The sequence below is a fragment of the Tachyglossus aculeatus genome, chromosome 6 (assembly GCF_015852505.1).
Source record: "Tachyglossus aculeatus isolate mTacAcu1 chromosome 6, mTacAcu1.pri, whole genome shotgun sequence".
Lineage (NCBI taxonomy): Eukaryota > Metazoa > Chordata > Mammalia > Monotremata > Tachyglossidae > Tachyglossus > Tachyglossus aculeatus.
In genome coordinates, this window is record NC_052071.1 from 36,293,430 (window position 1) to 36,365,518 (window position 72,089).

Genomic DNA, 72,089 nt, shown 5'->3' on the forward strand with positions numbered 1-72,089 from the left:
GGACCGTCCCTCTATGTTGCCGACGTGTCATTCCCGAGCGCTTAGTCCAGTGCTCTGCACACAGTCAGCGCTCAGTAAATACGATTGTTTTGTGGTCTTTCTCCCGCTTCTCGAATGTGAGCCCGTTGTTGGGTAGGGACCGTCTCTCTAAATTGCCGACTTGACCTTCCCAAGCGCTTAGTAGCGTGGCTCAGTGGAAAGAGCACGGACTTTGGAGTCGGAGGTCATGGGTTTGAATCCCGACTCCGCCATGTCTGCTGTGTGACCTTGGGCAAGTCACTTAACTTCCCTGAGCCTCAGTTCCCTCATCTCTAAAATGGGGGGTGAAGACTTTGAGACCCCTGTGGGACAACCTGATAATAATAATAATGATGGCATTTGTTAAGTGCTTACTGCGTGCCAAGCACTGTTCTAAGCGCTGGGGGAGGATACAAGGTGATCAGGTTGTCCCACGTGGGGCTCACAGTCTTCATCCCCATTTGACAGATGAGGTCACTGAGGCACAGAGAAATTAAGTGACTTGCCCAAGGTCACACAGCAGACACGTGGCGGAGCCGGGATTCAAACCCATGACCTCTGCCTCCAAAGCCCGGGCTCTTTCCACTGAGCCATGCTGCCACCTGATCACCTTGTAACCGCCTCAGCGCTTAGAACAGTGCTTTGCACACAGTAAGCACTTAATAAATGCCATCATCATCATTATTATTAGTCCAGTGCTCGGCACACAGGCTCATGGTCCCGAAGGGGGAGAAAGACCACAAAACAATCGTATTTACTGAGCGCTGACTGTGTGCAGAGCACTGAACTAAGCTTGGGAAGGACAAGTCGGCAACATAGAGAGACAGTCCCTACCCAACACAGTCACACCTGATCAATCAATCAATCAATCACATTTATTGAGCGCTTACTGTGTGCAGAGCACTGTACTAAGCGCTTGGGATGTACAAGTTGGCAACATATAGAGACGGTCCCTACCCAACAGTGGGCTCACAGTCTTGTAACCTCCTCAGCGCTTAGAACGGTGCTTTACACATAGTAAGCACTTAATAAATGCCATCATTATTATTATTATTATTAGTCCAGTGCTCCGCACACAGTCAGCGCTCAATAAATATGATGGAATGAATGAACTTGGGTGGCTCGCGGGTGGGCTTCGATGGGGCTCCCGCCAGGGACGCGGGAGGTCGCTCAGGGCCCGTCCCTCCTCCTGCTCCTGCTCTTTCTCCTCCTGCTCCTGCTCTTTCTCCTCCTGCTCCTGCTCTTTTCGTCCATTCATTCATTCAGTCGTATTTATTGAGCGCTTACTGTGTGCAGAGCACCGGACTAAGCGCTTGGGAAGTCCATGTGGGCAACATCTAGAGATGGTCCCTACCCAACAGCGGGCTCACAGTCTAGAAGGGGGAGACAGACAACAAAACAAAACATATTAAGAAAATACAATAAATAGAATAGTAAATATGTACAAGTAAAATAAATAGAATAATAAATATTCATTCATTCATTCAGTTGTATTTATTGAGCGCTTTCTGTGTGCAGAGCACCAGACTAAGCGCTTGGGAAGTCCAAGTGGGCAACATCTAGAGACGGTCCCTACCCAACAGCGGGCTCACAGTCTAGAAGGGTGAAACAGACAACAAAACAAAACGTTAACAAAATAAAATAAATAGAATAAATATGTACAAGTAAAATAAATAGAATAATAAATATTCATTCATTCATTCAATCGTATTTATTGAGAGCTTTCTGTGTGCAGAGCACCGGACTAAGTGCTTGGGAAGTCCAAGTTGGGCAACATCTAGAGACAGTCCCTACCCAACAGTGGGCTCACAGTCTAGAAGGGGGAGACAGACAACAAAACTAAACATATTAACAAAATAAAATAAATAGAATAATAAATATTCATTCATTCATTCAATCATATTTATTGAGCGCTTACTGTGTGCAGAGCACCGGACTAAGAGCTTGGGAAGTCCAAGTGGGCAACATTTAGAGACGGTCCCTACCCAACAGCGGACTCACAGTCTAGAAGGGGGAGATAGACAACGAAACCAAACATATTAACAAAATAAAAGAAATAGAATAACTATGTACAAGTAAAAGAAATAGAATAAAAAATATTCATTCATTCATTCAATCATATTTATTGAGTGCTTACTGTGTGCAGAGCACCGGACTAAGCGCTTGGGAAGTCCAAGTTGACAACATCTAGAGACGGTCCCTACCCAACAGCGGGCTCACAGTCTAGAAGGGGGAGACAGACAACGAAACCAAACATATTAACAAAATAAAATAAATAGAATAAACATGTACAAGTAAAAGAAATAGAATAAAAATATTCATTCATTCATTCAATCGTATTTATTGAGCGCTTACTGTGTGCAGAGCACTGTACTAAGCGCTTGGGAAGGTCCCTACCCAACAGCGGGCTCACAGTCTAGAAGGGGGAGACAGACAACAAAACCAAACATATTAACAAAATGAAATAAATAGAACATGTACAAATAAAATAAATAGAGTAATAAATCTGTACAAACATATATACAGGTGCTGGGGAGGGGAAGGAGGTAAGGCGGGGGGAGGGGGAGAGGAAGGAGGGGGCTCAGTCTGGGAGGAGGGGGCTCAGTTTCCTCCTCCTCCTCCTCCTGTGTGGCTCAGTGGAAAGAGCCCGGGCTTTGGAGTCAGAGTTCATGGGTTCAAATCCCGGCTCCGCCAACTGTCAACTGGGTGACTTTGGGCAAGTCACTTCACTTCTCTGGGCCTCAGTGACCTCATCTGTAAAATGGGGATTAAGACTGTGAGCCCCCCGTGGGACAACCTATCACCTTGTAACCTCCCCAGAGCTTAGAATAATAGTACTAATAAAGATGATGGTTTTTGTTAAGCGCTTACTATGTGCAGAGCATTGTTCTAAGCGCTGGGGAGATACAATTGTCCCACGTGGGGCTCACAGTCTTAATCCCCATTTTGCAGATGAGGGAACTGAGGCCCAGAGAATAATAACAATACTAATAATGGCATTTATTAAGCGCTTACTATGTGCGAAGCACTGTTCTAAGTGCTGGAGAGGTTACAAGGTGATCAGGTTGTCCCACGGGGGGCTCACAGTCTCCCATTTTGCAGATGAGGGAACTGAGGCCCAGAGAAGTGAAGTGACTTGCGCAAAGTCACACATCTGACGTGGCGGAGTCGGAATTTGAACCCATGACCTCCGACTCCCAAGCCCGGGCTCTTTCCACTGAGCCAAGCTGCTTCTCTAGAATAATACTAATAATGGCATTTATTAAGCGCTTACTCTGTGCAAAGCTCTGTTCTGAGCGCTGAAGGTGATCAGGTTGTCCCACGTGGGGCTCACAGTCTTCACAGTGTTTTGCACAGAGTAAGTGCTTAATAAATGCCATTATTATTATTAAGCACTTACTCCGTGCAAAGCACTGTTCTGAGCGCTGAAGGTGAACAGCTTGTCCCACGCGGGGCTCACAGCCTCAACAGTGCTTTGCACAGAGTAAGCGCTTAATAAATGGCATTATTATTATTATTAAGCGCTAACTCTGTGATGAGGTTGTCCCACGCGGGGCTCACAGTCTTAACAGTGCTTTGCACAGAGTAAGCGCTTAATAAATGCCATTACTATTATTATTATTAAGCGCTTACCCCGTGCAAAGCACTGTTCTGAGCGCTGAAGGTGATTGGGTTGTCCCACGCAGGGCTCACAGCCTTAACAGCGCTTTGCACAGAGTAAGCGCTTAATAAATGCCATTCTTATTATTATTAAGCGCTTACTCTGTGATGAGGTTGTCCCACGTGGGGCTCACAGCCTCAACAGTGCTTTGCACAGAGTAAGCGCTTAATAAATGCCATTATTATTATTAAGCGCTTACCCTGTGCAAAGCACTGTTCTGAGCTCTGAAGGTGATCAGGTTGTCCCACGCGGGGCTCACAGCCTTAACAGTGCTTTGCACAGAGTAAACGCTTAATAAATGCCATTATTATTATTATTAAGCGATTACTCTGTGCAAAGCACTGTTCTGAGCGCTGAAAGTGATGAGGTTGTCCCACGTGGAGCTCACAGCCTTAACACTGCTTTGCACAGAGTAAGCGCTTAATAAATGCCATTATTATTATTATTATTAAGCGCTTACTCTGTGCAAAGTACTGTTCTGAGCTCTGAAGGTGATGAGGTTGTCCCACGCGGGGCTCACAGCCTCAACAGCGCTTTGCCCAGAGTAAGCGCTTAATAAATGCCATTATTATACCCCTTCTAGAAATTCCCCCTTCTAGCCTGTGAGCCCACTGTTGGGTAGGGACCGTCTCTCTAGGGTGCCAACCTGTGCTTCCCTAGCGCTTAGTACAGTGCTCCGCAGCAGCGTGGCTCAGCAGGAAAGAGCCCGGGCTTTGGAGTCAGAGGTCATGGGTTCACATCCCAGCTCCACCAATTGTCAGCTGTGTGACTCTGGGCAAGTCACTTAACTTCTCTGGGCCTCAGTTCCCTCATCTGGAAAATGGGGATTAAGACTGTGAACCCCCCCGTGGGACAACCTGATCACCCTGTAACTTCCCCAGTGCTTCGAACAGTGCTTTGCACATAGTAAGCGCTTAATAAATGCCATTATTATTATAAAATGGGGACTGAGACTGTGAGCCCCATGAGGGACAACCTGATAATCTTGTAGCCTCCCCAGCGCTTAGAACAGTGCTTTGCACGTAGTAAACGCTTAATAAATGTCATTAGTAGTAGTAGTAGTAGTAGTACTCTTCCTCCCTTCAAGGCCCTACTGAGAGCTCACCTCCTCCAGGAGGCCTTCCCACACTGAGCCCCTTCCTTCCTCTCCCCCTCGTCCCCCTCTCCATCCCCCCATCTTACCTCCTTCCCTTCCCCACAACACCTGTATATATGTATATATGTTTGTACATATTTATTACTCTATTTATTTATTTGTTTCACTTGTCCATATCTATTCTATTTATTTTATTTTGTTAGTATGTTTGGTTTTGTTCTCTGTCTCCCCCTTTTAGACTGTGAGCCCACTGTTGGGTAGGGACTGTCTCTATATGTTGCCAATTTGTACTTCCCAAGCGCTTAGCACAGTGCTCCGCACATAGTAAGCGCTCAATAAATACGATTGATGATGATGATGATAGTAAGTGCTCAATAAATACGATTGATTGATTGATTGATAGTAGTAGTAAGCGCTCAATAAATACGATTGATTGATCGATTGATTGGAGCCCACTGTTGGGTAGGGACTGTCTCTATATGTTGCCAATTTGTACTTCCCAAGCGCTTAGCACGGTGCTCCGCACACAGTAAGCGCTCAATAAATACGATTGATTGATTGATTGATTGATAGTAGTAGGGGATTGATTGATTGATTGATAGTAGTAGTAAGCTCTGCACACAGTAAGCGCTCAATAAATACGATTGATTGATTGGAGCCCACTGTTGGGTAGGGACTGTCTCTATATGTTGCCAATTTGTACTTCCCAAGCGCTTAGCACGGTGCTCCGCACACAGTAAGCGCTCAATAAATACGATTGATTGATTGATTGATAGTAGTAGGAGATTGATTGATTGATTGATAGTAGTAGTAAGCTCTGCACACAGTAAGCACTCAATAAATACGATTGATTGATTGATTGAAGCCCACTGTTGGGTAGGGACTGTCTCTATATGTTGCCAATTTGTACTTCCCAAGCGCTTAGCACGGTGCTCCGCACACAGTAAGCGCTCAATAAGTACGATTGATTGATTGATTGGTAGTAGTAGTAGATTGATTGATTGATTGATAGTAGTAGTAAGCTCTGCACACAGTAAGCGCTCAATAAATACGATTGATTGATTGATTGATTGGAGCCCACTGTTGGGTAGGGACTGTCTCTATACGTTGCCAACTTGTACTTCCCAAGCGCTTAGCACAGTGCTCCGCACACAGTAAGCGCTCAATAAATACGATTGATTGATTGATAGTAGTAGTAGATTGATTGATTGATAGTAGTAGTAAGCTCTGCACACAGTAAGCGCTCAATAAATCCGATTGATTGATTGGAGCCCACTGCTGGGTTAGGGACTGTCTCTAGACGTTGCCAACTTGTACTTCCCAAGCGCTTCGCACAGTGCTTCGCACATAGTAAGCGCTCAATAAATACGATTGATTGATTGATAGTAGTAGGAGATTGATTGATTGATAGTAATAGTAAGCTCTGCACACAGTAAGCACTCAATTAATACGATTGATTGATTGATTGGAGCCCACTGCTGGGTAGGGACTGTCTCTAGATGTTGCCAATTTGTACTTCCCAAGCGCTTAGCACGGTGCTCCGCACACAGCAAGCGCTCAATAAATACGATTGATTGATTGATAGTAGTAGTAGATTGATTGATTGATTGATAGTAGTAGTAAGCTCTGCACACAGTAAGCGCTCAATAAATACGATTGATTGATTGATTGTTAGTAGTAGTAGATTGATTGATAGTAGTAGTAAGCTCTGCACACAGTAAGCACTCAATTAATACGATTGATTGATTGATTGGAGCCCACTGCTGGGTAGGGACTGTCTCTAGACGTTGCCAACTTGTACTTCCCAAGCGCTTAGCACGGTGCTCCGCACGTAGTAAGGGCTCAATAAATACGATTGATTGATTGATTGATAGTAGTAGTAAGCTCCGCACACAGCTGGGTAGGGACTGTCTCTAGACGTTGCCAACTTGTACTTCCCAAGCGCTTAGCACAGTGCTCCGCACATAGCAAGCGCTCAATAAATACGATTGATTGATCGATTATCATTCCTCCTGCCGTGCCTCCTCCCTTCGGGAGGTCCCTGGGCCCGCCTCTTTTCCCGGCCCAGGCCGTGGCGCCGCCCCCATTCCCGCCTCCTCCTCCGTGGTCATTCCCGCCTCCTCCTCCGTGGTCACCCCCGCCTCCCCTTTTTTCCCTCCTCCTCCTCGTCCTCCTCCTCCTCCTCCTCGTCCTCCTCCTCGTCCTCCCCAGCGGGCTCCGTGATGGCCCGGTCGGGCTCGGTGGGGCCGGCCCTGCGGCTCCCGTCCCCTCCCAGTCAGGCGGCGTCCGAGGAGGAGGCCGAAGAGGAGGAGGAGGTGGAGAGGCGGCTGCTCATCCCCCGGTCGTCGCCGGTCCCCCGCCCCCGGGACACGCCGGTCACCTCGGACGACGAGGCCGAGGCGGCGGGGGCCCCGACTAGGCCGCACTCCCGGCACCCTCTGCGGCGGGTGTTGTTCGCCGATGAGGCCCTGGGGCTGCCCCTGGCCCAGCTGAGGCGGTACCAGCCCTGGTGGGGGGACGACGCCCCCGAGGACCAGTCCCCCCCCGAGTTGACCCTGGGAGCCCCCCCCGACCTCCAGCTTCTACCTCCTGCCCGGCTTCGTGCTGCCCCCCGCCCCGGGCCGGCTGGACCGCCTGCGCCGGGCCATGGTGGAGCTGGAGGACCTGCTGCCCCCCGAAGACCCCGGGGACCGCCGGGTCCCGGTGCTGCGGGGCCTCATCCGCGTCCTCAACCTGTCCTACCACAAGTCAGTCCACGTGCGGGCCACGCGGGACCGCTGGGCCACCTACCAGGACCACCCGGCCCACTACGTGCCCGGCGGCTCGCCCGACGGCGGCCAGACGGACCGCTTCGCCTTCCAGCTGGCCTTCGACCCGCCCGGGAGGGGAGCGGGCGAGGGCCCGGTTGCCCGCGACGGGGCCCGCATTGACTTCGTGGTGCGCTACCAGACGCCCGATGCCGTCTATTGGGCCAACAACCAAGGCAAGAACTACACCGTGGTCCTGAAGGAGACCGCCGCGGCCAGGGCGACGAGCCTAGGGGCCCTGCCCGCGCCGCCGGCGAAGCCCCTCTTCCGGGAGGTGGAGACGAAACAGCTGAAGAGTTGTATGAAACCTGTCAGAAACAGGTAACGGGACGCCCCGGTCCCTCCCGTCGGGGATAGCGCCGTAGGGTTCAAGATCACGTCGGGGGTCCCCACCCTCCCGTCGACAGTTTTAGATGTCTCTCGTCATCCTGGGGACCCGCCGGGGGCCGAATGAATTTAGGGGGGTCAGTCGGTCTAGTGGGGCCCAAGCGTTTAGCCGGAGAGTTGGAAGGCCCGCCGCGCCGAGGTTGGTTGGGTTGTCGCCGTGGCCCAGTCTCATCGAGGTCGCAAGTAACGGGGCGAGTGAGAAGGGAGTCTTGGCGGCGTAACGGGCAGAGCAGAGGACAGAAACTGGAAACCGGGCTATTTATAGTGGGCCTTATGTGTTGGAGGTGATAGGAAAAATCAATAGGGCAGGCCTAGAAGCCTGTATATAACCCCCCGTGGAGGCAGGCGGCAAATGTTCGCCCGTCCGGTTCTCTCAGATTTGGCCCTGAAACGACTTCACACCTCAGGTTTTTCAAACGCCGTTGAGTGATTCGAGAGCCGACATTGGATGCCGCATTTGGCAGGTGACTTTTGGTTTTAACCATTAAACGTAAGCCCACGGGCAGTTCAAAAACTTTTATCTATGTGATTTATCGTAGGTTTTCCAACCTGGACCACCTGTTGGGCTTGCAGATTACTGGCTATTCTTAAATGGTGTGGTGGAAATGAAAATTATTTTCCCCCGTGAAGCCTATTGCTAAGTAATCAGTTTGAGAAGTGACTGGGTAAGGCCTGAGGGTTCTGGAATTGCCTTCCTTTGCAAGTCTTTCCCCCCCGCCCCACCCCCTCCCTTCATTTTCATCAATACTGTACTCTTTTAAGACATCCTGGCTACCAGTTCATTCATTCATTCAATCAATCATATTTATTGAGCGCTTACTGTGTGCAGAGCACTGTACTAAGCGCTTGGGAAGTACAAGTTGGCAACATATAGAGACGGTCCAGTTGTATCCTGACACTTAAGTGTTACTGAACCGTGAGACAGTGGTAAAAAAAAAAAAACCAAGGAAAAAGAAGATATCTCAATATCAGCATCCTTAGACTATTGATGTTTAGGTAAGTAGACCGATATTTGGGGGGGGGGGGGGGAGGCATAAAATCAGAATCTCAGGTTATTTTTTAAAGTGCAAAAGTGATTTTGAAAAGAAAAAAAAGCACGTTATTCAGGAAATTGTTTTAGTATCTGCCCCCAAAGCTGTGGTTCTTGACAATACTTGTGATATTATTTTAAGTGGGTAGATTGTATTTTGATAGTTTCCCTTATCACTTCATCTCTGCTATGCAAGAAGAGGTTCTATGCGTGCAGAAAGATCAATAAGTAGTTCTCCGTAAGTTCATTTTGGTCATGTAAATTTTAACTTTTTACTTTTCAAAACAGTCCATCTTGGTTTGACTATTTAAGAACTGTACTATCCAAGGCTGTTTGATTGTTTTCCTTTTCCCCAATTTAAAGAGACTGACTGGTTCTCAGTTTACTTCCTTTCCCAGATATCCACTTCAGCCTTAACCCTTGTAAGCCCCTTCTTTTGTACTTCAGCAAGTGGACTTGAGCATGTTAACTCCTTCCTCACACGTGGAGGAATACGTGGAAAGCAAAGAGCTGCGTTCTTCAGGTTGCTTTGCTGATATCTTTTTACCGATTCCATGCCGTAGCCCCCAAATAGTTGGGGTGAGGGAGGCGGTGGTCACAGGGATTCACATCATCGTCAATCAAGAAGGACCGAGTTTCCCGACGTCTTTGCCATTCCTAGCTGGTAACGGTCTGGGAGAGCTATGAGAAATGAATCTATGATGATTTGGACCAGTGATCCAAAAATTACCTTACCAGTCCTGTCTTCTTTACACAGTCCGGTAGCCAGAACTGACTCCATGTTAGCTGACTCTGAAAACTAGAACAAGGTAGGAGTCGGTGCTAGAAAAGAACCTAGCAGAGATCCCACTGATTTGAGAAAAAGTAATATTTTCAACAGGCTGGTATAGAACATTTGTTCTTTTAAAATATGGAGGAATTTAGGGCAAGGGAAAGGTACGAAAGCGATCAATTTAGGAACTGAAGCCCCCAGTCACAGAATTGAGCTGTATGTCTCTTCATTACACTTCCTTTTTTTTTTTAATGTATTTAAGTGGTTACTATAGGCCAGGCACTGTACTAAACGCCAGGGTAGAGTCCAGCTAGCCAAGTTGGACACAGTCCATGTCCCACGTGGGGCTCACAGTCTTAATCCTCATTTTACTCATGAAGTAACTGAGGCACAGGTAAATTAAGTGCCTTGTAAGCCCACTTCAGGCTGTAAGCTCATTTTGGGCAGGGAATGTGACTGTTTATTGTTGCATCGTACTCTCCCAAGTGCTTAGTACAGTGCTCTGTACACAGTAAGTGCTCAATAAGTACAATTGAATGAGAAGGTCACACACAGACACGTGGCAGAGATGGGATTAGAGTCCTAGGCCCGTGCTCTTTCCACTAGGCCAAGCTGCTTCTCGTTTGAAGGCTCACACATTTTTGAATGTGATCACTTGCTCTTCATGCCCCTAAAACTTTCAGATTAAATATTGCCCCTCCACCAAAAAGCAAAAAACAAGCCAAAACCTGAGTCCCTAAATGTGCACTGCACTTCATTGGACCTCAGTAGCTCCGGTTCCTTCTTGGTAGCTAACAAAAATCTTAAAGATCAGAAAGAAGGGGTTCAGAATGAGGATCTGCGAGGGAGGCTTTGTTCCTTGCATCTAACCCATGGTTTGCATCTAACCCATCTTCTAGGAAGATGAGAGGATTTGGGGGTGGGTAGACACTTTCCTAGACTCCGCTATGTCTAGACCAGTTAATCTCTCTTGTATGAGAGTACTGGTGGGCTACAAGTTTCCCTTGAGCCACCTCACAATGTTAGGTGGAAATGGCATGTCATTCATTATGCATGTGGGTAACATTTGAACCTCTGACCTAGAGATGAAAAGGGGTGTGTTTCTCAGAAATGCCCTAAGCAATAGGCCTACCTAAAGCAGAACTTAACCTTGACAACCTTAAGTATGTTTTTTAGGTTCCTGTTCCCATTTTAATCAATCTATTTCAGAGGCCTTAATGAAGGAGCCTTAGCTCACATCCTTTTCTTTCTTGTTGAGAGACTGGATGATGTGGTATTTGTTAAGTGCTTACTATGTGCCAGGCGCCGTTCCAAGCACTGGGGTAGATACAAGATCATTGGGTGGACACAGTCCCTATCCCACACAGGGCTCACACCCTTAAACCCCATTTTACAGAAGAGGGAATAGTGGAAAGAGCCCGGGCTTGGGAGTCAGAGCTCATGGGTTCTAATTCCGACTCCGCCACTTGTCAGCTGTGTGACTTTGGGCAAGTCACTTAACTTCTCTGTGCCTGTTACCTCATGCAAGTCACTTAACTTCTCTGTGCCTGTTACCTCATCTGTAAAATGGGGATTAAGACTGTGAGCCCCACGTGGGACAACCTGATCCCTCAGTGCTTAAAACAGTGCTTTGCAATCAATCAATCAATAATAATAATAATAATAATAATAATGGCATTTGTTAAGCGCTTACTATGTGCAGAGCACTGTTCTAAGCGCTGGGGGGGATACGAGATGATCAAGTTGTTCCACGTGGGGCTTACAGTCTTAATCCCCATTTTACAGATGAGGGAACTGAGGCTCAGAGAAGTTAAGTGACTTGCCCAAGGTCACACAGCAGACACGTGGTGGAGTCGGGATTCGAACCCATGACCTCTGACTCCAAAGCCCGGGCTCTTTCCACTGAGCCACACTGCTCAATCAATCGTATTTATTGAATGCTTACTGTGTGCAGAGCACTGTACTAAGTGCTTTGGGAAGTACAAGTTGGCAACATATAGAGACAGTCCCAACCCAACAGCGGGCTCACAGTCTAGAAGGGGGAGACAGAGAACAAAACCAAACATATTAACAAAATAAAATAAATAGAATAGATATGTACAATAGTAAGCACTTAACAAATATCATTAAGTGGCAGAGCTGCGATTAGAACCCATGACTTTCCGACTCCCAGCTCAGTGCTCTATCCACTAGGCCATGCTGCTTCCCTCTGTGGACGCCTTTCTAGTTTAGCCCAATGGACATGGATGGCATTGGCCACTTTTCAACCCCTGCTGAGTCCATCATCAGGAGGTTTGATTTTCATAATTTTGGACGGGTAGATCCCTTAGTGTTTAATCGGAAAAGAGAGTGCCCAGATAACTTGAGAGCAGGGGGAAAGGAGATACGCTAGGGAAGTGGTCTTGTTCATTCTTTCTAATTGCCAACTTGTCTTGTCTTATCCCGTCGAGTCGTCTCCGACCCATAGCGACTCCACGGACACATCTCTCCCAGAATGCCCCGCCATGCATCCGCAGTCGTTCTGGTAGTGGATCCGTAGAGTTTTCATGGTAAAAATACGGAAGTGGTTTACCATTGCCACCTTCCATGCAGTAAACCCGAGTCTCCGCCCTCGACTCTTTCCCATTGCCACCTTCCATGCAGTAAACCCGAGTCTCCGCCCTCGACTCTTTCCCATGCTACTGCTGGCTGCCCGGCATGGGTGAGTTTTGACTAGTAGCAGTTTGCCTTCCACTCGCTACCACTGCCCAAGCTAGGAATGGAATGGGTGGGCCTCTGCTTGACTCTCCGTCCCGTAGCCGAGACTAGTAGAGTACTGGAAACTCTCCAGGTGCGACCCTGAGAGGGGAAAATTGCCAACTAGTGTTTGTTAAACACCCCTTGAGAAGGCAGCTCTCCTCTCTTGACTTTATCTGCTTCAGCATTTCCTCAGAAGGATCTGTAGATGATTTGAGATTGTCTACTGATACTTTACGAAATGCTACTGATGCACGTAAGTGAACAGAGATAGATTTTTTTGTCTGTTTCTAGAGAAGAAAGGGTTGAAAAATCATGGAGATCAATGTTCAGATTCTTTCAGTTTGGTTTTCGATTCCAAAAGTGCGTGCAGTCTAGAAGCCCCCAAAAGCCTCTTTATAAAAGGTGTTTATGGCCAATAAAAGACCTGTAAATCTCTTTTTGGTCTATTTTCTCCTTGGCCTTGTTCATTCATAACTCCAGGGATTAAGACTGGTTTGAAACAGTAGGGGTGGAGAGAATAAAAATATACCCCAAATAACCAATTTCAGCGTGCTGTAGAAGCCTCAGATTTTTTCTTCACTTCCTTCCCCACCCTGTATACCTAATCATTTTACTCACGAGATGTTTCACCATAACTAGAGTTCCGTGCATCACCGTAGTACGGGGCGAAACTTCCGCCGTCTTTTGCCGACTTGGAGTATCACCAAATTAAGTTGACGATGAGCGGGATCTGCTGTATTTTCCTCTCCGAGTTCTTGTTTATGACCCACTTTGGGTTGAATGAACACTTTGAAAACATCCGTATTTGAAAGGGGGAGCTGACAAAGGAGAAATGAGATGGAGAGACAACGTAGATTTGAGTCCTATGAAATGAGTCTGCAGAACTTTTTTTTTTCCGTTGAGTATTCTAAAATGCTGTTCATGGGCCTTTACCTTTCTAATGAAACACATGTGCTTGTCGAGGTGCTAGACAGTCTGCAGATTCACCTCTTCCCTTAGTTAGCCCTCAGTAAAAAGTGTTTTCCCCCTCAGCCCCTCCTCCAAAGTCTTGTTTCCCTAGTTACTATCTGTAATAAACTACCTTAAAACAACAGCTAATGTTCCCTGATGGCAAAGTGAATTTCCGTCATCGAGAGACTGGGTTTCAAGGAGAATAATGAGCAATCTCTGGTGCCTCCACCCCCACAAAAGCTCACGCACGCCCTCCTGTTCTGTGTCTCATCTTCATTTGAACGGATAGACTGAACCCCCTGGGACGACGGGGCCCATCATTCCCACAACCATTTACCCTGGACTCCCAACGTCGCTCATCCCAGGGCCCTGACAGTCGATCAGTCAGTCAATCAGTGGTATCTCTTGAGCGCTTACTGTGTGCAAAGCGCTGTGGACTAAGCGCTTAGGAAAGTGGAATACAACGGAGTTGGTAGACACGTTCCCTTCCCACAGGGAACTTCCAGGAAAGAGCGGGAGAGTAAATTATGGATGTGTATGTAGATGCTGTGGGGCTAGGGTGAGTGACTATCAAGTGCTTAAATGTTACGAATATAAGTGCATAGGGAATATAGAAAGGAAAGGGAGTAGAGGAAAAGACGGCTTAATTGGACAAGACCGAAGAGTTTCCTATCAGGGCTGAAAAGACCCCGGATGGTGACTTTGTCTTATCAACCGATCAGTGCATCAGTAGTATTTATTGGCCACCTATTCCTGCCAAGCACTGTACTGGACACTTGAGAGAGTAGAGTTAGTAGACATGTTCCTTGCCTTTAAGGAACTTAAAGTCTAGTGGGGGAAACAGACACTAAAATTACAGGGAGAGGGAACCAAAAGAACATAAAGATATGGACATAAATGCTAGCAGGGGAGGGCCCAAGCTTTAGGAAATAAATACCCAAGTGCAGAAGCAGGTGATACAGAAGTATTGAAATTGCAGTAGGGGGTGGGGACTGTCTCTAGGCTATAAGCTCAATGTGGGCAGGCATTTAGTACAGTGCTCTGCACGCAGTAAGTGCTTAGTAAATACTATCGATTGAGTGGGGACATGAAAGTAAATCAGGCATGGTCCCTAGGAGTTGAGATTTTAAAAGGGCTTTGAAGATGGGGAGAAGAGTGGTGGTCTGCCAGATTGGGGAGGGGGCCGGGAGGTGTGAACAAGAAGTCGGTGGGGAGAGAGATTCGAATGAGGCACAGTGAATAGCATGGCCCTAGAGTCCAAGCGCTTAGTACAGTGCTCTGAAGCTCTCAATAAATACGATTGAATGAATGAATGAGCAAAACGAGTGAGCTGGGCTGTAATGGGAGAGGACAAGTAGCAGGGTGAGAGAGGTGATTGAGGATCTTCTTGTTCATTCTTTGATATCTACTCTCTGCCCCCTTTTCAGTCAGTCAAACGATATCCCTTGAATGCTGTCTGCAGAGCACTGTACTAAGCATTCGAGAAAGTACCATAGATTTGGTAGACGGGATCCCTGCCTAAAAGGAACTGACAACCTAGACGGGGGAGACAGTCGTTATTTGCCACCGCCCACAGAATGAAAAATTGGCACCTGTGGACTCGAGGGGAGACCAGATGTGGCCAATAGAATCGACATGTGCCTATCAACCTTAGGATGGGTTCCTGTTTCCTTTGCAGAAGCATCGCATCCTGTTCAAATTACTCAATAGAGCCGCCCTTTGAATTTGTGAAAGTGGTTCCACCAAAATCTAGTGCATGGTTAATTGAACATGCAAGTTGTAGTGTTTGTTCTCATTCGATTCCTCCCTTTCTAAGAACTCTGCTTCACCTTTAACAACTAGTGAGTCAATCTACCGTTGTACTTCAGTATCTTAAGTTTCTGTTTTGGTGACTTTAAACTTGGACACCAATTGGAGTTGTCCCAGCCTTAAAGCACAAAAGGTCATCTGTTTCCTGTTCTTGTCAGACAACTGCTGATTAAATTGTCCAAGGATCCTGAACATCCTAACTTACCCCTTGGACTAGCCCCAAGCCTGTCATTTAGTTCAAACAGAGAATTTGGGGGATTGAGGATTTTATATTGGGTAAATGAGAATATTCATTTTTCCCTAGCCTTCAAAGCGGACAGGTCTGCAGCCCCACTGCTTTCTGTCCTTTTGCTATCTTTATATACATTTGCAAACGCCTCCTGTTCCTCAGAATCCTCTCAAATTATTTTCCCCGAGAATCTTGTATCTATACAGTTATGTTTCCTCCGCTGACGTATTCCTTAAACTTTCCTCTGTTGTGAAGGGAGAAAGGGAGCATTATTGGGAGGAAGGAACCAATATTTTTAGTCCCTCATCCCTTTCTGTTCTCCATCTACACCCATTCCCTTGGAGCACTCATTCGCTCCAGTGGCTTCAGCTGTCATCTCTATGTGGATGATTCCTGAATCTACCTCTCAAATCCCGACCTCTACTTCTCAGGAGTCTCATTCCCTCCTGCCTTCAGGATATCTCTACCTGGATGTCCCTCCAACGCCTCAGACTTAACATGACCAAAACAGGTCTCTTCCTCTTCCCACCCGAACCCTGTCCTCCGCTGTCTTTCCCATCACTGTGAACACCACCACTATCCTCCCTATCTCATAAGCCCATAACCTTGGCATTATCCTCAACTCATATCTCTCAGAGAACTGTATGAAGTGCTTGGGAGAGTACAATGTAACAGAGTTAGTGGACGTGTTCCTTACCCACAGCGATCAACCCACAAATTCAGTCTGTCACCCAACCCTGTCAATTCTACCTTCATAACATTACTGAAATGTAACCTTTCCTTTCCATCCAAATGCAACCATGCTGTTGTATTTATCCTGACCTACCTTGATTTCGGCATCAGCCTCCTCAATGACCTCCCTTCTTCCTTGTCTCTCCCCTCTCCAGTCCATACTTCACTCTGCTGCCTGGATCAGTTTTCTAAAAAAAAGTTCAGTCCTCGTCTCCCCCTTCCTCAAGAACCTCCAGTGGTTGCCCTCGCCTCATTCAGTGGTTGCTTCATTCATTGTCGTATTTATGGAGCGCTTACTGGGTGCAGAGCACTGTACTAAGCGCTTGGTCAACAGACACTCCTTACCATCGGCTTTAAAGCACTCGAACAATTTGCTTTCTCCTAACCATGACCTTTCCCCTTTGAGCTGGTCCCCAGAATCCCTCAGGGAGAATAGGTGAAAGAAGGACTCCACTCAGTATAAGAATAATAGTGGTCTTTGTTAAATGCTTACCCTCTGCCAAGCACTGTACTAAGCACTGGGGTAGATATGACATACGCATATTATCGCATTCACCCTTCTCCCACCCTGCATCTTAGCTCTCTCTCATCCTCCCACTCAAGACAACCTGCTCACTGTGTCTCATTCACACTTCGCCCACCCTCCCTGTCCAGAGTTCCCTCGTCACATTTGATAGATCCATCAATAACTTTGTGCAGAGCACTGTACTAAGCCCTTCATTCATTCAGTCGTATTAATGGAGCGCTTACTGAGTGCAAAGCAATGTACTAAGCACTTGGGAGAGTACAGTATAACAATAGACAGACACATTCCCTGCCCACAACATGTTTACAGCCTAGAGGGTGAGACTGACATTAATATAAATAAATAAATTACAGAGAGCACAATACAATAGAGTTGGTAGACACTTTCCCTGCCCACAATGAGCTTACAGTCTAGAGGGACAGACAATAATATAAATACATTAATTATGGGCATGTGGGGGAAGAGACATGACAGGGACTAGAAAGTGAGGACTGAAGGAAAATGGAAGAAACAAAAGAGTAAAATAAAGAAAGGAATCAAGCTTTCAGAATATTTTACTAAGGCTAACAATATTAAGTCCATAGACAGAAATTGGTTTTGAACAAGGTTTGGGCCTACATCGTGCTTAGAGAAGCAGCGTGGCTCGGTGGAAAGAGCACGGGCTTGGGAGTCAGGGGACATGGGTTCTAATCCCGGCTCCGCCACTTATCAGCTGTGTGACTTTGGGCAAGTCACTTAACTTCTCTGGGCCTCAGTTACGTCATCTGTAAAATGATGGTTAAGACTGTGAGCCCCATGTGGGACAACCTGATTACCTTGTATCCCCCGCAGCGCTTACAACAGTGCTTGGCACATAGTAAGCGCTTAACAAATACCAAAATTATCATTATTATTATCGTGGTGGCACCAATTCATCATCATCATCATCAATCGTATTTATTGAGCGCTTACTTTGTGCAGAGCACTGTACTAAGCTCTTGGGAAGTACAAGTTGGCAAAAATTCACGGATATCAAATTCTGTTCTGAAATGTAGCTCTCTCTCTGGTCTTATTCCTTTCCTTGGGCTAGAATATGGGTTCATAAACACTTGACAGTGATGTTGCCATCTCTGGGTTTTATTCACCATGTGCTTCCCTCTCTGTTCGACTTCCCCTCACCTCCTCCGCAAGGGCTGCTTTAGCATTCCACCCTCATGGTGAAAGTGTTTCTTTCCTGCTCCAAGGACTTTTATGCCATTTTATGCCCCTAGTCCCATGCCCCAGTCCCCGAGTTGGTATTGGTTCGGGTTCCAGGGATGTTTCTGTCTCATAAAGGCCCCAGCATCAGTTTGGACGACTTATCCCATTTTCCTGTTTTAACCTCCCCTATCTGGCCCCCTTTAAAATGAGCTTCTGAAGGCTGGGGAAGTGCAACTGCCCCCTCTGTTATGCCATTAGATTATGTGTGCTTTTTTTTTTAATCAGGTTGGTCCCAAGCATTAGCAGAACCCTTAACAAATACAGTTCCAGTCTGGCAGTTCAAATATTCTAGGGGACATTGGCCCACAGATAGACATCTCCCCTAACAGGCCTGGCAGTCCTACCACAGGGTGAAACAGTCATTTTAAAGGATCCAAATGAAGCTGAGAACAAACTGGGGTTTTACAGTTATCCATGGTTTTCAACCAGTTTCTTCCTTGAAGGATCAAGTTAGATTTCAGGCAAAAGAAGTCCCGTGACCAGTAGATTCATTTTCCTTTGATTGTAACAACCCCTGGCAATGGAGAGTTCAGCTGACTCTCCCGCCCCCGAAGTGATTGATTCACAAGGCTAAAACCTTGTGTATATCAAGAGCGTTCATGAGACAAGGCTAAGCCCACCCAGCCAGAAATTGTAGAATATAGATAACAAATACAGTCAGACATTTGTGCCCTACATAGAAAAGGAGAACTTGATCCAACCCTTCCCTACTCCCTTCCTAGCTCCACCTTTGTCTCTTTTAGCTTTCCGTTGATAAAGGAAATGGGACCTCCCCAGCCTTTGCTTGCACTCTCTGGAATGGCATTGGAGTCTGCCGTGGCATTTACCCGTAAAGACTTCTTAGCCAAGAGATCATTTTGGAAACTGACCACCATCAGATGCCAGAGAGGGGTAGACTGTGAGCCCGTTGTTGGGTACAGATTGTCTCTATTTGTTGCCGAATCTTACTTTCCAAGCACTTAACACGGAGCTCCGCACGCAGCGCTCAATAAATACGAATGAATGAACAGAAGCAGAGGCCCTCTTAGGAGCAACAGTGGCCCAGACCAGTAGATCCTTGCAATGGCAGGAATGGTGCAGTCTAAAGCAGCAGCAACAGTGCATGCTTTCTTTTCCTGCAGGCTGCCAAGCCCTTAGTGAGAAGCAGTGTGGTCTGGTGGCTAGAGCACGGGCCTGGGTGTGAGAAGATCTGGTTTCTAATCCCGGCTCCTCCACTCGTCTGTTGTGTGACCTTGGGCAAGTCACTTCACTTCCCTGGGCCTCAGTTGTCTCAGCTGTAAAATGGGGATTAAGATTGTGAGTCCCATGTGGGACAGGGACTGTGTCCAACCTGATTAGCTGACCCTGTTGTTGGGTAGGGACTGTCTCAATATATCGCCAACTTGTACTTCCCAAGCGCTTAGTACAGTGCTCTGCACACAGTAAGCACTCAATAAATGTGACTGAATGAATGAATAAATGAATGAAGCTACCCCAGCCCTTAGAACAGTGCTTGACACACAGTAAGTACTAAGCAAATACCATTATTGTCATTATTATTATTAGTGCCTTCCCCTCCAAACTCAGAACTCCCAAAGCTGGTGTTTTAGTTCTGTGCCACTTCCCGTTGAATGCCCCAGGGTCATAGATCTCCCCATCCTTTTATGTACATTCTCAGAATATGCCGGTCACGATGCTAGCCCTTCCTGGAGTCACCTGATTTTTGTAAATCAGATGCACATTAAACTTAATAACTGGTAAACTGGTCTTTGTTGATGGTCGTGTCAGTTCCTATAAGCATGAGGAAGTCTTCAGTTTCCTCTCTTTACCTCACACAGGCAAAACGAGGAAGGACTAAGAAGAGTGAATTTGGAGGAAACCATCTCTGTTGCTGGTACGTTTTGGGAGAGCCTTGCTTTGAATTTTAACTCATGATTTTCTTTCCTCCTCTTCTGAAGATTTTGATGGTAGGTTAAAAAAAAAACGGATCATGGACTATGCCAACTCTGAGAGATTAGAATCATTTTTACCGTAAGTAATGAAAGTCAAAGCCACCCTGGGTAAAAGCCGCCCCTCTATACCAGTATTGAGACGTGTGCCCATTTATGCTTCATAGTTTTGCATCTGATTACGAGCTGGCAGAATGTAAAATCGACTCTGTTGTACTGTCCCAAGTGCTTAGTGGTGTGCTCTGCGCACAGTAAGCACTTGTGAAATACCATTGGTTAGTAGTAAAAAGGGAAGTTCTGTATCTGGAGCAATTAGAATCCCATGGCTGAACATTGACCTTTCAGTTGAATTGAAAAAAGACAAAAGGAAGCGAAGGTGAAAAGCAAATGGGCAGCAAGGCAAGATGGAAATAATATATATCTGAAATCCATCTCTGTTCTCCCTCTGTACCCCAGAGTTCAGTCTTTATTCTTTTTATTTTAGTGGTATTTCTTCAGTGTTTACTTTGTGTCAGGCACTGTTCTAAGTGCTTAGGTTAGCAAGCTAATCAGCTTGAACTCAGTCTGGGTCCAAAGTGCAGTTTACAGTCAGAATCCCCATTTTACAGATGAAGTAACGGAGGCACAGGAAAGTTAAGTGACTTGCCCAGGGTCACACAGCAGACACACAGTAGATCTGGGACTAAAACCCAGGTCCTCCTTCCTGGAACTTCCTTCCCCTTTCACTATTCTCATCTTCAAAACTCCTCTGAAATCAATCAGTCAGTGGTATTTATTGAGTTCTTATTGCGTGCAGAACACTGTACAAAGCACTTGCGAGAATACAGTATAATAGAGTCGGTAGACATACTCCCTGCCCACTTTATTATCAGAGGAGGAGACAGGCACTGACACGAATGCTATGGGGCTCAGGGTGGGGTGAATATCAGATTCTTTAAGAGTCAAGTGCATAGGCCATACAGAAGGGAATAGGGGAAATGAGGGCATAGTCTTGGAGGAGATGTGATTTTAATAAGGCTTTGAAGGTGGGGAAAGTGGTGATCTATCATTCACGAAGTGGGAGGGAGTTCCAGGCGAGAGGGAGGATGTGGGCAAGGGATCGGCTGCGAGATAGATGAGATCGAGGTACAGTGAGTAGGTTGGCGTTAGCGGAATGAAGTGTGCGGCGGGCTGGGTTGTAGTGGCAGATCAGCGAGGAGTGGGGGTAAGCTGACTGAGTGCTTTAAAGCTGATGGGAAGGAGTTTCTGTTTGATGCGGAGGTGGCTGGGCAACCACTGGAGGTTCTTGAGGAGTGGGGAGATGTGAAGTGAATGGTTTTTTGAGAAAAATGACCCGGGTAACAGAGTGAAGAAGGACTGAAATGGGGAGAGACAGGAGGCAGGAAAGTCAGCAAGGAGGCTAACACAGTAGTTAAGGTGGGGATGTGATCACTGCGCATCTGCGCATCAGGCAGAAACTCCTCACCCTGGGCTTCCAGGCTGTCCATCGCCTCGCCCCCTCCTACCTCACCTCCCTTCTGTCCTTCTCCAGCCCAGCCCGCACCCTCCGCTCCTCCGCCGCTAATCTCCTCACCGTACCTCGCTCTCGCCTGTCCCGCCATCGACCCCCGGCCCACGTCATCCCCCGGGCCTGGAATGCCCTCCCTCTGCCCATCCGCCAAGCTAGCGCTCTTCCTCCCTTCAAGGCCCTGCTGAGAGCTCACCTCCTCCAGGAGGCCTTCCCAGACTGAGCCCCTTCCTTCCTCTCGCCCTCGTCCCCCTCTCCACCCCCCCATCTTACCTCCTTCCCTTCCCCACAGCACCTGTATATATGTATATATGTTTGTACATATTTATTACTCTATTTATTTATTTTATTTGTACATATCTATTCTATTTATTTTATTTTGTTAGTATGTTTGGTTTTGTTCTCTGTCTCCCCCTTTTAGACTGTGAGCCCACTGTTGGGTAGGGACTGTCTCTATGTGTTGCCAATTTGTACTTCCCAAGCTCTTAGTACAGTGCTCTGCACATAGTAAGCACTCAATAAATACGATTGATGATGATGATGATGATGATCACTGTTTGGACCAGGGTAGTTAAAGTTTGGAGAGGAAAGAATGGATTTTAGTGATGTTGTGTAGGTAGAACACTGAGAAGCAGCGTGGCCTTATGGACAGAACCTGGGCCTGGGGGTCAGAAGATCTGGGTTCTAATCCTGGCTCTGCCACTTGTCTGTTGTGTGACCTCAGGCAAGTCGCTTCACTTCCTATGCCTCATTTACCTCATCTGTAAAATGGGGATTAAGACTGTGACCCTCATGTGAGGCAGGGATTGTGCCCAACCCGATTTTCTTATGTCTACCCCAGCGCTGAGTGCAGTGCCTGGCAAATAGTAAGCCCTTCACAAATACCTTTTTTTTTTTTAAAAAAAAAAGGTAGACCTGACAGGGTTAGGAGGCTTTCCCTGATTAATTTCTAGTCTCCCCGCTTTGTCTCCCCTCAGCTGCCACCTCAGGACTTCTGTGCCACTTTAGCACTTAACCTCCCCAAAACACTTATGATAATAATAATAATAATGGCATTTATTAAGCGCTTACTATACACAAAGCACTGTTCTAAGTGCTGGGGAGGTTACAAGATGATCAGGTTGTCCCACGGTGTGGGGCTCACAGTCTTAATCCCCATTTTACAGATGAGGTAACTGAGGCCCAGAAAAGTTAAGTGATTTGCCCAAAGTCACCCAGCTGACAATTGGCGGAGCTGGGATTTGAACCCATGACCTCTGACTCCAAAGCCCGTGCTCTTTCCACTGAGCCATGATGCTTCTCTATGATCATATTTTTATGGGAAGCAACGTGGCTTAATGAAAAAGCACAGGCCCGGGAGTCAAAAGACCTGGCTTCTAATCCTGGGCCCACTTCTTGTCTGCTGTATGACCTATATGATCTTTGTGCCTCAGTTATGCTTCTTGTGGCCAGACGAAGACCTACTCTGTCTTACTGTACTCTCCCACGTGCTAAGTACGGTGCTCTGCACACAATAAGCACTCAGTAAATACCCTTGATTGATTGATTAATTTCCTCAACTGTAAAATGGGGATTCAGTGCCTATTCTCCCTCCTGCTTAGACTGTGAGCCCCATGGTGGGACAGAGACTGTGTTAGACTGTTTGACTTTTATGTATCTTAGTACTTAGAACAGTGCTGGACACCTAGTAAGTGCTTAACACATATTATTATTGGTCTATCCTTCATATTCTATTATCTCCTCCTTTCTGAAATTTGTTATAGCGTTTATCTGCCCTTTTATATGGTAAGCTTCTTGAAAGCAAGGATCATAATATACTGATTTCCTTATACTCTCACAAGGGCTTTGAACAGAGTAAACATTCAGTAAATGCTTTTAAACTCCTGCTGCGTGCAGAGCAGTGAACTAGGCCCTTGAAAACAAACAGTAGAATTAGTAGACATGATCCACTCCTTGTGGGCAGGGCACATCTGTACCAACCCTGTTGTAATTTACTCTCCCAAGTGCTTAGTGCAGTGCTCAACACCTCTGATGGATTTATTGATCAATCCCCGCCCTCAAGGATTTTACGGTCTAGCTGGGGAATCTTACAACCTTCTGTTGATTGATTGAAATTTCTACAAGTTCGAAGATTCCCAAAGTTTGACGGTAATGATGCCTGAGCGTTAATGACCCTGGGCCTTTTCTCTTTCTCTCTTGTAGACTGGACCAGTGAAAAGGAGGTACTGAGCAAAATAACAGCACCCACAGCTCTACAACCAGGGCTTCAAAAGATACAGGTAAGAGGCACAGCATGTACGCCAGCCACCCCCCTTTCTCCCTCTGACTTTTAAGCAACAGAGTCACCAAAATATAAGCTTCAACATGTATCTCCCAACTCTAATGGTCTTGGCCGAAACTTGATTTGTGTCTCCATTTCTTCAGTTTTCTTGATTTTGCGTAGGTTATGGGCTATAAATTCTGAGGTGTTGTTATCATAAAATCCTGAAGCAGGAGGGATTGCTTTGATTAATTCCTTTGGAGGCCAAAGATCATCTCACGTTCCAAAAAATGAGGCTACAGAGCCAAAATTGGTTACAGAGAAGTGGGGGGAGAGAAGTCTTATGCCACCCAGGTCTCTTTTTTATGACATTTGTTAAATGCTTGCTACGTGTCTGACACTGTACTAAGCACTGGGGTAGACGCAAGCTAGGCAGGTTGGACTCAGCCCTTGTCCTACATGGACTCACAGTCTTAATCCCCATTTTACAAATGAGGTAACAGGCACAGAGAAGTTAAGTGACTTGCCCAAGGTCACACAAGTGGCAGAGCTGGGATTAGAAGCCAGGTCTTCCGATTTGAGACTCTCCCACAAACGGGCAATAGCCATGAAGTTCAGTTCACACTACCAGAAAAGATGTTCATGACAGAATTTTGTAAAACCACATTCAGAAAAGTTCCCATCCCTTAAAAACCGTACAAACTAACATTATTGAAATACCCCAAGTAGTGGAATTGTGAGATTAGAGATGGAGCGCAAACAGAAAGATCCGAAACATGTCGTTTAAATAAGAATATCACTTATCCAGACATAACCTTCCTTAAACTATACAATCTCCAGGAGCCCCTCAGCCCTCTCCGTCCTCCAACCCCTTGCAAGAAAAGGAAAGTGCTTTTTAAACAGTCCCCCCCCACAAGCTCCGAACTACATGTTTTGTGCAGGTGGAATGAAAGGGAGGACAGAAAGCAACTTTTAGGAATAGAGTAGGTCCTCATCTTTTTTGCTCATGGGAAGGGCCAGGAGCTTTTTTTAGTCACTGCAATGAAGTTATTTTGGAGGATGCTCAGAATCATCCTTAAGGAGAATAAAATGTTTGGGAACTTGAAAGAAGACATTTCAGAACTCAATCAATCAATGGTATTTACTGAGTGCCTAATATGTGCAAAGCACTGTATTAAGCACTTGGGTGAGTGTATCAGTTTATTGTATTGTACTCACCCAAGTGCGTAGTACAGTGCCCTGCGCACAGTAAGCGCTCAATAAATACAATTGAATGAATGTGAGTACACTACAACATTCATTCATTCAATCATTTATTGAGCGCTTACTGTGTGCAGAGAACTGTACTAAGCGCTTGGGAAATACAAGTTGGCAACATATAGAGACGGTCCCTACCCAACAGCGGCCTCACAGTCGGGAGCAGCAGGGCCGGAGTTGGTAGGCATGTTGTCTGCCCACAACAAGCTTGCAGTCCCTAGGGGAAGACATAATTACAATAAACACATATAACTATATATTATATTATTATGTGATATATAACATGCATATTATAGCATTATATAATAGTTATAATTATATGTAATTTATAAATATGTACAGAAACATCCCTCACCTTGCCTCCCCCTCAACCCCCTCGCCCCACCCCCATCTCCATGGATAATAATAATAATATTGATGGCATTTTTAAGCACTTACTATGTGCAAAGCACTGTTCTAAACGCTGGGGAGGTTGCAAAGTGATCCGGTTGTCCCACGAAGGACTCACAGTCTCAATCCCCCTTTTACAGATGAGGGAACTGAGGCCCAGAGAAGTGAAGTGACTTGCCCAGAATCACACAGCTGACAAGTGGCGGAGTCGGGATTTGAACCCATGACCTCTGACTCCAAAGCCCGCGCTCTTTCCACTGAGCCACGCTGCTTCTCAGGATCTTAGTTCAGCTGTGACTGAGGGAGAAAAGTATTCCATATTGAATCCATTTACTCTACCTCTGCATCTGCACACAGTAAGCGCTCAATAAATACGATTGAATGAATGAATGAATCTTAGAAATCTCCTCACCCAAAATGGACTAGTCCTCCAGTCTGGCCCTCTAGGAGAATCTAAAATCTCCGCCCTTCGGGTAGCAAATTAATGCAACATCTTCTGAGCCTCTTGAACAGTAAACCACAGAGGGAGCAAGCTGAACCCCTAGCAGTAACGCCCGAGTTGTCCTTATCCTCTAGACACATGAAGAGCAAGAGAGTCAGACAGGAACTCATCTTGCATATAGATAAGAAAGAAATGGCATTCAAGTAGTTCTCCGAGCCTCCTGCTTAATAAATTCATAATGGGATGTAGTTACTAGAGGAAGAAGGAGATGAATTTTCAGCCTAAGGGGTCACGGTCTCCAAGTTCTTGCGTGTCATTTAAGTGGCTTGATGATGATGATAGTGGAATAAACGCACTCTAGCTTTCTGTTGCTTTATTTTTTTTCCTAACCCTGTCTTCCTTGAAGCAGTGGGTGGTGTCATCCATTCTGAAATAGGATCTGTTCCGGCACCAGAAAAGACACGGTATTGATTTTCATTGAAATCCTGGGCCTGATGAACTTGAGGAAGCCTTTTTAGCCTTAACTCTTTATCTTTTTTTTTTTTTTGAAGCTACTGACCAAAGGAGCTCTCTCTATCGAGGGAATGAGCTATGGTAATTCTAGAGTTTGCAGCTGGAAAATTCTAAGGGGCAATGTGTTTTTTCAGCACTGACCCTGATTTAATTTGATTTTTTTTTTTCCCATGCCTCCCTTCTCTTATTCTCTCGGGCCCCAGGTTCCTGAGGTCACCGTGACGAGCACCTCCCCAGAGAAAAAGGAGTTTTCCCGAGACAAACCTGTCATTTTTACTGAGTCTCCCCAAGCTCCAGCCATCAAAATCCATCCTAATGTGCTGAACTTCCTGGGTGACCAGGAGGGTCTCCTCGTAAGCCAAGGTGTGCAAGATTCGGGAGCGAGCCAGGGTTTGAAAAAGGAGGTGGAACCTCTGGCTGTGGGTGTCAAGAAGCAGGCCGAAGAGATTGGAGTTTTGGGGTCCGTGAACGGACAACGTAGTCTGCTGGGTTGGAATAGAAGAGAGCTCTCCGCGGAAGGTCCTCTCAAGGAGCATCCTTCGGACAGTCAGACCTGGAGATGTAAGGACCTCTCCAGGTCAGAGGAGTCCCAGAATGAAGACGCCGTCGACAAGGAGTTGGAACAACTCTACCTGTCTCATTTGAGCCGTCTACGCGCCGCGGAGCTGCAGGAAGCCGGCCACGCCAAATGGCCCGACTCCGGTGTCGAGGGGGCTGGAGATTTTGGATTTCAGCATTCCCATCCACACGGTCTCCTCACGGACCGGGATCTAATTCTGAAGTGGACGGGCCCTGAGAGAGCCTTGAATAGTTCCCTGGCCGAAGAAATCACTCTGCACTATGCTAACGCAGTGCAAGGAGTGGAGCTGATAGATGACACGAAAGAGCGCGATGAGGAGCTGGATGTTTCATCCGGTGCTGAGGAATCACCTTGCAACTTGGAAGGAGACGCGCTGCAGGCATCTCCTCCAGAAATCGTTACTCTGCCTCTGGCCTTGGAAGATGCGTCAGGGGCATTAAGCGAAGTGGGGCCTCTAGGGGTAAAGGTCACTTGCGATGAGGTCCGAGGTTCAGGGAAGGGAAGTCTAAGAGTTGTAGGAAAGGCTGTTTTCTTTCAGGATCGGGAGGAAGAGAAATTCCCGCTACCTGACGGTTCTCAGCGTGAAAGTCCCCGGGTGACCGAGGTGCGAGATTCCTCAGCTACGGTCCTAACGGCAACAACTGACTCTTACACCACAGAGCCCTCCTTTAAGCCTTGTGATAGCAGCGTCCTTCAGTCCGGGAATGAGCTAACATCCCTGGAGATGATGGGAAAAGAACAGGGCCAGATTAACCTACCGGAGGCGAACGTGCTCACGCCAAAACAGCCCGGAGGCTTTGTCGAACCCTCTCCCGGGGGTCAGGAAGAAGGGTTCCTATTGACCAGCAATCCCAGTCTCCTAGTGAGTGCTCCAAAGCCAGAGCTCCCTGAGAACAGACTCTTTGAGTTTTCCACCAAACTCCAGAAGGCCCTCCTCCAGTCTCTGCAATTTCTTGGCTTGTTGGTCTTCCTCCCTGTTGTGTTGAATAGCTGCATGTCCTTAGTGGCCATCGTACTGTACCTTTCTCTGGAATGGCTCCTGTGAATCGTTGCGGGGGCTGGAGGGGGCGGGGGTGGGTCGTCCGTCGTTCGGCAACCCGGGATTCCCGGATTGAGGCCCGAGGCAGGATCAGAATTCCTCACCCACTGGGTGAATCCAAAGATGCTCTGCAATGGAAGGGGCCCCATCGACCCCAGCCATGAAAGAACAAGAGAGTTCAAACTGACCTTTAAAGCCCACACGAAGGCCCCCTTTAGGTTCTCCTCAACGCAAAGCTTCCCCCCATTCAGCCTTGCCTTCCTCCCGGCCCCCAGTCATGAATAGGTTGCTGTGCGTCTGTTCTCTCAGACGAGAGAACTACAGAGAGCATGAAAGAGGTTGTAAAATGGCATCTGGTGGGCAGAGGAGCCCATATTTATTTTTGTACAGTTGTTAAGGTGAAGTGAGGCAATAGTCCTAAGCTGGTCTTGCGGCACAATCCCTAGATATATTTATTAACTACCCGTTTCCAAAAACCACTGGAGGGTTTTTTAATTTTAATTTATATAGAGAGAGCTCTAGCTGCCAAACTATCCTAAGAGAAATGTTTTGTCTTTATGTGTGATCATCTGCCGTCTAGGTACTGGGTGAATGGAGTTTAAATGCTGTCGGATGAACTTTGAGGCGATGACGACTACTGCTTCTATGCATAATGCTTTTTTCCAAATGTACTTCCTCTTTGGGGTGAGCGAACTTTGGCTCAGGAGGGCCTATATTAAATAAAACGTCAGTGATTGACAGTGATTAGAAAACAACAGCAGGCACTCGGCAGTTACGTTTTTTCCAAGTGTCTGCTCTGGGCTCGAGACAAGCCCCTCAACCTCTCTAGTCCTCAGTTTCCCACCTGCGACTTGGAGCTGAGGTGAACTATGAGACTTCGGCAAAGGACTTAAAGATCCTTACGTGGAAGACACTAACAGAGTAGCAGGGTTTTGCTCACTCTGTTATTAAACACTCACTGTCTGGCAACTGGTTTCCCCACTAGGCAAATAGTGGCAAGGCTGCAAACCCAAGTTAAAGAATGTAGGGAGAGAGCAAACGAGTACACATCCAGATAGCTTTAAAAAATTAACACTAAAGCTAGAAGTTTCGGGTAATTGCCTGTCAACATATAGATGGAGAGCTGCTCAGTATATAGTGTCACCCATCGCTTTCCATTCTGTGGTCTCGGAGTTTGGGTGTTCCATTGGGTTTTTACTGGGAGGGAGACTAGAGCTGAGCCCAGGATTGATTTCAGTTGGTTCCCCTTTTGCTTCTCAGGTTTTCCATTTCCACAAGCATGGGCCGCTAATAAGTGTGGCCAGAGAGTGACTCGGCTTTTTATTGTTGATTTTTTTGGCAGGCTCTTCGGGCTTGGGAAGAGACAAATGAGGGGGGCGAGGAGGGTAGGTACCCTCTCTCATCTGCCCTCCCTTTAGCAGCGAACGAGAGAGGTCTTGAATTTAAATCTTGACTGAGTTTCCAGTTGGCTGCAAGCCAAACTTGAGGTAACGTAGTCTCTCTCATCTCTGGGTTAGCTAGAAAATGATGTGCTTTCAATAAGAATTTTAATCTGTTCAGGGCATGAATCATGCTACGTTTATTTTTCGGAAGCCAAACCCCCTTTAAAGAAGCAGCTGAGTGCCGTTCACACTCTCAGTGATAGGGAAATATGTGGGATGAGCAAGGAGCGATTTGATAAGCGGCTAATTTTAGCGACTAGGTTTTTGAAATACTGGAAAGGTTCTAGTTAACAGGGCTTTCCGGAGGCCCAACACTCTTTTTGGAAAGCACCTCATTTTATTAATGTCTCCTTCAGAACTCCTGATGGATTGCCAAAACTCCAAGAAAGAGGGAACTGAAAACAAAGATGGCACAGCATTCTGGGTGGCCACTTCCAAAAAGTTAGTACCTGAGCTTCGGTTTAGGGCCCCACCTCCCCCTGCTCCCTTTCCCAGGTTTGTGTGGGAATAGAAATATATTTGAGTTTCAATGAGGTACTCCTTATCTTTTTAAAAAAAAATTGGCTTATCTTTTTTATCAAATGTGCTAACTCTTGGTTAGGGCCATCTGGGTTTTATTTCAAGTGATGTAGGAGAAGCAGTCAAATTCAGGTGTTTTATTTTCAGTGCCAACAGGCAGACCCTGCTGACTTGAAGTTGCACCTTCCTTCTGATGTGTGATTTAACTTATGCCTTTGCAGTGTATTTTTGCCAGGGCAGTTGGACTGCCCATGTGTCCCTGACATGGGCAGCTGGGCCCCGAGAAAGTTTGTTAGCTACTTTTCCAGTGTGGAATAAAAAACCTGGGCCCCTGCCTCTTTGCAGAGTACAGGACCAGGAGGATAAATAAGCCCTTGGAGAGCCAGACTACCTCTCCTTACTCCAGGTAGTAGCCAGTAGTAGTAATAGTATTTATTAAGCACTTACTGTTGCAGAGCACCTTACTAAGCGCTGGGAGAGATGACACTTGTGGGAATTAGAGATGGTCCCTGTCCCTTGGGGGGCAGTGGACAATTCATTGAGGATCCCCCCGCCCCCCGCCTTCAAATTTCCAGTGCCTGGAACTCAGAAAGGAGCTTTGAATGTATCTAAGTGAGAAGTAGAATGGCTTTGGTGCCTGAAAGGTGATAAAGGATTTTCCCGCAGTGAGAACGTTCGCTCAGTTATCCCTCAGAACAGGCTTTGGGAGGGAGAGTGGAAGAGAAACCTTACGTTTTGAGTCTTCTGCCCATCAGCAAAATGTATTAATCGAGAACATTCTGGTCATGAGCTCAGATCTTATCTTCTGCAGTCAGGCCATGCTTTCCCCTCCCTCTGAACTGGGGAACAAGCAGTCAGTCATCAGTGAATCAAAGGTACTTATTGAACGCCTACAGTGTGCGGAGCACCGTCTAGGCGTTCGGGAGAGAACCGTACCGTCGAGTTGGTAGGCACGCTCCCTGCCCACAAGGAGCTTACAGTCCAGAGGGGGAAAGCATAAAACACTCATACAGCGTTCACCCTCTCTAAAGTTCAGAAGACCAAATGATACCGTATACATGACTCTGACCCGGAGAATATACTTCTGCTTCTGGCGTGCCTCTTTAAGGTGAGTTGTGGCTGGCTAGCCGGGGCCGTTATACCCACAGAGCGTCAGAATCGCTCGGTGGAGGTGACCAGGGAGACCATGTTATTGCCGTGTTGGCTTAGAAGGTCACGGGCCTGGAGTAGAGAAACTTCTAGCTGTCGGCTCTTCTTCCCAGAAGACATGCTTCTGCAGTGGTAACTAAACCCTTGGGAGGTTGAGAGTTGCGTCGAGGCCCCGCCGCCTGTTAAAGTACATCAAAAGCGTAGTCGGGCATGTAGAGTTGGCTCAGATGCTTTCACGGTATGAGAAAGAGGCCAACTGAGGCCCAGTTTTCCTCTCCAGGGGCATCCCACTGAGTTGCCGTAGTGGGCATCGGCTTTCAGGGTAACCTAATCCCCGACTTCCCGGCATGAAAAAGTTCCTTTCTAAATGACATTCCCAGCTTGCGAGGGAAGACGAGGATAGGGATCTTGGCCCTGATCCCAACCAAGCAACTCCCTCCTGGAGACTTGGCTACTTAGAGGAGAGAGTCAAAGGAAGTGAGGGGAATAAAGCGGGGAATCTTTCCCATTCTCCTGGATTAAAAAAAAAAATCCCTTTATCCTTGCAGCGTGATCGATTCTACTTCGGAACCTACTCTCACTAGCAGTATGGAAGTGCTTTAGAAAAGTACGTAGTATTTCTTGAAACCAGACAAACCTCACAGTCTATGTAACCTAGAAGCAGAGGTGAATGCCATGTGAACTGCGTCTTCTACTGTATCTCACTGCTTGTAGGAGGTAGCGGGAAAGAAAGGGTTTAACACAAAAAGAAGCGCAGTTCATTAGTCTCTGTATTTATGATCTTCATTATGTGTGTGTGGACGAAACTCCCACTCTTTTCTTGAGCTAACCCTTTCCTCGCACTGACACTAGCCGATTGCTGCCTTCGAGGTGGGGCGGTGGAGGGGTGCAGTTGGGAGGGGTAGTAAAATAACTCATTGTCTGGCTTTGTGGAAATTGACATTTATGTATTTGCCAGTCTTGTGCAAACCTGTATGTCTTCACAGTTGTGATTATATTGGAAACACTAATAAATCTCAAACTCCTCTCACAGTTCTGTGTCATCGTGTCCTTTTTCTCAGATTTTTCATGTGTGAGTGTACTGTGAAAGGGGCCCAAAGTCTATATTCCTAGCTCTCAGGGAGGTTGAAGCAAATGAGGCGATGATGGGTTTCTAAGGGAATTTGACAGTTTGGAGATATCCTAGATTGGTGGCCTGAAATGGGAGGCTGTAGAGTCGGCAGACATGCAAACTTGAATCCATCCATAATCCCCACGCCCACTGCACAGCTCCTACAATTTGTGTTCTGGAAAATCTCCCCTCTGGGAATGGGATGAGGGAAAATGGGAATGCCCGGTCTGACATTTCAGCTTCACCCCAGTTCTAGAGAGAGGGCTAGATGAGGTTTGTGTTTCCTTTCCCTGAGATGCAGTGGTTTTGTTTCCTAAAGGCAGCTTCTACCTGAGACTAAAGATAGGATGCCTTTCATAAAAGACCTGGACATCTTGGGCGTGGTTATGGGTGGATTATTCCAGAAGGAGCTGATCTCCCACCCGGCAGGTAAGAATCCAGAAAGAAACATCAGAGGTTGAAGAATGTCAGTCAATATTTATGGAGACCCTGCTATGTGCAGATCACTAAGAGCTTGGGAGAATACAGTATAATTAGTAGTGCAATGGCCTTTATAATAATAATAATCTCCCCCTTCTAGACTGTGAGCCTGCTATTGGGTAGGGACCGTCTCTGTATTTTGCAAACTTGTACTTTCCAAGCGCTTAGTACAGTGCTCTGCACACAGCGCTCAATAAAGACGATTGAATGAATGAATGAATAATGGCATTTATTAAGTGCTTACTATGTGCAAAGTACTGTTCTAAGTGCTGGGGAGGTTACAAGGTGATCAGGTTGTCCCACAGGGGGCTCACAGTCTTAATCCCCATTTTACAGGTGAGGTAACTGAGGCCCAGAGAAGTTGTGACTTGCCCAAAGGCACACAGCTGACAAGTGGCGGAGCCGGGATTTGAACCCACGACCTCTGACTCCAAAATCCAGGCTCTTTCCATTGAGCCACGCTGGATAGAGCAGGGGGCTGGGTTTCAGAAGGATCTGGGTTCTGATCCCAGCTTTGCCACCTGTATGCTCTGTGACCTTGGTCAAGTCACTTCTCAGTACCTCAGTTACCTCAACTGGACACACATCCTTCTTCTTAGGCACTCACTCCCATGTGCAGACACTCCTTGGAAAACTAAATGCCTTATTCCTGGGTTCCAACACGTTTCTGGAACGGGTAAGTCTTTATGCCACCCCTGTTTCCGTCTCTCCCTTTCATTGCTCCTGAATAGGCTTGGTACATTGCCCCACTGCAAACCCCAGCTGGAAAACTACTACCTGACAGAAGGCTTGGAATTTCTTCTCCCTCCAAATTTACCACAGATGTTATTTTAGGATTAGTATTACACATCATGGGGAAGTCCATTCAATATGGGAGTGGACTGTGTCCAACTTGACTAGCTTGTATCTACCCCAGTGCTTAGTAAGTGCCTGGCACATAGTAAGTGCTTAACAAATATATAAAAAAAATTGGTAGACCTCATGGGTTTACCCTCATGGGTTTTTATACTCTATACTCTAGGTCAGTACTATTATGGTACGGTACTTATTAAGCACGTACTATGTGCCAAGCACTGTTCTAAGCTCTGGGGTTGATACAAATTAATCAGATTGGACACAGTCCCTGTCCCACCTGGGGCTCCCAGTCTTAATCCCCATTTTTCAGATGAGGAACTGAGGCCCAGCGAAGTTGTGACTTGCTCAAGGTCACGCAGCAAACATATGGCAGAGCCAGGATTAGAACCCAGGTCCTTCTGATTCCCAGGCCCGTGCTCTGTCCACTGAGCCACACTGCTTCCCCATGATGTGTAATACTAATCCCAAAATGACATCTGTGGTAAATTTGGAGGGAGAAGAAATTCCAGACCTTCCGTTAGAGAGTAATTTTCCAGTTGGGGTTTGCAGTGGGGCAATATAGTAAGCCTGTTCAGGAGCAATGAAAGGGAGAGACGGAAACAGGGGCGGCATAAAGACTTACCCATTCCAGAAATTTGTTAGAACCCAGGAAAAAGGCATTTCGTTTTCCAAGGATTGTCTGCACATGGGAGTGAATGCCTAAGAAGACGGATGTGTGACTTTTCCATTCTGATGTGAAATGTAATTGCAAGTGGGTAGAGGCACATTTCCTATTCTAAAAGAGTTCAGGCATAGCTATATTCAAGCTTTCCCAGAAAAATGACCTGCTCTTAGACGTTGCAGGAAACACCAAGTGGAAAAGTGGCATATAAATGGTAAAATTGTTCTCCCTCAGTTTGTTTTGCTGAAGTGGCCATGCTGTTTAACTGACTGGTTGGAGCCTTATTAAAATCCCATCTCCTCCAAGAGGCTTTCCCTGATTAAGCTCTCATTTCCCCTATTCCCTCTCCCTTGGATTTGTACCCTTTATTCACCCCACCTTTAGCACTAATGTACATTTCCATAATTTATTTTAATGTATGTCTTCTCCTCTAGACTGTAAACTCGTTGTGGGCAGCGAATGTGACTACCAATTCTGTTACACTGTACTCTCCCAAGTGCTTAGTAAGACTGCTCTGCACACCGTAAGTGCTCCATAAATACGGTTGATTGATTGATTGTAGAGGTGGTGATCTCTTTACCTGGGTTTCTGTGGTTGTTTTAGTTCTATTGGGGTATGATGTCCTTCGGAGTTAGAGCAGTTGCAGGGAGGTTTACAGTTTAGACAATCAGGTGGAAATTTTAGAGAATAATAGTGACGGTATTTGTTAAGTGCTTACTATGTGCCAAGCACTGTACTAAACTTGGGGTAGATAATAAGGTAATCCCATCAGACTGAGTCCCATATGGAGTTCACAGTCTAAGGGGGAGGGAGAACAGGAATTGAAGCGCTTAGTACAGTGCTCTGCACACAGCGCTCAATAAATACGATTGATTGATTGATTGAACCCTCATTTTACAGATGAAGGGCAGGTGGCAGAGCCAGGATTAGAATCCAGGTCCTCTGACTCCAAGGCCTGTTGTGCTCTTTTCACTAGATCATATTGCCTCTCCAGAAAATATAGGATGGACTTGCCAGGCCCCAACAAATAAATATTGTCCCTTCCAAACTGCACACAGTAAGGCACTCAATAAATGCCATTGATGGAGTGATTGATTGATCACTGCATGTTTTGTGCGGCCCATGATGAGAAGCACCAACACTACCATCCTTCCCATCTCACAAGCCCACATCCTTGGTGTCATCCTCGACTCCGCTTTCTCATTCACCCCACACATCCAATCTGTCACCAAAACCTACCGGTCTCACCTCCGCAACATCGCCAAGATCCGCCCTTTCCTCTCCATCCAAACCGCTACCTTGCTGGTTCAATCTCTCATCCTATCCCGACTGGATTACTGCATCAGCCTTCTCTCTGAGCTCCCACCCTCCTGTCTCTCCCCGCTTCAGTCTATACTTCATTCTGCTGCCCGGATTATCTTTGTACAGAAACGCTCTGGGCATGTCACTCCCCTCCTCAAAAATATCCAGTGGCTGCCTGTCAACCTATGAATCAAGCAAAAACTCCTCACTCCCGGCTTCAAGGCTGTCCATCCCCTCGCCCCCTCCTACCTCACCTCCCTTCTGTCCTTCTCCAGCCCAGCCCGCACCCTCCACTCCTCTGCCGCTCACCTCCTCACCAGGCCTCATTCTCGCCTGTCCCACCGTCGACCCCCAGCCCACGTCCTTCCCCTGACCTGGAATACCCTCTCTCCACACATCCGCCAAGCTAGCTCTCTTCCTCCCTTCAAAACCCTACTGAGAACTCACCTCTTCCAGGAGGCCTTCCCAGACTGAGCCCCCTTTTTCCTCTCCTCCTCCCCATCCCCCCACCCTACCTCCTTCCCCTCCCCACAGCACTTGTATATATTTGTACAGATTTATTACTCTATTTATTTTACTTGTACGTATTTACTATTCTATTTATTTTGTTAATGATGTGCACATAGCTCGCTCTAATTCTATTTGTTCTGACGATTTTGACACCTGTCTATGTTTTGTCTTGTCGTCTGTCTCCCCCTTCTAGACTGTGAGCCCGTTGTTGGGTAGGGACCGTCTCTGTATGTTGCCGACTTGTACTTCCCGAGCGCTTAGTACAGTGTTCTGCACACAGTAAGCGCTCAATAAATACGATTGATTGATTGATTGTACTTCCCAAGCACTTAGTAGAGTGCTCTGCACACAGTAAGAGCTCAATAAATACGACTGAATGAATGAGGGGCAACTGCTGCTTCCATGCAGAGTGTAAACCCCACCCCATAGCCAAACTTCAGAGTGAGCTCAATCTCCCTACTTTTGGAGGGTTTTAAATGGCATTTATTAAGCACTTACTATGTGCCAGGCACTGCACTCAGCGCTGATATAGAAACAAGATAATCAGTTTGGACATAGTCCTTGCCCGACATGGGGCTCACAGTTAGGGGAAGCAGCGTGGCTCAGTGGAAAGAGCCCAGGCTTTGGAGTCAGAGGTCATGGGTTCAAATGCCAGCTCCGCCACTTGTCAGCTGTGTGACTTTGGGCAAGTCATTTCACTTCTCTGGGCCTCAGTTCCCTCATCCGTAAAATGGGGATGAAGACTGTGAGCACCTCGTGGGACAACCTGATTACCTTGTATCTACCCCAGCGCTTAGAACAGTGCTTTGCACATAGTAAGCGCTTAACAAATACCAATATTATTATGATTATTTTACAGATGAGGGGTCTGAGGCACAGAGAAGTGAAGTGACTTGCCCGAGGTCGCAGAGCCGTCAAGTGGCAGCCCCGGGATTAGAACCCAGGTCCTTCTGACTCTTAGGCCCGGGGTCTATCCACTAAGTCATGCTGCTTCTCTAATTGAAGATAGCTTGGGGCCGTTGCCAATGAAAGGGCTCCCCTAAACATCCACCCCAAGAGCCTTGGGACAGACTGGCCCCAAAGTTGAACAGCTCTTTGCCTCAATATGTGTGTTGGTGAGGTTCATTCAACGTGGCCCCCGCTTTTCTAAAAATTCCCCCAAAAGAGTTGACAGAGGGCTGGCTCTCTTCTCCAATAAGAGAGACTTTCAGAACCACGGCCTGGTGTGAGCTAGGAGGTGGAAGGGAACCAGCTCTTCACTCCCTGCTCTGCCGACCGTTTGTTCATGTAACCTTGACTAATGGTGGTTTTTGCAATATCCTGAGAGAAATAGCCCTGCATCTTTGCAGTGCTAGTCCAAAGGAAAAAAAAAAATAAGGCTAACACACATACACACGATAAACCGCACCGCTCCCTTGCTCTGTCATAGCCCATATCAGACACAATAGCAAACAGGGCAGAGGCAGGAAAAGCAGGAAGTATCTGCTTTGTCCAATGTCTCCACCGTTTTCTTGGGTAATAAGGGAGAAGGTCAGAATTTGGGAAAGCAACGCGGCCTAGAGAATAGAGCACAGGCCTGGAAGTCGGAAGGACCTGGGTTCTCATTCTGGCTCCGCCACTTTTTTTTTTTGATCAATCAATCAAAGAATCAATCGTATTTATTGAGCGCTTACTGTGTGCAGAGCACTGTACTAAACACTTGGGTAGTACAAGTTGGCAACATATAGAGACAGTCCCTACCCAACAGTGGGCTCACAGTCTAAAAACATTTATTAAGCGCTTACTATGTGCAAAGCACTGTTCTAAGCGCTGGGGAGGTTATAAGGTGATCAGGTTGTCCCACGGGGTGCTCACAGTCTTCATCCCCATTTTACAGATGAGGGAACTGAGGTACAGAGAAGTGAAGTGACTTGCCCAAAGTCACACAGCTGACAAGTGGCGGAGGAGGGATTTGAACCCATGACCTCTGACTCCAAAGCCCGGGCTCTTTTCACTGAGCCACTTGTCTGCTGCGAGACCTTGGGCAAGTCACTTAACTTTTCGGTGCCTCAGTTACCTCATCTGTAAAATGGGGATTAAGACTGTGAACCCTATATGGGACAGGGACTGTGTCCAACCCAATTTGCTTGTATCCACCCCAGTGCTTAGTGCAGTGCCTGGCAAATACCACAACTATTATTAATTTGAATGGAAGTTCTCATCACTTTTGATCACTGGAAATGGTGGAAAATCCCCAAACCAGGAAAATAAATTCACATTTGAGATCAAACAATCTTTTGTGCAGTATTTATTGGCCTCTCGAATCAGCATGGGCCCAAAAGAATTTAGAGCAATACCCCCAAAACTTATATCTTGCGCAAGTCAGAATTTTAATATAATTTGGATTTAAAAAGCCCCATCTGGTCTTGTCCTTCAGCCTGTAAATTATTCTTGCTAAAACTGCATTTCTGCTGGGTCACCCCGGATCCGTGGCAATGTGGCGAAGTGGCTGCCGGTTGCCACTGTTTTTCCGAGTTTGTTTAAAGTTTTTCACTTTGTTGTATACAGCTCCTCTGTACCCACCTACTCTCCAAGCCCCCAAATCCTTCCCTCCTGCTCCCCGTGCTCAGTGCCTCCTGCCCTCCAGTCTGGCGTGACTGTTTAGAACAGCGTGGCTCAGTGGAAAGAGCCCGGGCTTTGGAGTCAGAGGTCATGGGTTCGAATCCCGACTCCTCCACATGTCTGCTGTGTGATCTTGGGCAAGTCACTTAACTTCTCTGGGCCTGTTACCTCATCTGTAAAATGGGGATGAAGACTGTGAGCCCCACGTGGGACAACCTGATTAGCCTGTAACCTCCCCAGCGCTTAGAACAGTGCTTTGCACATAGTAAGCGCTTAACAAATGCCAATTATTATTATTATTATTATTGTTTCACTGCAATGGCCGCAACTAGTCCTTTCCCTATTTGCAGCCCCCAAGGTGGACGACAACAAAAGGGTGGAGTTGGAGGAGAGCAGAGGCAGATCCCCCCAAAGCCTCCCCATCTTTCTGGGACAGCCTGCAGGTCATGGGTTTGAATCCTGGCTCCGCCACTTGTCAGCTGTGTGACCTTGGGCAAGCCACTTAACTTCTCTGTGCCTGTTACCTCATCTGTAAAATGGAGATTAAGCCTGTGAGCCCCACGTGGGACAACCTGATCGCCTTGTATCCCCCAGAGCTTAGAACAGTGCTTTGCACATAGTAAGCGCTTAACAAATACCATCATTATTATTTATTATTATTATCTGTAGTCCTGGGGGCTGCAAGCAGGGGAGGGGCTGGCCATGGCCACTGTGGTGAAAAGCAGGGCCAGACAGAGGGGGAGGAGAACCACGGGGAGACTGTGGGAATGAGAAGTGATGGCTGCTGGGGTGAGGGGGTGGGAGGGCGACTGGGGAAGGGGAATGCTTAAGAGCCATGTGGAAATGGGGAAACTTTCTAAATTCCTCCTCTCCGGACTCCCTTTTATGTGGCTTTTAAAGAGGAGTTGTGGTGGCAGAGCGGGAGAGACAGATTGGTGGGGAGGAGGCGGGATAAACCATTGCCCCACACAGATAATAATAATAAATAATAATAATGGCATTTATTAAGCACTTACTATGTGAAAAGCACTGTTCTAAGCGCTGGGGAGGTTACAAGATGATCAGGTTGTCCCACGGTGGGCTCACAGTCTTAATCCCCATGTTACAGATGAGGGAACTGAGGCCCAGGGAAGTGAAGTGACTTGCCCAAAGTCACACAGCTGACAATTGGCGGAGCCGGGATTTGAACCCATGACCTCTGACTCCAAAGCCCGTGCTCTTTTCCACTGAGCCACGCTGCTTCTCCAAGGAGGGGACAACGTCACTATTTTATTTTCTTCGAGGTAAAAGTTAGCATGCTACTGAGGAACCCAAGGAGGAGAGGTCAGTTTTGAGGCCTGTCTAAGGTTTCAATCTACTTTTGAGCTTTAGACAGTATCAGGACTCAAGAAATGACCCCCTTCCCGGAGTTCTCCGCGGGGATGAAGCGGCCTGGATCTAGAACAAACTGCCTGGAGTTAACCCTCCTTATCCTCCCCAATCCAAGCTCGCATCCTAGGGGAACCTTGGAGGCTTTGGAACTGAGATGGGCATTCATTCATTCAATCATATTTATTGAGCGCTTACTGTGTGCAGAGCACTGTACTAAGCGCTTGGGAAGTACAAATTGGCAACACATAGAGACGGTCCCTACCCAACAGTGGGCTCACAGTCTAGAAGGGGGAGACAGAGAACAAAACAAAACATATTAACAAAATAAAATAAATAGAATAGGTACAAGTATGTACAAACAAAACAAAACATATTAACAAAATAAAATAAATAGAATATGTACAAGTAAAACAAACAAATAAATAAATAGAGTAATATCTGATCCAAGGTAATCAGATCATCCCATGTGGGGGTTCACAGTCTTAATCCCCATTTTACAGATGAGGTCACTGAGGCCCAGAGAATAATAATAATGATCTAAGTTGGGGTAGCATTGGCATAGAATGCTTAAAAGGCCCCACATATTTCATCATCATCATCATCATCAATCGTATTTATTGAGCGCTTACTATGTGCAGAGCACTGTACTAAGCGCTTGGGAAGTGCAAATTGGCAACATATAGAGACAGTCCCTACCCAACAGTGGGCTCACAGTCTAAAAGGGGGAGACAGAGAACAAAACCAAACATACTAACAAAATAAATAGAATAGATATGTACAAATAAATTAAATAAATAAGTAAATAGAGTAAAAAATTATGTACAAACATATATACATATATACAGGTGCTGTGGGGAAGGGAGGGAGGTAAGATGGGGGGATGGAGAAGGGGACGAGGGGGGGAGGAAGGAAGGGGCTCAGTCTGGGAAGGCCTCCTGGAGGAGGTGAGCTCTCAGCAGGGCCTTGAAGGGAGGAAGAGAGCGAGCTTGGCGGATGGGCAGAGGGAGCCACATTTCAATGTGGCTTCGCACAACCAACTAGTTACTCACTTCTTTAAGGGGCTCATTGATTCCTGGCGTCCCCTGGAGGACAAAAATTTGACATACCTCCTGTCAGAACCTACAGGTTTAATAATAATAATAATAATAATAATAATAATAATAATAATAATAATAATAATAGTATTTGTTAAGCGCTTACTATGTGCAAAGCACTGTTCTAAGCACTTGGAGGATACAAGGTGATCAGGTTGTCCCACGTGGGGCTTACAGTCTTAATCCCCGTTTTACCGATGAGGGAAGTTTAAGTGTCTTGTCTTAGAAATTGAACGCGTTCATGAAATGTCCAAAATATGCTCATGCGACTTCATTGGCTTCAATTATAGACACTCTAAAACCCATATTTTTAATATGCCACATTTACTAAAAATATTTTTCAACAGGAGGCCTTCCCAGACTGAGCCCCTTCCTTCCTCTCCCCCTCTTCCCCCTCCCCATCCCCCTGCCTTACCTCCTTCCCCTCCCCACAGCACCTGTATATACGTGTATATGTATATATGTTTGTACATATTTATTACTCTATTTATTTTACTTGTACATATTTATTATATTTATTTTATTTTGTTAATATGTTTTGTTTTGTTGTCTGTCTCCCCCTTCTAGACTGTGAGCCCGCTGTTGGGTAGGGACCGTCTCTACATGTTGCCAACTTGTACTTCCCAAGCGCTTAGTACAGTGCTGTGCACACAGTAAGTGCTCAATAAATACGATTGATTGAATGAATGAATGAAAGTGGCTTGCCCAAGGTCACGCAGCTGACAAGTGGCGGAGCCAGGATTCGAACCCTTGACCTCTAACTCCCAAGCCAGGGCTCTTTCCACTGAGCCACGCTGCTTCTCTATCTGGGTAAAGCAGAAAATGAGCACGCCCACATTCAAAAACCTCAATTATCTGGATTTTCTGGAATCTCCTTGCTTATCCAGTTTATCTATACTTTTATTTACTGGAGCTCTTGACGTTTGTAAATACCTATGTCAGAAGCAGTGAGCAGCATCATGCCCTAGTGAAAAGAATGCAAGTCTGGGAGTCCTGGGTTCTAATCCCAGCTCCACTACTTTTCTCCTGTATGACCTTGGGCAAGTCACTTAACTTCTCTGTGCCTCAGTTACCTCATCTGTAAACTGGGGATCAAGACTGTGAGCCCTCTGTGGGACCTGGACTGTGTCCAATCTGATTAGCAGCATGGCTCAGTGGAAAGAGGCCGGGCTTTGGAGTCAGAGGTCATGGGTTCAAATCCCAGCTCAGCCAATTGTCAGCTGGGTGACTTTGGGCAAGTCACTTAACTTCTCTGTGCCTCAGTTGCCTCATCTGTAAAATGGGGATGAAGACTGTGAGGCCCCCCGCGGGACAACCTGATCACCTTGTAACCTCCCCCGTGCTTAGAACAGTGCTTTGCACATAGCAAGTGCTTAATAAATGCCATTATTATTATTATTTAGCTTGTAGCTACCCCAGAAGCAGCGTGGCTCAGCGGAAAGAGCACGGGCTTTGGAGTCAGAGGTCATGGGTTTGAATCCCAGCTCCACCACAAGTCTGCTGTGTGACCTTGGGCAAGTCACTTAACTTCTCTGAGCCTCAGTTACCTCATCTGTAAAAATGGGGATTAAGACTGTGAGCCCCACGTGGGACAACGTGATCACATTGTATCCCCCCAGTGCTTAGAACAGTGCTTTGCACACAGTAAGCGCTTAACAAATGCCATCATTATTATTATTATTATTATTATTAGTTCTGATAGTACAGTGCCTGGCACATAGTAAGTGCTTAACAAATACCATTAAAAAAAAATAGAGTTGGTAGACACATTCCCTGCCCATAAGGAGCTTACAGTCTAGAGGGAAAATTAATGGAAGTTGTTTAAAAGAAAATTCTCCTCAAAAAATAATCCCACCCCCTATAGATAAGACAATTGAGTCAAAAGGGAAGGCATTAAAGCCACCAGAAAACATTCCAGTATGTGAAGTTGCCTCTTTCCTCCCTTAGGAGCTGTGCAGGAGTTCTCGGCAAGGCTAGAGCTTTTTCTCCATGCTCCCAGTTCCAATTTTGAGATTCCTCAGCCTAGGGATGATCAGGAAAGTGGGCCACCAAAGGAGAGGGTTATCTTCAATTTCCTGGTCCTGTAACAGTCACTACCACTTTCAGCCCAGATTCTGAAAGCATTTTTTAATGGTACTCAAGTACTTACTATGTGCCAGTCACTATACTAGGCGCTGGGGTAGATACAAGATAATCAGGTTGGAAACAGTCCATGTCCTACAGTCTTGATCCCCATTTTACAGATGAGATAACTAAGGCGCAGAGAAGTTAAGTGAGTCACCAGAGGCCACACAGTAGACAAGTGGCAGAGTGGGATTAGAACCCAGGTCCTCTGAATCCCCGACCTATGTTCTTTCCACTAGGCCACACTGATTCCCAACTTTCCTCTCTCTCAATCCTCGCTCCCAGCTGAGAAGAGCCTGCGTCCATTAAGTCTCGGTTGGTCAGATGAGTCAGGAAATACTGCTGTCTCCAGAGAAAGATTTATCATTTTGCCCCCACTGGCACTTAGCTTATTCCTGCCTCTTAGCTTTATTCGTTAAGATTTAGCAATGGCAAAATTAGTATTTACTCCAGAAATACTTCAAATATATGGATATATCTTATGTGTACTGTTCTATGAGCTTTGAAATTTACAAAGGCCAACATCTCACTTCCCTTTCAGCAGAAGAACTGATGATATTGTGATAGAAAATCGATGACAATAATACCATGACAACTCACCTTTTTCTCGATCGCTTTTTTCTTTAGTGCATATTTTATTTTGAGCTCTAATCAATCCCTACTTTCTGTCCCTCTTTTTCAGAACAAATAAAAACAACAGGAAAAAAGCATTCTGTCTCTGGCCAGTGAAGGAACCGATCCTGAGGTAAATTTACTTCCAGGCCACAGTGATATGTAAGGAATCTCACCGCATTATTTACTTGAGCTCATATTAATTATTATGGTATTTGTTAAGCACTTACTATGTGTCAAGCACTGTCCTAAGCATTGGGATAAGTACAAGTTTAGCTGGTAAGACACAGTCCCTGTCTCACATGGGCTTCGCAGTGTATGTAGGAGGGAGACCAGGCTTTGAATCCCCATTTCACCGACAAGGAAACTGAGGCACAGAGAAGTTAAGTGGGTTGCCCAAGGTAACAGAGCAGGCAACTGGCCTAGCTGGGAGTAGAACCAGCTACTCTCTTGGTTCAGTTCTCCTTTAGAGATCTGCTTTTGGGAACGGGAATGGGAAAGGACTATCTCCTTCCTTGCCAGTTACTTTTATCCCAGCTGACTTTCGGGAAAGTAATAAATTCAAAAGTCTTGTTTTACGGCTTCTAGACGGGGAAGTAAAATGGGTTAAGAAACCCAAGAGCAGGGATGTCCGTTAGTGACTCACTTGGACGAGTCACTTATTTCCCTCTGCCTTAGTTTCCTCTCCTGAGTCTTGGGAAGACTGCTGTGAAATTCTTCTGCCTAATTCAGAGGACTCCTGGGATGGGGGAAGCATAAAGGTCAAATGAAGCAATCCCTCTTATGGAGTTTCAGGGTTTCTGTAGCTGTTTTGGCCCTCCCATTACCCTCCCCCCAGCAAATCCTCCATTTTGCCTCCAAGCACATATTTTCTGAATTGCTCAAACAACTGCAGGGTCACCAAAACTTTTATTGTCCTCTTGTCTTGTTTTGTCTTGTTTTATTGACAATATTGTTATTGTCTTGAAAGAAAGAAACAAACAAAAAGCTCCCGAGGGGATTGCTACACTACTCTGCCAATTGTCAGCTGTGTGACTTTGGGCAAGTCACTTCACTTCTCTAGGCCTCAGTTACCTCATCTGTAAAATGGGGATTAAAACTGTGAGCCCCCCGTGGGACAACCTGATCACATTGTAACCTCCCCAGCGCTTAGACCAGTGCCTCATCTTACCTCCTTCCCTTCCCCACTGCACCTGTATATATGTATATATGTTTGTACATATTTGTTACTCTATTTATTTATTTATTTATTTATTTATTTATTTATTTTACTTGTACATATCTATTCTATTTATTTTATTTTGTCAGTATGTTTGGTTTTGTTCTCTGTCTCCCCCTTTTTGACTGTGAGCCCACTGTTGGGTAGGGACCGTATCTATATGTTGTCAACTTGTACTTCCCAAGCGCTTAGTACAGTGCTCTGCACACAGTAAGCGCTCAATAAATACGATTGATGATGATGATGCTTTGCACATAGTAAGGGCTTAATAAATGCCATCATCATTATTATTATTATTACTTAATTCCAAACCCCCAAACCATTTCAAAAGATGGACACACGTTTTAAGAGCTTCTGTAAATTCACTTTTAATGCCAAGATAAATGTTTTCCTGCCCTGGGGATAGAGCACGCTGTGAACACAAATTATTTTGGATGGTGTTTCCCTGGATTTTAGGTTCGCTTAGATTTTAGTTTGTGAGCCCCACGAGGGACGGAGGCTGTGTGTAATTCCCGCCTGTATATTTTCCCCCAGCACTTAGCATAGAGGTCTGCAAACAGTAAGCACTTAATAAATACTATTACTCCTCCTCCTCCTCCTCCTCCTCCTCTCTGTTTCTGTTTTTCACAGAAAGACCCTCTGATTGTGTCTTGTAACTTCCGTCAACTCCTGAACTTCCCGGAAAAGTGGGACTCCTGGCCTGAAGTTCTTCCCACCGGTCTCCGGGGCCCTCTAAGCTCGCCAAGAAGGAGCTTCCAGAAGGTGAAGGTGCCCGCCAAATATGGCATTTCCAACTTCCCTTCCTTCTGGAGATCTTGGCATCTTTTCAAATCCAAATCGTGCCCTGACATCACGACGGTGTAACATGGGATTCTGGCTCTGGGGAATTTTGCTGCCTCTTAGAGGTCGAACTGAACCAAGAGCGGGTATCCCGGCGTCACGCAAATCCCCCATCTAGCTGGGAGAAGGACCGGGAATAAATCAACCCGTGGGAGGCTCCATTGACATTTTTCTAGAGGTAAAATCTGACTTCTGGTTCCGCCCCTCTCTTTTTGTCCACAGTCTCAATCCACCCCGCAGTGGATCAATTTACTCTGCCCCTCTTCAAAGCCTTATTGAAGGCACAGCTCCTCCAGGCCTTCCCTGACTGCACCCTCCTTTCCTCTTCTCCCACCCTCTTCTGCGTCACCCTGACTTGATCCCTCTATTCATCTCCTCTCCCAGCCCCCCTGCAATCAATCAATCAATCAATCAATCGTATTTATTGAGCGCTTACTGTGTGCAGAGCACTGTACTAAGCGCTTGGGAAGTACAAGTCGGCAACACACAGAGACAGTCCCTACCCAACAGCGGGCTCACAGTCTAGAAGGGGGAGACAGAGAACAAAACCAAACATACTAACAAAATAAAATAACCAAAATAAAATAAATTACTGATGTGCATATCTGTAATTTATTTATTTAAATTAATACCCGTACGGGACTATAAGATCGTTGTGGGCAGGGAGTGTGTCTGTTATACTGTTATAATGTACTCTCCCAAGCGCTTAGTATAGTACTCGGCACACAGAAAGTGCTCAATAAATACAACAAACTACACATCCCCCACAGGTGCCCAGGATGAGGGTACGTCAACTATTGCATAATAATAATAATGGCATTTATTAAGCGCTTACTATGTGCAAAGCACTGTTCTAAGCACTGGGGAGGTTACAAGGTGATCAGATTGTCCCACAGAGGGCTCACAGTCTTTATCCCCATTTTTACAGATGAGGTAACTGAGGCCCAGAGAATCAATCAATCAATCAATCAATCGTATTTATTGAGCGCTTACTATGTGCAGAGCACTGTACTAAGCGCTTGGGAAGTACAAATTGGCATCACATAGAGACAGTCCCTACCCGATAGTGGGCTCACAGTCTAAAAGGGGGAGACAGAGAACAGAACCAAACATACCAACAAAATAAGATAAGTAGGATAGAAATGTACAAGTAAAATAAATAAATAAATAAACAGAGTAATAAATATGTACAACCATATATACATATATACAGGTGCTGTGGGGAAGGGAAGGAGGTAAGACGGGGATGGAGAGGGGGACGAGGGGGAGAGGAAAGAAGGGGCTCAGTCTGGGAAGGCCTCCTGGAGGAGGTGAGCTCTCAGCAGGGCCTTGAAGGGAGGAAGAGAGCGAGCTTGGCGGATGGGCAGAGGGATTGGGGGCATTCCAGGCCCGGGGGATGACGTGGGCCGGGGGTCGATGGCGGGACAGGCGAGAGCGAGGTACAGTGAGGAGATTAGTGGTGGAGGAGCGGAGGGTGCGGGCTGGGCAGTAGAAGGAGAGAAGGGAGGTGAGGTAGGAGGGGGCGAGGTGATGGAGAGCCTTGAAGCCCAGGGTGAGGAGTTTCTGCCTGATGCGCAGATTGATCGGTAGCCATTGGAGGTTTTTGAGGAGGGGAGTGATATGTCCAGAGCGTTTCTGGACAAAGATAATCCGGGCAGCAGCATGAAGTATGGATTGAAGTGGAGAGAGACACGAGGATGGGAGATCAGAGAGAAGGCTAGTGCAGTAGTCCAGACGGGATAGGATGAGAGCTTGAATTAGAGAAGTGAAGTGACTTGCCCAAAGTCACCCAGCTGACAATTGGCAGAGCCGGGATTTGAACCCATGACCTCTGACTCCCAAGCCCGGGCTCTTTCCACGGAGCCACGCTGCTTCTTAAGTGCTTCCTGTGTGTTAAGCACTGGGGTAGATAGAAGTTAATCAGGTTGGATGCGGTCCCTGTCCCGCGTGGGGCTCCCAGTCTTCACCCCCATTTTCCAGATGAGGAAACTGAGGCCCAGAGAAGTGAAGTGACTTGCCCCTTAAGTACACGGCTCCCCACCAAAGTACGGGCCCTGTGACGGTCTCCCTGCTGGCCCCCGTCCATCATTAAAGCTTCTGGGTAAAAAAATCACCAGACCAACACGAGTCATCAGATGTTGGCTCCAAAAGGGATAATTAAAGGGGACATTCGGAGCAAGAGGAGAAAAAGGTCACCCTGAGTGAGGGGGGAGGGCCAGTAAGGGCCTCCTGCAATCAATCGATCGATCGATCAATGGAATTGAACGCTTACTGTGTGCACTCAGAGCATCAGGCAGGCTAGGAGAGGCGATGTGGCTTAGAGGATAGAGCACAGACCTGGGAATCAGGAGGACCTGGGTTCTAATCCTGGTTCTGCCACCTGTCTGTTGTGTGACCCTGGGCAAGTCACTTAACTTCTCTGTGCCTCAGTTCCCTCACCTGTAAAATTGAGATTAAGAGCGTGAGCCCCGTGTGGGACAGGGACCGTTCCATCCTGATTAACTGGTATCTACCTCGGTGCTTAGAACAGTTCTTGGCACATAGTAAGCACTTAACTAGTATCATAATAATAATTATTATTATTCAGAGAGAGACAATTCACTTCAGCAAAGGGGGAGAGGACCCGGCCCCCGGCCCTGAGTCTGAGGGAGATGGTGAAATTACTCAACTAAGGGCTGATGCCATTGCACAGATTACATCAACAAGCGGAAATAATGAGAAGGACCAAAATCAATCCATCGTATTTATTGAGCACTTGGCTCAGTGGAAAGAGCCCAGGCTTTGGACTGGACTGTGAGCCCACTGTTGGATAGGGACTGTCTCTATATGTTGCCAACTTGTACTTCCCAAGCGCTTAGTACAGTGCTCTGCACACAGTAAGCGCTCAATAAAAACGATTGATTGATTTGGAGTCAGAGCTCATGGGTTCAAATCCCGGCTCTGCCACTTGTCAGCTGTGTGACTTGGGGCAAGTCACTTAACTTCTCTGGGCCTCAGTTACCTCATCTGTAAAATGGGGATTAAGACTGTGAGCCCCCCGTGGGGCAAACTGATCACCTCCCCAGTGCTTAGAACAGCGCTTGGCACATAGTAAGCACTTGATAAATGCCATTATTATTATTATTATTTTTACTGTGCACAGAGCGCTGTACTAAGTGCTTGGGAAAATACAATACAACAGAGATGGTAGCTGTGTTTCCAGCTCAAAACGAGCTTACAGTCTAGAGGGGAACACGGTACAGTGCGGCTCAGTGGAAAGAGCCCGGGCTTGGGAGTCAGAGGTCATGGGTTCTAATCCCGGCTCTGCCAATTGTCAGCTGTATGACTTTGGGCAAGTCACTTAACTTCTCTGTGCCTCAGTTACCTCATCTGTAAAATGGGGGTGAAGACTGTGAGCCCCACATGGGACAACCTGATCACTCTGTATCCTCCCCAGTGCTTAGAACAGTGCTTTGCACATAGTAAGTGCTTAATAAATGCCATTATTATTATTATTATTATTATTATTATTATTATTATTATCATCATCAATCGTATTTATTGAGCGCTTACTGTGTGCAGAGCACTGTACTAAGCGCTTGGGAAGAACAAGTTTGCAACATTTAGAGACAGTCCCTACCCAACAGTGGGCTCACAGTCTAAAAGGGGACTCAGATATTATGAGATTGATGATGATGATTATCAAATGCCATCATTATTTATTGTGGTACCTGGGGAGCCTTTTTTCTGGATACCTACTTGGGGACTGGAACCTTATATCTGGATGATTCAGATTGGATGGCCTAGAGATCACATTAATCATCAGTAAACTTTATATGGAGCTGTGGAGATTTCACTGTGCAATCCCCCTTTCAGATTTTTATGAAGGTATTGAAAAAAACCAGCTTTAGCTTTAATTCCCTGACTATGCCACATTTCCATCGTGAGAAGTGGTCACTTATCTCTTGTCTTGTTTCCTTTAGCCAGGATAGAATATGCCGTCCAATCCCATGATGTCTGAGTTTTCAAAACCAAGTTATTCCTGAAAACTTGTCCAAGGCTTTCAGAAAATCTATCTCCTCCACAAACATTTTCTTCCTCCTTCAAAGAACCCCAACAGGTTAGTATGGCATGATTTCCCATTACAAAACCACCAACTGTTCTTATTTAATAATGATGGCATTTATTAAGTACTTACTGTGTGCAAAGCACTGTTCTAAGTGCTGGATTTGGGTTTATACATTCAATCTCATCTCTAACCATGTGACAAACAATTTAGAAGAACGGTGAATCTTTATCTTGGGGGGGAAATGTCATAGAGAGTTATGGTTGGGGGCACAGGGATCTTGCTGCTATGGAGTAACTGAATAATAATAATAATCATAAGTGCTTACTACATGTCAAGCACTGTTCTAAGCGCTGGGGTATATACAAGTTATTCAGGTCGGACACAGTCTGAGCTAAACTGAATGAACTGAGCTAACTTCAAAATGACACTGCTTCCATAATCTCCCCTCCACCCCCAACTTCAATAATAATAATAATGGCATGTTATATTATATTACAATATATTGTATATAATAATAATAATAATAATAATAATGGTATTTGTTAAGTGCTTACTATGTGCCAAGCACTGATGTAAGCACTGGGGTAATAATAATAATAATAATGGCATTTATTAAGTGCTTACTATGTGCAAAGCAATGTTCTAAGCACTGGGAAGGTTACAAGGTGATCAGGTTGTCCCACCGGGGGCTCACAGTCAATCCCCATTTTACAGATGAGGTAACTGAGGCCCAGAGAAGTGAAGTAACTTGCCCAAAGTCACACGGCTGACAGCTGGCGGAGCCAGGATTTGAACCCATGACCACTGACTCCAAAGCCCGCGCTCTTTCCACTGAGCCACACTGGGTAGATACAAGGTAATCGTTTTGTCCCACATGGGGCTCACAGTCTTAATCCCCATTTTACAGATGAGGTAACTGAGGCCCAGAGAAGTTAAGTGACTTGCCCAAAGTCACACAGATGATAAGTGGCAGAGCTAGGACTTCATCACTGCAGTTACTTGTACATATTTACTATTCTATTTATTTTATTTTGTTAATATGTTTGGTTTTGCTGTCTGTCTCCCCCTTCTAGACCGTGAGCCCGCTGTTGGGTAGGGACCAGCTCTAGATGTTGCCGACTTGTACTTCCCAAGTGCTTAGTACAGTGCTCTGCACACAGTAAGCGCTCAATAAATACAATTGAATGAATGAATGAATGCAGTCTCTGGTGAAAAAAATCCAGGTTTCCTGATCACTCTGAACCTCAGCTTCGCTCCCAGTTTTCCTTTCGTCTGTGAGCCCCATATGGGGGGGAGGACCTCGATCCAATTTGATGATGATGATGATGATGATGGCATTTATTAAGCGCTTACTGTGTGCCAAGCACTGTTCTAAGCGCTGGGGAGATTACAAGGTGATCAGGGTTGTCAGACGGGGGGTTCACAGTCTTCATCCCCATTTTACAGATGAGGGAACAGAGGACCAGGGAAGTTAAGTGACTTTCCCAAAGTCACACAGCTGACAATTGGCGGAGCCGGAATTTGAACCCATGACCTCTGATGATCTAGTAGCAACCCCAGCACTTACCAGCACAGCACTTGGCACACGGTAAGCACTCAGTAAATCGCATCATTATTAGTAGGATTGATTCCCAGAGGACTGGCTTTTGAAGCAGCGTGGCTCGGTGGAAAGAGCATGGGCTTTGGAGTCAGAGGTCATCGGTTCAAATCCCGGCTCCGCCACTTGTCAGCTGTGCGACCTTGGGCACTTCTCTGGGCCTCAGTTCCCTCATCTGTAAAATGGGGATGAAGACTGTGAGCCCCCCGTGGAACAGCCTGATCACCTTGCAAACTTCCCAGTGCTTAGAACAGTGCTTTGCAAATAGTAAGCACTTAATAAATGCCATCATTATTATTGTTATCCCAGCCTAAGGTTTGCCTGGCCTTCCCCTTGTGCCTTGTTTCACCTCCGACCAGCTTATCTTCCCAGTCAGACCTTGTCATCTTACCCCTGCCTGCAGGAGATCCTTCTGAACTGTATCTCCTGCTGAGGCCCTGCTGAGAGCTCACCTCCTCCAGGAGGCCTTCCCAGACTGAGCCCCTTCCTCCTCTCCCCCTCGTCCCCCTCTCCATCCCCCCCATCTTACCTCCTTCCCTTCCCCACAGCACCTGTATATATGTATATATGTTTGTACATATTTATTACTCTATTTATTTATTTATTCTACTTGTACATATCTATTCTATTTATTTTATTTTGATAGTATGTTTGGTTTTGTTCTCTGTCTCCCCCTTTTAGACTGTGAGCCCACTGTTGGGTAGGGACTGTCTCTAGATGTTGCCAATTTGTACTTCCCAAGCTCTTAGTACAGTGCTCTGCACATAGTAAGCGCTCGATAAATACGATTGATGATGATGATGATGATGATCTCCTGTTGGCACAGAATATAGCTGTGGACCGAGAGGGAGAAGAGCTGGATTCTAGTTCTAGTTTATCCCAGACTCCTTGGGTGAGCTCAGACGAGTTACATAACTTTACATAACTTTCTAGACTGTGAGCCCACTGTTGGGTAGGGACTGTCTCTATATGCTGCCAACTTGTACTTCCCAAGCGCTTAGTACAGTGCTCTGCACACAGTAGGCACTCAATAAATACAATTGATTGATTGATTGGTAGGTATTTAATCACCATTTCCCTTCCCCACAGCACCTGTATATATGTATATATGTTTGTACAAATTTATTACTCTATTTTACTTGTACATACCTATTCTATTTATTTTATTTTGTTAATATGTTTGGTTTTGTTCTCTGTCTTCCCCTTCTAGTCTGTGAGCCCACTGTTGGATAGGGACCGTCTCTAGATGTTGCCAACTTGGACTTCCCAAGCACTTAGTCCAGTGCTCTGCACACAGTAAGCGCTCAATAAATACAATTGATTGATTGATTGGTAACTTTACTCTTTCCACTTTCAAAGAGAGCATCATCCTCCAACAGGCCTTCCCTACTAAGCCCACATTTGAGCATGGGCTTTGGAGCCAGAGGTCGTGGGTTCAAATCCCTGCTCTGCCACTTGTCAGCTGTGTGACTTTGGGGAGGTCACTTCACTTCTCTGTGCCTCAGTGACCGCACCTGGAAAATGGGGATTAAGTCTGTGAGCGCCACGTGGGGCAACTTGATTACCTTGTGTCTACGCCAGCGCTTAGAACAGTGCTTTGCACATAGTAAGCGCTTAATAAATGCCATCATTGTTATTATTAATAAATGCCATTATCATTAAAATAACCTTTGGGAAAACTGGTACCCAAACCAACAACCAACCTGGGACCAGTGCCACCTGCAGGTCGTCTGCTATTACTACAGGAGAACTGTAGGTTCAATAGGATTATTATTATTATTATTATTATTATTATTATTATTATTATTATATTAAATTAATATATTCTGGATACTGTTATAAAAATAAATGCACCAGAATTAAGCTTCAATAACTCGATTGCCCAAGAGAGCTGACGCCTGTCCACATGTTTGGTTTCTTTGTCTGTCTCCCCCGCTTCTAGACTGTGAGCCCGTGGTTCATTCATTCAGTCGTATTTATTGAGCCCCTACCATGTGCAGAGCACTGGACTAAGCGCTTGGGAAGTCCAGGTCGGCAACATCTAGAGACGGTCCCTACCCAACAGCGGGCTCACAGTCTAGAAGGGGGAGACAGAGGACAAAACCAAACATATTAACAAAATAAAATCAATAGAATAAATATGTGCAAATAAAATAAATAAATAAATAGAGTAATAGATCCGTACAAACATATACTGTGAGCCCGTGGTTCATTCATTCAGTCGTATTTACTGAGCGCCTACTGTGTGCAGAGCACTGGACTAAGCACTTGGGAAGTCCTGGTCGGCAACATCTGGAGACGGTCCCTACCCAACAGCAGGCTCACAGTCTAGAAGGGGGAGACAGACAACAAAACAAAACATATTAACAAAATAAAAGAAATAGAATAAATATGGACAAATAGAATACATAAATAAATAGAGTAATAAATCCGTACAAACATATACACATATATACAGGTGCTGTGGGGAGGGGAAGGAGGTAAGGCGGTGGGGAGGTAAGGCGGGGGAAGAGGAGGTGAAGGGGTGGGGGGAAGGAAAGAGGGGGAAATAGGAACTTTGGGCAAGCCACTTAACTTGGGTAGGGACCGTCTCTCTATGTTGCCGACTTGTACTTCCCAAGCGCTTAGTCCAGTGCTCTGCACACAGTAAGCACTCGATAAATACGATTGAATGAATGAATGAATAAAAGAAGAGCATAAGGTGCTTTAGAGCGCTATCAGGATTGGCAGTCCAGAAAAATAGGTGAACCTCTGTCCTGAGACTCCAGGAGCAAAATAATTAGTCATAATAATGGCATTTATTAAGCACTTACTATGTGCAAAGCACTGTTCTAAGCGCTGGGGAGGTTACAAGGTGATCAGGTTGTCCCACTGGGGGCTCACAGTCTTAATCCCCATTTTACAGATGAGGTAACTGAGGCACAGAGAAGTTAAGTGACTTGCCCAGAGTCACACAGCTGACAGTTGGCGGAGCCGGGATTTGAACCCATGACTGCTGACTCCAAAGCCCAGGCTTTTTCCCCTGAGCCACGCTGCTTCCCATGGTCCTATTACTCATAGTACTAGTAGTCTATAGTGATGATAATAGTGTCATTAATATTATTGTTGTGCTATATGTTAAGCACTTACTATATACAGATCACTATGCTAAGCATTAGGGTAGATAATAATAATAATGTCATTAATATTATTATTGTGGTATTTGGTAAGCACTGACTATGAGCAGATCACTGTACTAAGCGTCAGGGTAGATACAAGATAATCAGAGACTTGGGAGTAATGGCGGGGACCGTATCAATTTAACTGTATTATCTGTTTTGCGCTGTTATCTTTTGAACACCGTAATAATACTTTGTCTTCATGCCTTCTGAAAGCCCGAGTCCACTCATCCGTTGAGCACGTCAGCACTAATTTGGGTCACGGACTTCTGCATGGGGGAGGAGGGCGAACTTCAAGCTACAGTGTTCTGCACATAGTAAGCGCTTAACAAATGCCATTATTATTATTATTATTACCCTGGAGTACCATTAGGCAGAAAGGGTGATGGCAAAAGGGTTACAAATGAATATTTCGTGGGCCGCGCTGGGACCATTTTCCAGAGAGAGAAACTGAGTCACAGAAAGAAGACGAGGAATCACACAAAATCACTTAGGCAGCCATGTTGAAGGGGCAGAACCTCGGTTTCCCTGCTCGGCAGACTCTCTACGGAGACAGGATTAGGAGGGAAAACATCTTTCCAGAGCACGTTCTGGAGTCAAATTATGTGAGTCGAGAGGATCTATCGGGTGCTTCTTCGTCAACGTATCTGCTCATTATCTAGTTACGCGACCCCCCGAGCACCTCGTTCTCTCCTGTCCCACCATCGACCCCCGGCCCACGTCCTCCCCCCGGGCCTGGAATGCCCTCCCTCTGCCCATCCGCCAAGCTCGCTCTCTTCCTCCCTTCAAGGCCCTACTGAGAGCTCACCTCCTCCAGGAGGCCTTCCCACACTCAGCCCCTTCCTTCGTCTCCCCCTCGTCCCCCTCTCCATCCCCCCATCTTACCTCCTTCCCTTCCCCACAGCGCCTGTATATATGAATATATATTTTTGTACATATTTATTACTCTATTTCTTTATTTATTTTACTTGTCCATATCTATTCTATTTATTTTATTTTGTTAGTATGTTTGGTTTTGTTCTCTGTCTCCCCCTTTTAGACTGTGAGCCCACTGTTGGGTAGGGACTGTCTCTATATGTTGCCAATTTGTGCTTCCCAAGCGCTTAGTACAGTGCTGTGCACATAGTAAGCGCTCAATAAATACGATTGATGATGATGATGATGATCTCTACCAACACTTTCTATGGCTTTTATATGTCTGTCAGTGAGTTCCAGGAGACAGTGAAGCCCACTGGGTGGGACAGGGACTGTGTCTGACCTCCTCAACTGGTATCTCTCCTAGTGCATCGAACAGTGTCTGTCACCTAGCAGGGGCTTAACAAATACCATAAGAAATGGGAGAAGTGGGATTTGGCCAGGTGTCTCCTCACCAGGCTTCTTGGTGAGAGCTCATTAAAACGCTCTTATCACTGATGATGAGGGAGGGAGAAGAGAAAGAGGTCTCAGCTGGAGGCTGCATCTCAGCGAGATGGAAAAATCATTTCCCCTCGTCCGAACCGACTGCATCCGAGAGGCAGGGAGAGAGCGGGCGAAGTCTACCGGAGCATCCAAGCCGCGTGGCTTGAGAAGCAGCGTGGCTCAGTGGAAAGAGCTCGGGCTTTGGAGTCAGGGGTCACGGGTTCAAATCCCACCTCCGCCACTTGTCAGCTGTGTGACTTCAGGCAAGTCACTTCTCTGGGCCTCAGTTACCCCATCTGTAAAATGAGGATGAAGACTGTGAGCCCCCCCACCGTGGGACAACCTGATCACCTTGTAACCTCCCCAGCGCTTAGAACAGTGCTTTGCACATAGTAAGCGCTTAATCAAATGCTATCCAAGAAAGCCAGCTCACAGGTCACTGACATGTCCCCTTCGTCGAAATGGCTGATGGAAAAAAAATCCCAGGAAAAAAAGGAGTTAAATTCCAATTTTCACTGGAACTTTATTGGACTCTCCTTCCCCTCCACCGGGAGTTCCACATTGTTTTTCATCGGGGAGGATAAGTTTGGCTTCATTGACAGCCCACACAGAGTCACAAACTTTCCAGAGGCTTGAAGGGGTCATCAGTTTGGTAGGGCATGACTACCAAATTTCCTTGAGGGCAAGAAGGACCAGTCACAGATGGCAAGAACTGAACAGAATGTAGTTGCCAGTATGAAATAATGTAAAGTACACTAATGGGTTCCTAAAATGTATTGCTTTATTAGTTGTTTTGGTCACTTTTTTAGACCAAAACAATAGGGCTATATTTTAAAAAGTGAAAAACCACAATAAATATGGTTACAAAATCAAATAGAGAAGCAGCGTGGCTCAGTGGGAAGAGCCCGGGCTTTGGAGTCAGAGGTCACGGGTTCAAATCCCGGCTCTGAGGCTTGTCAGCTTTGTGACTTTGGGCAAGTCACTTAACTTCTCTGTGCCTCAGTTACCTCATCTGGAAAATGGGGGTTAAGATTGTGAGCCCCCCATGGTACAACCTGATCACCTTGTAACCTCCCCAGCGCTTAGAACAGTGCTTTGCACATAGTAAGTGCTTAATAAATGCTATTATTATTATAGCAATATTTTGTAAATATGCACTACTAATAGAGTTAAAATTGGATTTTTAAAAAATGTTTATACTTGTAAATACTTTTCCAAGCATTGTCTTTCACTTTCTACTCAATAGGCATCTCGTCCTTTTGTCATTATAAATAGATTTGCCCTTATCTAATCCTACTCTGAATGGGCTTTAATCACACTATTCATCATAGCCCAAATACTTTTTTTAATGATATTTGTGAAGTGCTTACTATGTGCCAGACCCTGTACTGAGGGCTGGGCTAGATACAAGCTAAACAAGTTGGACACAGTCCGTGTCCCACACGAGGTTCACAGTTTTAATCCCCATTTTACTGATGGGGTAACTGAAGCACAGAGAAGTTAAGTGACTTGCCCAATCTCACACAGCAGACAAGTGGCGGAGCTGGGATTCGAACCCAGGTCCTTCTGACTCCCGGGCCTGTCATCTATCCACTAGGCCACGCTTCTTCTCAAATATTCTTCAAGGCCACGCTTCTTCTCAAATCAAGGCCACGCTTCTTCTCAAATATTCTTCAAGGCCACGCTTCTCAAATATTCTTCAAGGCCACGTTTCTTCTCAAATATTCTTCACAGGTCGAAGAGGAAAAGAGGCATTCGAACCCAAGTAATATTAATACCTGTCTCGTCCTCTGAATTTTAAGCTCTTTGTGGGCAGGGAACGTGTCTTCTAACTCTGTTTTATTATACTCTCCCAAGGTCTTAGCACAGTGCTCTGCACATAGTAAGTGCTCAATAAATACCATCAACTGATTTATTGAAGTAAAGTTTGTGGCCTTATTTCAGAGTGAAAGAGCTTAAGAAATACCAGAATTTAGGTTCAACAACTCTTATTGTCCAATAATAATAATAATAATAATGGCATTTATTAAGCGCTTGCTATGTGCAAAGCACTGTTCACTTTACAAGGTGATCAGGTTGTCCCACGGGGGGCTCACAGTCTTAATCCCCATTTTGCAGATGAGGTAACCGAGGCCCAGAGAAGTGAAGTGACTTACCCAAAGTCACACAGCTATTTGATCACGTTGTCCCACGGGGGGCTCACAGTCTTAATCCCCATTTTGCAGATGAGGTAACTGAGGACCAGAGAAGTGAAGTGACTTACCCAAAGTCACACAGCTGACATTTGGTGGAGCCGAGATTTGAACCCATGACCTCTGACACCAAAGCCCGGGCTCTTTCCATTGAGCCACACTGCTTCTCTGCTTCTCTTTAGGCCAAAAGAACTAAAAGGCAAGGGCTCTAGCAGCATTGGCTGTCAAGACTAAGCCCCCATCTTTCCCTGCTTTCCCTCCCCTCCCCATCGCTCCGACTTGCTCCCTGTGCTCTACCCCTCTTCCCGAACCCACAGCACTTGTGTATATATGCATATATTTGTAATTATAATTCTATTTATTTTTATTAATGATGTGTATATATCTGTAATTCTATTTATTTATAATGATGCCTTTTTACTTGTTTTGATGTCTGTCTACCCCCTTCTAGACCGTGAGCCCACTGTGGGCAGGGATCAGCAGCATGGCTCAGTGGAAAGAGCACGGGCTTTGGAGTCAGAGGTCATGGGTTCAAATCCTGGCTTCGCCACTTGTCAGCTGTGTGACTTTGGGCAAGTTACTTCACTTCTCTGGGCCTCAGGAGCCACTGTGTGACTTGGGGCAAGTCACTTAACTTCTCTGTGCCTCAGTTACCTCATCTGTAAAATGGGGATTAAGACTGTGAGCCCCACATGGGACAACCTGATCACCTCGTAACCTCTCCAGTGCTTAGAACAGTAAATTGCACATAGTAAGCGCTTAATAAATGACATTATTATTATTATTATTATTTGTTGCTGAATTGTACTTCCCAAGTGCTTAGCACAGTGCTCTGCACATAATAAGCACTCAATAAATAGCGTGGCTCAGTGGAAAGAGCCCGGGCTTTGGAGTCAGAGGTCATGGGTTCAAATCCCGGCTCCGCCACTTGTCAGCTGGGCGACTTTGGGCAAGTCACTTCACTTCTCTGGGCCTCAGTTACCTCATCTGTAAAATGGGGATTAAGACTGTGAGCCCCACATGGGACATGGGACAACCTGATCAGCATTTAGAACAGTAAATTGTACATAGTAAGTGCTTAATAAATGACATCATTATTATTATTATTTTTAGTTGCTGAATTGTACTTCCCAAGCACTTAGCACAGCGCTCTGCACACAATAAGCGCTCAATAAACATGATTGAATGAGTGAATGAATGAATGAATGAATAAATGAAAAAGATGTACCTCAGTCCTGGAACTTCACGACCAAAAACCCGCACAAAGGAATTAATGATAGAGCTAGTGGCCACATCAGATGGTGAGAGACTGCATCGGGGCTCCCGATTCTCAGAACGGTGGCCTTTCCGTTGGACTGAAAGCAAAGCTCAAACCCCAAACTTGCAACCGTGATGGTACTTACTAAGCTCTTACTATGAGCCAAGCACTGGGGTTGATACAAGATCATCAGCTGAGACAGTCCCTGCCCCAGACTGGGCTCACAGTCTAAAGAGGGAGGGAGTAACAGGTATCGAATCCCAATTGTATAAGTGAGGAAACTGAGGCACAGAGAAGTTAAGTCCATGGTCACACAGCAAGGAAGCAGAGGAGCCAGAATTAGAACCCAGGGCCTCTGACTTCCAGGCCTGTGCTCTTTAATTAATTAATCATCGTACTTCAGTGCTTACTATGTGCCAAGCACTGTTTTAAGCACTGTTAATTAGGTTGGACATAGTGCCCGTCTCACGTGGGGCTCACACTCTAGATCCCCATTTTACGGAGGAGGGAAGTGAGGCACAGAGAAGTGAAGCGACTTGCCCAAGGTCACACAGCAGACAAGTGGCGGAGCCAGGATTAGAACCCAGCTCCTTCTGACTCCCAGGGACGTGCTCTATCAACTAGGCCATGCCGCTTCTGCTCTTTCCAATAGGCAAAAGAAACTAATCCCAAAGTGAGGTTGGGATTTAGCAAGGTAAGTAAATGGGGATACATTCTGGGAGAAAGTGAGTTTCACTCAGGGTGGTCACTGATGCCATAAAAAGCATTCCGGATACTCCTTTCCAACATCCTTCCCCATCCCTAACATGTCTTTATTTAAATAAACAAATAACTCTTAAAAATATGAAAAATATAAACCAGTGGGTCTTCAGCTTGTAGGAACGACTACGATTCGTAATGGTGTCCCCTCCTATCCACTCCTGTTTTGGAACTGATAAGAAGATAGCCACTTTTGTTTTCCTCAGGGTGCGAGTCACAGAGATAATGTAACATATTCTTATGTAAGTGAGAATGACATAAGGACACTCAAGAAAAGGTTCTCTGTAGAAATCTGCAGCGCCCATAGAGTTGGAGGATGTTAAAAATGAAAATAACTGACATGAAGGTGTCTGACTCCATAACAGTGCTGGGCACGGCCAGGCCAGCTGAAAAATGGACTGTCCAGTACGGCGAGCAAAGCAGTGTAGGAAACTGCTTGGCCTGGACAGGCCTGAGAGTCAGAAGACTTGGATTCTAATCCTGGCTCTGCCACTTGCCTGCTGTGTGACCTTGGGCAAGTCACTTAACTTCTCTGTGCCTCGGTTACCTCAACAGGGAAGTGGGGATTAAATCCTACTCCCTCTTACCTATACTGGTAGTTCTTTGTGGGGCGGGGACTGTGTCCAACCTGATTATCTCTTACCCCTAGAAGGACCTGGGTTCGAATCCCAGCTCCGCCACTTGTCTGCTGTGTGACCTTGGGCAAGTCACTTAACTTCTCTGTGCTTCAGTTACCCCATCAGTAAAATGGGGATTAAAACTGTGAGACTCGTGTGGGACACGGACTGTGTCCAACTTGTTTAGCTTGTATCTAGCCCAGCCCTCAGTACAGGGTCTGGCACAGAGTAAGCACTTCACAAATATCATTAAAAAAAGTTCTGCTATATTAATCTTTAGCGAGGAACAAAGGGTGTAAAGACCGAAAAATTGGTGGAGATGATTTCACGAGAGATGTGAACCCCCAAAGCCAGGAAACGTGTCCCTCGCTACAGCGCCTTTTGATCTGGTAATCTCGGCTGGCGAATTTGGCCCCCAAAGTGTGGTATTGGGGGGCCACAACCCCCACACCCGCCCCTGGGGTCCCCCCAAACACCGGGATGCAGCAGCAAGGAAGGGCTCCAGATGTGGCCCAGTGAAAAGAGCACGCAGGTTGGGGAGCGAGTGGACCTGGGTTCTAATCCCAACTTTGCCACCTGTCTGCTGTGGGATTTGGGGCAGTGGCATAATGGATAGAGCATAGGTTTGGGAGTCAGGAAGGTCATGGGGTCTAATCCCAGCTCCGCCATTTGTCTTCTGTGTGACCTTGGGTAAGTCACTTCATTTCCCTGGGCCTCGGTTATCTCATTCGTAAAATGGGAATTGAGACTGTGAGCCCCTCGTGGTACAGGGATTGGGTCCAAACCGATTTGTCTGTATCCATCCCAGCGTTTAGTACAGTGCCTGGCACACGGTAAGCATTTAATAAATACCATAATTATTGTTATTACTACTTAACTCCTTTGTGCCTCACTTTTCTCCTCTATAAAGTGGCAAGCGCTTAGTACAGTTCTCTGCACACCGTAAGCACTCAATAAATATGATTGATGGATTGATTAAATCCTCTTCCCTCCAATTTAGACTGTGAACACTGTGTCTTTCCTCTCCCCGTCCTTGTACTTATTTACTCTTCTATTTATTTTGTTAATGATGTGCATCTAGCTTTACTTCTATTTATTCTGATGACTTGACACCTGTCCACATGTTTTGTTTTGTTGTCTGTCTCCCCCTTCTAGACAGTGAACCCGTTGTTGGGTAGGGTCCATCTCTATCTGTTGCCAACTTGTACTTCCCAAGTGCTTAGTACAGTGCTCTGCACACAGTAAGTGCTCAATAAATACAATTGAATGAATGAATGAATGAATGAACTATATCCAAGCCAGTTATCTTATATCTTTCTCAGGGCTTAGTACAGTGTCTGGCACATAGTAAACACTTAACAAGGACCATATAATAATAATAATAATAATAATAATAATAATAATAATAATGGCATTTACTTTGTGTCAAGCACTGGCCTAAGAGCACCATAAACAAAATAAAATAAACAGGGCAGGAGAAGTGGGCCTGAAGATCTCTCCCCACGAGCCAGCCCCACCGTACCCCCATCCATTGTCTAGACAGTGTAAACCCATTCCAACTGACATAATAATAGTAATAATGATGGCATCTGTTAAGCGCTTACTATGCGCAAAGCACTGTTCTAAGCGCTGGGGAGGTTACAAGGTGATCAAGTTGTCCCACGGGGGGCTCGCAGTCTTAATCCCCATTTTACAGATGAGGTAACTGAGGCACAGAGAAGTGAAGTGACTTGCCCAAAGTCACACAGCTGACAATTGGCGGAGCAGGGGATTGAACCCATGACCTCTGACTCCAAAGCCCGTGCTCTTCCATTGAACCACACTGCTTCTCTAATCTGTATGGAAACTATATGACATCCATATGGAAACTAACTACCAGATCAGGGGATAAGACCATGGAAGCTCCGGTGAATTATACACATTCAGGTGGGGCTCCCGGGACACGACTTGCTGAAGTTGGCCACGAAACCAGCCCAAGGGTGCGAAGCAGCCATCTTGTTGGCCAACGTGAATGATTCTGAGATCTTTATGCCATTAACAGAAGCAGCATGAACAGGAGAAGCATCATGGCTCAGTGGAAAGGGCACGGGCTTTGGAGTCAGAGGTCATGGGTTCAAATCCCGGCTCCGCCACTTAGCTGTGTGACTTTGGGCAAGTCACTTAACTTCTCTGGGCCTCAGTTCCCTCATCTGTAAAATGAGGATTAAGACTGTTAGCCCCTTGTGGGACAACCTGATCACCTTGTAATCTCCCCAGCACTTAGAACAGTGCTTTGCACATAGTAAGCGCTTAATAAATACCATTATTATTATTATTGTTAACTCGCATCAGGGGAAAGAAGGGGGGGCGTTGAATTTGATTGAACTTTGCCAGCAGGCCCAGAGTCCTGGCCACCCGTGATTCCCTCGCTGAGGGCAACCAGGCCAGAGGGGCTGTAGCCACAGGGCGGGTTCTGTCTGTCATCCTTCACCCTTTCCAGTGCTCGTCTGGCACGGGGGGAGCCCTGCAGAGACAAAAAGGTCAGGGAAGAGCAAACATTCAGTCTTTTCCTTAGACCGTGATCCCCACGTGGGACAGGGGCTGTGCCTGATCTGGTTGTATTGTCTCTACCCCAACCCTGAGCACAGAGCTCAGCACATAGAAAGGGCTAAACAAATACCACAATTATTATTATTATTGTCAGTCTCCTGAGCCACCCGTTCCCTGCCCCTTTAAAGCGTTCATCGAGGACTACTTACGCCTTCCCTAGTCCCTGGAAGATTTCTTCCCCACCCTCTTACTCGGAGATTCTCCCCTAAGCGGCTCAGGTTCCACCCAGTCAGACCATTTGCAGATTTCCTGCCCCTCTGTCCCCATTGTCTGTAGACATTATCTTGTGTCTTCCTCAGGGCTTAGTACAGTGTCTGGCACATGGTAAGAACTTAACAAGGACCATATAATAACAATAATGGAATTTACTTACTCTGTGGCAAGCATTGGCCTAAGAGCACCATAAACAAAATAAAATCAACAGGGCAGGAGAAGTGGGCCACGGTAACCACAGAGCATCCGGAGAACCAGGCCTCAGGCTGGGCTTCCCTGTCCCTTAGTGCCCTCGCCACCCAACCCTGGCCTGGTCTGGCCTGGCCCAGCCTGGCCCACCCACCCGCCTCTCTTCCTTTCCTTTTCCTTCTGCTGCCAAAAGAGGCTTCCGAACCTGCTGTCGGCCCTCCCCGCCTCAGCCCTTCCCGAAAGGCTCCGAAAAATGCCGAGCTTTCTCCAGCAGGCGCTATTGTCCTCCATATAGAACAGCCATTTCATTCCCGATCCCTCTTCCCTCCCTCCCCCTCTTCCCTCCCCCATTGATTTTTTTCTTTTCTTTCAGATTGGGACAGCCCCTGGGGTCCCTTCCCTTCTTCCTCTTCCCCCCTCCCTCATCTTGAAGGACCTTCCGTCAGCCTGAGCGAAAGGGTTTCATTTTTTTTTTTTTTCCTCCCCATCACTAGGCTGGGAGCTCTGACATCCTTTTCCCTGTGAATTTCCAAAGAGGCTGATACCTGGATTTTTATTGGCAGCGGAGGGGGAGAAAGTGCCAGGAAATCCTTAGACAGACCTGGGCTAGGATCTCACTTCATCGGGAGCTATGAGATCCCCTTTGTGAACCACGCAGCTAGAGAAGCCAACCTGGATCCAACAACCAAAACAAAATAGATCGGGTGGGTTTTTCTTCCCTCCCCCACTCCCTCCTCTCTCCTTTTCTCTTCCTTTTTTTTTTTTCATTTATTCTTGTGCCATTGCAATAGGTGGATTTTATTCTAAGGATTAGTCACAACTGTGAACAAACCATGGTAGTATTCATCATGATGAGGGCACGGATCTGCTTTCTGCTTTCCATTGGACACGAATTGACTATGTCTTTTGAGGACAAAAGAAGAAAGGAACAGACCAGCACAGAAGAACGGGCAGATTGGTGAAGTGTTTTTTGTTCAACGGGGGAACATGATGAATTTATGTGTGGCGGGGGATGAAATGCATATGAAGACCCCAGGAACCCCACGGCTCTACTGTATATGTATTTTTTGTCTTTCTTTCATGCTTGGAAAATTAGGCAAGACTGACTGTATCCACGGCAACAAGAGGAAGATTTTTTTCCCTCACAATGTTTGATAGGATTTAATTTTCCTAGGGGGAAGAGGATTTTTATACATGTATTTTTTCAAATAGAGAGGAGAAGAGGTAAGGAGACTAATGTGGCCAGAAGTTATTTTATAAATTTCATGTCCTTACTGCTTCCATACTGTCTGTCTCTCCATCTCTCCTCATCTCTCTCTCTCCTCTCCGCTCTCTCTCTCTCTCCTCTCTCATGCTAAATGACATACAGATGTTAAATATAACTACCACCTGTTTTCGATGGCTGTTTTTTTAATTACCTTGGGTTGATTTGAAAGGAGAGGGGTTTATTTCATGTTGTAGCATATGCATCTCTGCCTTTCCTTTAATTTTACCTTTGCTGTTTCTCCCTTGAATCTTTACCTCTACAAAAGTATACCCCATATAGTTTTCTCATACCATAGGGGTATTTACATATATATATATATATATGTCTGAGTGTGTTTTGGTAGACACACACACACACACACACACACACTCACTCACTCACTCGCAGATATATGTTGCCGGTGGGTGGATTTTCAATTAGGCTCCTTTCTGCTTTTTGCAGTCTGTAGGACCTTTATCTGGCTGGGTTTCCCTTTTCAGGCTTTCCCCTCATGCACAATTTTTTTAAAAGGTAAATGTTTTCACCTTCAGGGAGCAAGTGGAGAGGGGGACGGTGAGGCTGGCTCTCCCAGGAAAAACCTCTTTCGACTGGGCTGGCTTCTGTGCTTTGAGGGTGATCAGCCCTTGGGGCTTTCCTATACCGTGAGGTTGGATTTGTCTTTAAAATGGGAGGGAGCCTTTTCTCTTTTGCCTTCTTTCTGGGAGTTCACAATAATGCAGGAGGCACGGGAAATAAATGTCAATAGCCAATTGCTCAGGACTACCAGTTATTGGGGCTTCACTCCATCTTCCCTGAAACAAAGAGTGAGGATATTTTCTTCACCTCTACCTCCCTCGGGCCCATGTTGCATCGGCTAAACCGGAGGAGAGCATCTTTATCCTTGCCCCGACAGATATGTCTGTTCTGCCCAGAGCACATGCCCGCGTTCAGACCAGTGAGCCGCTGCTCTAATTCACCACAATGCCCGGGAGGACGCCAGGCTCAGCCTCCTCTTCCCCTTTCCCCCATCAGCTGGGACTGGGTTTTCCTCCTCCCGCCTGCGGGGCCCTTTTAAATTAGGCCTCTCCTCTCCGTGGAATTTTTGGAGCGGGAATTATCCGGCGTCGTTGGCCTACCGCTCGTCTGCCAGGCAGAGGGATCTGACTAGTGCAGCAAATGAGATCAAGTCAGACCTCTCCTTTCGGGGACCCAGGCGGGGGGGTGGCTCCGTCTTTTCCGATCAAAGGAAGATTTACCGAGTGCATACGGATAGGATGGCCGTGTGCTTCCCCACCCTCACGTCTCCACCCACCTCCTCCCTGGCTTTCATGAATTTGGCTTTCCCCCCGAGAGCGTTTGTGTAGGCCTTCGATTCTCCCGATGCCCACCAGCTGATGACAAGATCCGTGGAGGCTCATCCATGTCATTGCCAGCCAACTCTGGGGGACAAAAAGGTGGGAAGAGGTGGCTCGGGTGTGAAAATTTTTTCTTGGACCCCACCTCTGCATTGTGTGCATGTTGTGTTCCTGTATTCACCTTCCAGGCTCTTTTCCTGTCCAGAACTATCATTTACGTGTGGGGTAGCATTGTTCCGAAAGGTGGGAATGTCTCTGGAGATGGGTGAATGTGCAGGGAGATGAAGGATTTGTTTCGTTTTTGTTGGTGGGCGCACACATGTGTTCAGATGCAGACATTTCTGAACGGGGAGATTACAGAGTGGGTTTTGAGGTGAGCCAGAAAGATTGTTCTTCCGTGCCCTTTCTTGAGGTTGTGTAGAACGGTGCTCTGCACACAGTAAGTGCTCAATAAATACGATTGATTGATTGAATGAGGGACCTATCCTGGCCTAGGCCCCTTCCTCCTGGGATCTAAACAGATGCATGCATATGAGGCGGACACATGGCCCTTCTAGCCCTGGTGTGGCATCTGCCAGGGTTGTTATGTAAATACATTGCCATACCACAATTATGATTATTATTGGTATTGTATATACTAAGTCAAAACTTTGGAAAGCGCACCTGGATAGCAGAGTTAGAGAAACTGAAAGCATGAGCATGAATTCTGCCCATACCCACCCCTTATAGAGCTCTCTAGTATGTGTATGGGTGCATAGTTGTGTTGGCATTGTGTGCAGGTGCACTGTTGTGCAGTTTGTGTACAATCCTTTCTGTGTAGGAGATTAATTGAGGGTAGATAGTGATCTGTTTTCAAATTGCTGGATGGCATATTATTCAAATGGATTTCTAGTCTATTTTAGGTGGTAGAGTATGGTTGTTTTTTCAATCTTTTCAATTCTGAGTGTGAAGAGTGTGTGAGGGGTGCGGAGGGGGGTGCTTGAGGCCTGAATAGAGGTTTCTGTATTTAGAATGTAGGTTTTAAACTTGACTACATAATATTGCATCTGTTGAGTGTACCTATTTCCAGGAGTTTATGCTGCTAAAGGCGTTTTTTCTTTTCTTTTCATAAACACATCTATTTGGGGAACGATATGAAGGTTTGCCTTGAATTAAGCTTTGTGTGGATTTTAAAAAACAAACATATGCACTGTGTGCCCTGTTTTAGTATAGAATATTCAATAGAGACTAAGCACGGGCTTTACATGTGTGCCTGTTCGGTTTCATTTCATTCTTTCTGCTCAAATGAATGGAGATATGTATTTGAGCAAATGCAAGCTGTTCTGAAGAGGACCTAAAATGGGTTTTACCTTTGCGTAACTGTTATGCCCCTTTCGACATTCACACGTACACACTTGCTGCCGATCTGAGTTCTGGCCTTTGAAAATGAATTTGACTTTTGTGAATGAGGGCCTATTCCTCATATTGGGGATGGGATTTTTTTGAGGAGGTATATATCAATATACAAGTGAATATCTAGAGTTAAAGAAATAGGTGTTTAGTACATTGCAAGTGCCTCCATGTATATTTACATCTTGGTTATATTTATAGACAGGTTGTTGTTCTGATTTCCCTATTGTGGGCCTTCCCAAAGTGCTTTTTTCCCCCCTTTTGGATCTTTGTGTTGTGTCTGTATTAAAATGTACTTAGTGGGGATGGGATGTTTATTGAGGAGGTATATATCAATATACCAGTGAATATCTAGAGTTAAAGAAATAGGTGTTTAGTGCATTGCAAGTGCCTCCATGTATATTTACATCTTGGTTATATTTACAGACAGGTTGGTATTCTGATTTCCCTACTGTGGGCCTTCCCAAAGTGCTTTTTTTTTCCCCCTTATGGGTCTTTGTGTTGTGTCTGTATTAAAATATACATAGCCAGGCTAGGCAGCAATAATTAGGGATACTCTGTGTGCCCCTGGAAATTCTGGTTTCAGTTCCAGGTTACTTTTATGGTATGCCCTTGATATACAGTGGGAGTGGCATATGCTGTGTATTAGAAGGTACGGCGTTTGGATGTTTCTATGCAAAGTCGAGCTCCACATGCAACTCACTTTCCATAATGTGTCATCTATTTGTGCGCTTTGTATTGAAAATAGAACAATGACAACAGTTTGCTCTGCATTTTTCTCCTTCCAAGGTATTTGGGAGTTGGGGGACAATGGTGGTTTCGAGGGGATCCTCAAAGTGGAGCGTGTGGTGCTTCTGGAAGTTCATGGTTTCTGTCCTGGACAGTCTGGGGGAACCTCGGATGGCTGGAGACAAAGGGGAAAGAAGTGGGCGGCCCGTGCCGGACGTCGGCCCGTCTTTGGTTTTCTTCTAGACTGTGAGCCCGCTGTTGGGTAGGGACCGTCTCTATATGTTGCCAACTTGTACTTCCCAAGCGCTTAGTCCAGTGCTCTGCACACAGTAAGTGCTCAATAAATACAATTGAATGAATGAGTCTCAATGACCACCAGTGATTGTCCCTTTCTGTTCTCTTTTTTTCTTAATGGCATTTGTTATATACTTACTACGTGCCAGGCACTGAACTAAGCGCTGGGGTATACACAAGCTAAACAGGTTGGACTCAGTCCCCGTCCCCCGTGGGGCTCACGGTCTTAATCCCCATTTTACAGATGAGATAACTGAGGCACACAGAAGTTAAGTGACTTGCCTAAGGTCATACAGCATGACACGCAAATTCGTGAAGCGTTCCACTATTTTTCTAGCTTTACTTCTATTTACTCTGATGACGTGACGCCCGTCCACATGCTTTGTTTTGTTGTCTGTCTCCCCCTTCTAGACTGTGAGCCCGCTGTTGGGTAAGGACCGTCTCTAGATGTTGCCAACTTGGACTTCCCAAGTGCTTAGTACAGTGCTCTGCACACGGTAAGTGCTCAGTAAATACGATTGATTGATTGATTCCCAAGTGCTTAGTACAGCGCTCTGCACACAGTAAGCGCTCAATAAATACGATTAAATGAATGAATGAATGAATGAATGAAAGACAAGTGGCCGGGCCAAGATTAGAACCCAGGTCTTCTGAATTCAATTGTGTTTATTGAGCGCTTACCTCCTTTCCTTCCCCACAGCACCTGTATATATGTATATATGTTTGTACAGATTTATTACTCTATTTATTTATTTATTTTACTTGTAAATATCTATTCTATTTATTTTATTTTGTTAGTATGTTTGGTTTTGTTCTCTGTCTCCCCCTTTTAGACTGCGAGCCCACTGTTGGGTAGGGACTGTCTCTATATGTTGCCAACTTGGACTTCCCAAGCGCCTAGTCCGGTGCTCTGCACACAGTAAGCGCTCAATAAATACGATTGATTGATTGATTGCAGAGCACTGTACTAAGCGCTTGAATCTCTGAATCTCAGGACAGCAGTCTTTCCACTAGGCCACACCGCTTCCTTCCTGGGGGAACTAGGTGAGGGGCTGCTTATCCTTTTCTGGCCATGTTCCTTGAGACTCTGAGGGACCTGAAGCCAATATCACAAAGAGGGAGTGGGGAGAGCTGGCTGCTAGGTCGGAGGCAAGAGCCCGGGCTTAAGAGTCAGAGGTCGTGGGTTCAAATCCCGGCTTCGCCACTTTCATTCATTCAGTCGTATTTATTGAGCCGCTTACTGTGTGCAGAGCACTGGACTAAGCGCTTGGGAAGTCCAAGTTGGCAACATCTAGAGACGGTCCCTACCCGGCAGTGGGCTCACGGTCTAGAAGGGGGAGACAGACAACAAAACAAAACATATTAACAAAATAAAATAGGATAAATATGTACAAATAAAATAGAGTAATAAATACATACAAATATATATACATATATACAGGTGCTGTGGGGAGGGGAAGGAGGTAAGGGGGGGATTCATTTAATTGTATTTATTGAGCACTTACTGTGTGCAGAGCACTGTACTAATCAATCAATCGTATTTATTGAGCGCTTACTGTGTGCAGAGCACTGGACTAAGCACTTGGGAAGTCCAAGTTGGTAACATATAGAGACGGTCCCTACCCGACGGTGGGCTCACAGTCTAGAAGGGGGAGACAGAGAACAAAACAAAACATATTAACAAAATAAAATAGGATAAATATGTATACAAATAAAATAAATAGAGTAATAAATATGTACCAATATATATACATATATACAGGAGCTGTGGGGAGGGGAAGAAGGTACGGGGCGATTCATTCAATTGTATTTATTGAGCGCTTACTGTGTGCAGAGCACTGTACTAAGTGCTTGGGAAGTCCAAGTTGGCAACATATAGAGACGGTCCCTACCCAACAGTGGGCTCACAGTCTAGAAGGGGAAGACAGAGAACAAAACAAAACATATTAACAAAATAAAATAGAATAAATTGTACAAATAAAATAGAGTAATAAATACGTACAAATATATATACATATATACAGGTGCTGTGGGGAGGGAAAGGAGGTAAGGGGGGATTCATTCAATTGTATTTATTGAGCGCTTACTGTGTGCAGAGCACTGTACTAATCAATCAATTGTATTTATTGAGCACTTACTGTGTGCAGAGCACTGGACTAAGCGCTTGGGAAGTCCAAGTTGGCAACATATAGAGACGGTCCCTACCCGACAGTGGGATCACAGTCTAGAAGGGGGAGACAGAGAACAAAACAAAACATATTAACAAAATAAAATAAATAGAATAAATATGTACAAAGAAAATAGAGGAATAAATACGTACAAACATATATACATATATACAGGTGCTGTGGGGAGGGGAAGGAGGTAAGGGGGGATGGGGAGGAGGGGAGAGAAAGGAGGGGGTTCAGTTTGGGAAGGCCTCCTGGAGGAGGTGAGCTCTCAGTAGGGAAAATGAGGGAGGATCCCCCTTAACTTCTCTGTGCCTCAGTTACCTCATTTGTAAAATGGGGATTAAGACTGTGAGCCCCACGTGGGACAACCTCATCACCTTGTGTCTTCCCCAGTGCTTAGAACAGTGCTTTGCACATAGTAAGTGCTTAACAAATGCCATCATTATTATTCAAGCCCCCCAGGGCCTTGATAATGGCAGTAACTGTGGTATTTTTTAAGATCTTACTACTGCTTCCAATGATAATAATAATGGCATTTATTAAGCGCTTACTATGTGCAAAGCACTGTTCTAAGCGCTGGGGAGTTTACAAGGTGATCAGGTTGTCCCACAGGGGGGCTCACAGTCTTCATCCCCATTTTACAGATGAGGGAACTGAGGCCCAGAGAAGTTAAGTGACTTGCACAAAGTCACACAGCTGGCAGTTGGTGAAGCCGGGATTTGAACCCTGACCTCTGACTCCAAAGCCTGGGTTCTTTCCTCTGAGCCATGCTGCTTACTGCTAATAATAATAATGATAGTGCCATGCACCGTTCTAAGTGCTGGGGTAGATACAACGTAATCAGGTTGGGGCTCACAGTCTTAATCCCCATTTTACAGATGAGGTAACTGAGGTCCAGACAAGTTAAGTGACTTGCCCGAAGTCACACAGCTGACAATTGGTGGAGCCGGGATTTGAACCCATGACCTCTGACTCCCAAGCCCTTGATCTAACCACAGAGCCACGCTGCTTCTCTATGTGTCAAACACTGTACTGAGTGCTGGAATAGGTACAAATTAATCAGGTTGGACAGACTCCCTGTCCCA

At 46.0% G+C, this 72,089-nt stretch overlaps 1 protein-coding gene across 1 annotated transcript; it reads left to right on the top strand.

Moving 5' to 3' along the window:
* Positions 1 to 6,997: 6,997 nt before the first annotated feature.
* PPP1R3F (protein phosphatase 1 regulatory subunit 3F) lies at positions 6,998 to 30,361 on the top strand. Its single transcript, XM_038748055.1, is given in 5 exon segments — positions 6,998 to 7,308; positions 7,310 to 7,903; positions 19,814 to 19,869; positions 23,634 to 23,710; positions 26,497 to 30,361. Coding segments are annotated over 5 exon segments (2,460 nt in total). The 3' UTR covers positions 27,919 to 30,361.
* Positions 30,362 to 72,089: the final 41,728 nt, after the last annotated feature.